This window comes from Sycon ciliatum, chromosome 12 (assembly GCF_964019385.1).
Source record: "Sycon ciliatum chromosome 12, ocSycCili1.1, whole genome shotgun sequence".
Classification (NCBI taxonomy): Eukaryota; Metazoa; Porifera; class Calcarea; order Leucosolenida; family Sycettidae; genus Sycon; species Sycon ciliatum.
Genome location: NC_088654.1, coordinates 27,844,793 through 27,906,630, shown reverse-complemented (window position 1 = coordinate 27,906,630; position 61,838 = coordinate 27,844,793). Strand labels below are relative to the sequence as shown.

At 47.4% G+C, this 61,838-nt stretch overlaps 1 protein-coding gene and 1 long non-coding RNA gene across 8 annotated transcripts; one reads left to right on the top strand and one right to left on the bottom strand.

Moving 5' to 3' along the window:
- The first annotated feature begins 3,429 nt into the window (after positions 1 to 3,429).
- Positions 3,430 to 25,858, top strand: LOC135828139 (sushi, von Willebrand factor type A, EGF and pentraxin domain-containing protein 1-like). Of its 7 annotated transcripts, none has more exons than XM_065340575.1 (16): positions 3,430 to 3,724; positions 10,270 to 10,558; positions 11,043 to 11,126; positions 12,177 to 12,278; positions 15,037 to 15,101; positions 15,393 to 15,536; positions 16,693 to 16,866; positions 17,103 to 17,255; positions 17,932 to 18,088; positions 18,375 to 18,506; positions 20,234 to 20,407; positions 21,348 to 21,494; positions 22,177 to 22,353; positions 22,611 to 22,685; positions 24,050 to 24,233; positions 24,970 to 25,858. In XM_065340575.1, exons 7-15 carry the CDS (start codon positions 16,783 to 16,785, stop codon positions 24,112 to 24,114), a joined length of 1,164 nt encoding a protein of 387 aa, XP_065196647.1. In that variant the 5' UTR covers positions 3,430 to 3,724; positions 10,270 to 10,558; positions 11,043 to 11,126; positions 12,177 to 12,278; positions 15,037 to 15,101; positions 15,393 to 15,536; positions 16,693 to 16,782; the 3' UTR covers positions 24,115 to 24,233; positions 24,970 to 25,858. The 7 variants fall into 7 exon arrangements, with proteins under 7 accessions (XP_065196647.1, XP_065196644.1, XP_065196646.1 ...); XM_065340572.1 differs by having other exon boundaries at positions 24,050 to 24,245; XM_065340574.1 differs by having other exon boundaries at positions 16,654 to 16,866; positions 24,050 to 24,245.
- Positions 25,859 to 27,751: 1,893 nt separating this feature from the next.
- Positions 27,752 to 38,949, bottom strand: LOC135828457 (uncharacterized). Its single transcript, XR_010555673.1, has 4 exons — positions 38,766 to 38,949; positions 34,731 to 34,799; positions 28,828 to 28,887; positions 27,752 to 28,073 (listed from the first exon to the last, which is right to left on the bottom strand). It is a non-coding gene; the product is annotated as an uncharacterized LOC135828457 (long non-coding RNA).
- Between the last annotated feature and the right edge of the window lie 22,889 nt (positions 38,950 to 61,838).

The window sequence follows — 61,838 nt, the reverse complement described above, 5'->3', positions numbered from 1 at the left end:
TACACACTCGGGGGAAAAGAGATTTTTATAAGCAGAGCTACTAAGAAAAAAATGCAATGTATTCTCTACAGTGGTTGTACTACGAGAGTGGGGTATAGACATGGAAATTATTTCAATGAATAGAAAAATGAAAATTCAAGTTTGACGACAGTAGTGTCTTCTCTATGTACATTGGATAGGTAGAAAAAAAGAACTGGTCTAGGCTTTGCTGCTGCTGCTGCTGCTGGTCTGTTCTCAAGAGACGAATCAGGAAACTAATCATCTACACACTCACATAATGTACACATACTACTAACACAGTCATCACCATCACCAAAGTCGAGACAGGGTACAGGTAGGGTCACGGACAAGCTGCTCAAGCCGGGACACCAAAATGGCATTCTCAGGACACTGTGTAACCCATAGTGTATGCAACACAGTATGAGACTGAACAGCTCTCACTAACCTTTCCAAACAATCATCATCATACTGGAAACCACAGTCCTGTGCATCCAGCCTACACAGGTTAGGGCATGACTCAACAACTTCACTAACACATGACAGAGGGACACCATGTACACCTACACCTACACCAGTGAATGTGTAGGACACATATATACCATGGTAGGGCACATAGGCTACACTCAGCTTAGAACAAGTAGACAATGCTTTACACACTGATACAACACCATCACTACCTACAGGATTCCCAAACACATTGACATCCACTAGACTGCCTGACAAAGACTGAATGATGGACGACAGTATACTGCCATCGTCACATGCATTCCCGCTAAGATCTAGCGTGCGTACACCCTTGCAGTGCGACAGACCAGCAGCAACGCTTCGCAGACCAGCATTTCCACAGCGAGAGCTAGAGAAATCAATGGTACTGCTATCAAAGCAATAATGTGTGCTGAGAAAGTGCCCAATAGATACACAATCAAAAAGAGATAGGCTTACAAAGGAAAAGCTAATGCCTTGGTGAAACACTTGTGAAAAGAATGAACAATGACCATCACAGGACGCACCTTGATACTGGCAGTGTTCATGATGAGCCACCAGAAGATGAACCAGATAGCGCCGTTCCTCGGTCGACTCCGCTGGACAAACTGCAGGCATAGCAGTAGCAGTAGCGACCTCGGTGGATGACGGGTCCGGTGTCTTGGTACTCGGACGCATCATACGCTCGCATTGCCATGCCGCGACGGGGTTGACGTTGCGCACAGCAGCGAGGAATACTTCCGTGTTGGGATCCACTGCCTCCTTCTTCCACACGTCGATGAGAGTTGACAGAAATAGTTCATTCGTCAACTCTCTCCCCCGTGGCAAGGCGCTCTCGACACGTTGGCAGCCGTTGCCCTCACCGCAAGTCTCGTCCAGCAGCTTGTAGGCCAGTTCTTTCATTTTCTCATACGTTAGCGTTGCACGAAGCGTGGACTGCATCATTTCAAGACCCGGACGTGCAGACCTGCGATGGGAGTAGCTGACAATGTCAGCCACGAGACGAGAGTTGGCAGTGTCCGATGTCGACGATGTACGCTTCTCACAGATTAGCCGCCAGAGATGCTCTATGACGACGAACGAGGGTTTGCGCGGTAATAGTGTAATGACGAAGCGCCAGAACATTGTCATGTGACCACTGTAATGACCGACTCTCTTCACCAGCCATGCCGCGTCATGCTCGTCCTTCAGCACTTCGCGTGACAGATACCATGCCGACATGAACTCCTGGAGGGACAGGTGAGCGAAGCGGTACTGTCGGTTCTCAGTCGAGCTGCCGTCTTTGTAAGCAATTAGGAGTCCAAGCTGAAGAGCGGCATCACTTAGACCGGCGCTTTTCACTTCCGACTCGCTGAACACGGCCTTTTGCTCCGACAACATTGCAAGTGCGAAGCGGGAGACCTCGTACAGCAACTCCATCTCCCGTGCATCCGTCCTGGCAAACGACTTGTGCAATTTGCCTGCATTCCGCTCCAAGACACGTAGAAGTAGCGACTCGTACAATGCTGTGCTCGATTTCGCCAAGCCACATCCGCTGTGGTACAGCTCACATGCCAGAGCAGCAAATAATGGAGTTCCCATCAATGCTAGCATGTCCGGCTGTGCATGCAGCTTCTCCAGCATCTCCTCCGCTTGTTTTCCGCCCACCACTTTTCTCACGTACGTCTTCACGTTCTCTTGTGAGAATCCGATAACCTCCAGTTGTTGATGGTACTTTCCACATTGGCTTAACTTGTACGCATCGGCGCATGGTCGAGATGTGACCACCACATGCATATCAACACTGCGTTCCCTCAACAGCATGTCTTGCATGTACGGGCTACATTTCTCCAGGCTGCATTCGTCCATGCCGTCAAGCACAACACAGAGACGTGACGGATGACGGCGAAAGTAGCGAGCTATCTCCTCCAGCTCATCTTGTTCCATGTCCAACCTGTCGAATCGAGCAGCCAGCAACTCACACAGGCTAGTTGCAGATCGCACCTCAGCACGTCGTAACTCAACGGCCAAGACAAGATCAATCTTCTCCTTCAACAGCGAATCTATAGCCCACAGGTATTCCAGCATGAGAAGGAAGATTGTAGATTTGCCACTGCCCGCACTGCCAAACGCAAGCACGTTATTCTTTTTCACTCCAATGGACACGTTGCTAGCGGCACGAGACAGAAGTCCACATTCGGAATCAACTACTCCGCTGGCACTTGCTTGGTCCTTTGCACTATCGCTACCTGTGTCAGAGAAGATCTCGCTAAGCTCAATCCCACGTGTCTTTTCGGACTTTCCATCCTGAGCTGCTCTGATAGCATTTAGCTGGCGTGCTCTCTCAGTTTCGGAGGAAAAGAACGACTCGCTCTTGAAAAGTGTTTCTACTTCATCCTTCGTCAGCAGAGTAAGATTGACAAAGAGCTCGCTCAAAGCTATTTCCCTATCTGTTCCTAACCCCCCGCTGATCTGCACACCACGATCCTTGACTGCATCACGCAATCGTGTCTGCGCCTTCAGGAGAGACGCTGGTAATTTGTGATCCTCCGCCATCGTCAGTCCTCAAGGGATTCTGAGTATCGATCGTGTCTTCATCATCTACATAATAATTACAAAAAGAAATCACAATCACTGATCAACTCTTTTTTAAAGTTTTTTTGCACCGAAGCAGAGCGCTCGAGCCATCTGTAATGCTTGTGGCTCAATGTAGCTGAACCATCGGACCTTATTTGTCAGCTTGGATCACGTGATCCATCCAGCTGCCGCGTGCGGCAAACAGCACAAATAGCGCTAACTCTGGCCTGCGAGCGTTTGCTGCGACTACTACTACTAGCGCGCTAGCGCTCGTGACATACACAAACGCGCTAGCCAGAATGCTTTGACTTTGATGGCTTTCAGCTTCTATTTTTTGAAAAGTAGCGCGCTCAGACCAGCTCGCTCACTCGTTTCCTCTTCCATTTTTTAGGGCAATTCAATTGTTTTGTTTGATAGACGAAGCTTAGGGTCTCTTTGGGTTTGCAACCCTTACCCTCCTGGAAAAAATCATAGTTGCTAGACTGCGACACTTCAGACCAGGTACTATTAGAGCCGCTAATGGACGACGAGCTATTTTCCGCTATCCGGAGCTCAAGCATTTGAGCCGCTAAATGGACGAGACTCCTGGGGGAAAGGATGCAGAGAATGAGGAGAAAACACTCGTAGATCTATGGAGCAGGGAGTAGGTATTGTACTACTTCCTGGTATGGAGCACTGAGAAGCGGTAAGTCTTAGGGCAATTCTTAGCCAGTGATTACTTTCTCGCCATAATTATGTTCTCGTTTTTCGTGTCTTCTGTCAGTCCTAATATTCCCTCCTGAGTCCTCCTGCCAGACAGTATACTGCATGTGATAGTCTAATGCCAGTACACTAGCAGTACGACTACACTGTAGGCGAGAGTCCATAAGCCAGAGTGTGCAGCTCTCCATCTATGCAGCATAAACAAATTCCTGACAAATTTCCTTTGCCTTAGGGCTGGGTTCCACTGCCGCTCCGCCGCACATCATCCACGGCATGAAACGTCATCATTACGAGCTGGTGCAGCGAGGCCGCGGTTCATCACCAGCTTTCGCTTCGCTGCTTGATACAAAAAATGCCAGCCGCGGTCACGGCTTGCATTGTTTCCCGCACTTAATTGTTTTATACGGCCAGAACACGAGGATTTTTTTGGATTTCACGCGCGCGCAGGCACGCTAAATGTCATCAAAAAACGTCGAGCACGATCGAGGTACCGCGAATGGCGAGTGTCACTGGAACCGTGCCGCTCTGCTGCATGCAGCCAAGTACCGTGGAGCTGCGGAGCCGCAGTGGAACCCGGCCCTAACCAAACTTATAGCAATTTGAAAATGTTTGACAATTTTTCATAAAAAACTTGACAACATTGTTCTTCTGTAGGGTGCCGCTGGCAACTCCATCAACGAACTCCATCAATGAGCGCAGGGATAAAGTTAAGAAACCCTTCGAGCGAGAACGTGTTTTCAAAAAGGAAGCACAAATATGCCGCGTAACTTTCCCTCTAGTATGGCCCCATCAAAGCCACTCGCTGACTACTTACCAGTAAAATGGGGTTGGACGGTTGTCAGATTAGTTGACATGTTTCAGCCAACACAACCATAAGCAGTTGTCAACTCTCAAGACTAAAAGAGCTTGCGAAGAATGTGAGAAACCTTGGCTATGAAAGCACATGAAGCGTCAGAACAAAATCGTGCAACCTTGGGCCTAGATTACCAGTATCTGCTCCAGAGCCGGGTCAGTGGCCCTGTTTGTGAGTACTTGGACCTTTTGGAAAAAGAACACTGGGTTACCTGCGACCCGGTTGGAAGTCCTGTCGAGTACTATATATTTTTATACTTCGAGGGGTATACCGCCACTGACAGGCTGCATATGCGTGCAGATGCGTGCGGCCAGAGTGCCCAGTGCAAGTACGTTCATACATGTACATGTACAATCATGTACTACATCAGGAAGTCGAAAGTAATTTTACGACTCCCTGACACACAGTAGCCGCACTTAAACGCATCTGGCTCTGGCCCAGTGTTGCAGGAGTTGTGCCAGGTAGACGTGTACCCGGTTGGTGTAAAATCTTAGAGCGGGTACTGAACACCCTACCATATCTGTGTACATATACAGAGTCAGTGTTGTTGCGTCCCACTCACGCGGCACCCTTCTGGTTCATTTCGGCACCAGCACTCTTTGCGTATGCAGAGCTGAGTAGAGTGCAAGTTCGGACCACAAGTACACTGTAGCAGTTAGTTGCGAACCTAACCTGTGCCGTGATGCACGTCACTCGTGTGCATCTACTTTATCCTTGAGTAACCCACCAGGTATATGGTGCACAATAGGGCACAGTAAATAATCAGCATGCATCGCAGTTTTCTGCAACATATTCCTGAAGTCACTTTACACCTCAGAAGAATTGCATCGCTCACTGTTAGTTATTCCCTGGGTCATTATGAATCGTAGAAAACCCGTCATACAATAGGTTCAAGCTAAAGTACCGTATCACCATGGTAATTACCTGAAAATTCGGTGTTTTTTCTGCGTTTTTGTTAAACAAGCAGCAATGTGCAACAGGAATTACCATGGTGATAGAGTAGATGACCGTGTGAAGCGGTGTGAGATGCAGCAAAGGTGAGCCTGTTACTATGAGTCTATGACCTAAACAAACAACTTTGCCGTGGGATGATTCTCCTTGGGCTGCACACTCTGGTTATTGTACTCTTGGTGGCAGCATTCTGGTGCCAGAGATATTTTTTCAGAAAAATAAGCACTAGAGAAATGGAGTAGGAGTAACCTGAATTATTCTATTAGCAGAGCTGCAATGCTTGGGATATGAGTTTATTCCGGTAGCTATGCAAAAGACGCTATTCAGTAGTACTTAAGTAGCATCTGGCGCTAGCCAGGATCCACACCGCTTTAATTCGGTGCGTGTCACGGTGCCTGGTAGGGTGGTTCACGTGGCATGCCATGGTTGGTGCAGTATCCCGTATGTGTCCCGTACCGTAATTCGAGTATAGATGCATCTGGAGCGCTGTACGAGCTAAGATGTCAGGGCAAATATGGGGACATTCACAACATGCAATGTGAATATGCACGTCAGTTTCGTTTTAAGAAGTGGGTTTAGCGGAGTAAGAAAAGGCCCCAGCTTTGGCTGCTGCATGCTAGCCCAGTGGGTGCCAATCTCCTGCCATCGGCCGAGTGCTGATGGAACGGAGTAGAGGAAAAAGGAAGAAGAATATCGCGTTCAAGAATACAATTTCGGTAAGGGATATACCGGTAAGTGGGTAGCTAACTAAAATAATTAGCGGTATGGTTTAGAAATAGTGGTTGCGACTCTGGATGGCAGTCGTGAATCCGTCAAGTGTCAAGTCGACGGAATAGCGCGAGCTCCAGTGTGGGGAGCAAACCCATTCCTAGGTTAGCATCCCCCACCTCACAAGAGAGCAATCGAGTTTTGGATTAAACTGGGAGTGCCGATTTGGGCAACTGGTATGATTACTCTGCTTGGAGCCACTAGATGGCTCGCAGCTGAGCCGGCAAATGACTCCGCTTGGAGCCGTCAAATGACTCCGCTTGGAGCCGTCAAGTGACTCCGCATGGAGCCGCCGAATGACTCTGCATGGAGCCGCCGAATGACCTTGCATGGAGCCGCCGAATGACCCCGCATGGAGCCGCAAATTGACTCCGCATGGAGCCGCCAATGACTCCGCATGGAGCTGCCATTAGGGACCTTTCGCATTTGCTACGAAACTAATGCGAAACGAAAGTTTGATTCGGCTCGTAATCGTTTCGTTGAAAACAGATTTCAGGTTTCGCGAGTCGTCATGCAAATGTGCATGGCAACTACGAATACGGCCGCGGGCGCCGGTAGTTTGGCGTACGGGTTTTTACACGCACACGTGCATGGATCATGGAATTAAGGGAAAACATGTGTACCTTGCAAAACATGTGTACCTATCCAAATAAATGTGTACCTATCCAAATAAATGTGTACCTGACGGATTCGGAGCGTGCCACGAATGAAGAGGCTTCCATTCGTGAAAACGAGTTCTCCGCAGGGACTCTGACGAATCCTCGAACCCAGGTGACGAATCAGCATTCGTTTCGTATCCGTACGCGGGGTGCGAAAGGTCCCTAATGACTCCGCTTGGAGCCGCCAATGACTCCGCATGGAGCCGCCAATGACTCCGCATGGAGCCGCCAATGACTCCGCATGGAGCCGCCAATGACTCTGAGTAGAGCCGCCAAATGCTAAATATATTGGTATGCATAACCAGTTGAGAGCATATATTCCATAAATCGGCACTCCCGGAGCGGATCACAAAGTGCAGCTACCCGTGCAATCTGTAAGCGGTGCAAGCTAGGTAAAGACTGTCAGAACTTGATATCATGGGCTAAGGCCATTGCCGCAGCCACCCGTACTTTGGCTGCAGGTGGCGTCCGAATGTTACTCGGGCAGACATCGCTTTCCACCTTCCCGCCTCTCTGAATATCGAGTCCGGCAGCTGATTCGAAACGAGTGGCCGGTGTACAACGCCAGGCCAAAGCCACAACTGATGAGCAAATTCCTCGCAGTTGCTGTAAATGCCCATCGATTGGCATTCGCAGCTGATGCCGCTAGTTTTCCCAGGTGCTGCGGGCTGCCACCATTGCAAACAACCCTTTGCGATTGCTTCTCTGCTTGATTGACTGTCCATCGCCCTATCCCCGGTCGCAATTGTACGCGCACCGGCCAAGTGCACCACTTGCATCAGTGAATAACAGCAAGCCGGGGGACGGCGTCCACTAAGGGTGTAGGAAGAAGGACCGGCTGTTCTGTTAATCCAGGAGCTCAGGCCATCAGCGAAGATCTTTGAGGCACTCTTTGGAGAGCTTGATCAGGTAATACGGCTGCCGGTACCAGTTGGCAAATGACCACAATCTGCAATTTGCGTCCAGGGGCTATCACTCTTGTAGCAAACGAGAGCTTTCCCAGAAGAGACTCGAGTTGACATTGGGCGGTTGAAGCTGTGTGAAGAGTGGCCCGAAGGAGATCACGAAGCTTGGCAAGTTCGTCCATAGGCATACTGATGTTAGCACGGCGGGTGTCCAGGATGACGCCGATAAACATCAGGACGTGGGCTGGACCCTCCCCTTTTGCTGACGCCAGAGAAAACACCGAGGTATGTAAATGCGCGGCGCCGAGTAGCGAGTTGCTGGCGAGCTAACACAGGTCCAGAGCATGCATTGAGGAAGCACTTTTACTGACACCAGAGAAACACCGAGGTATGTAAACGCGCGGCCCCGAGTAGCGAGTTGCTGGCGAGCTAACACAAGTTCAGAGCATGCATGGCGACAGAAACGTTAGTCGAGGTACTCCCCGTAATGGGATGATGCCAATAACGCCAGGACTTGAGCTGGACCCTCCACTTTTGCTGGGGCCAGAGAAATATCCAAGTATGTACTTGTAAACGCTCGGAGCAGAATAGCGAATTGCTGGCAAGCTAACACAAGTCCAGAGCATGCACTGAGGAAGTAACGTTAGTTGAGGTATTCCCCGTTATGCAACAGGCGTAGGAGTGCGAACTGCTAGCACATAATCCATTCACTGGCGGATGCGGCAGAGTTCCATATAGCTGAACAGGAGCGTAATACAGTCTGAAGGGCAGGGCACTCTCATAAAAGTATTGATCCTGCCAGCGGATCAATAAGGACCAATCCTCCGGGCGGACGGGAATTCGGCAGAATGCACTTTTAACATTGAGCTTAGCAAGATAAACCGGGGCGAGCACAATTGTGGAGGAAATTGTTCGGGAACGCATGTTCCGCAAGTTGCATGCTCGAAAGTCGAAAACAGCAATGACATGCAAGAGACATTGTACAGGATCTTGGAGGGCGCATGACCACGTGACTCGCGCATGCGTGCAGGTCGGGCCAGCTCGCTGGGCTGCCTGCTAACTTGCGTTAGCATGCTAACGCTCATTATGGTTTAGATCGCACTATTGTAATGGTCGCGGTTTGATTTCAAAAGACCATAGAAAGTGTCGTACTATCGGTCGAAAGTTTAGGGGTGTGGTACTAATGGGCTGGGAATGTAAGGATCGGGTAGATTGCAGTGTTTTAATGGGCGTAGTTGTTGTATAAATAGAATGCTGAGATCATTAGAAGAGGACTATGAGGAAGAGCAAAATGACAGGGGTGAGAGTGTTAAAGCTCTGAGCAGACGGCGTCGGCAGGAGTACCTACACAGAGAGTAGAAGAAGGGAGAAGAGAGGTCCCGTCGCCTCGAGAGTCGCTGTGCTTGCGAAAGGCTATGCCAACAGCAAGAAACGACGGAGCAAATATCCCGTCGTTTGGAGACTCACCGCCTTCGTGACAAGACGCGTCGACAGCTAGAGACCGCTGCACAGGCATCCATTCATCAGGAGAAAATACATGCTCTCATGTTCGAACTTGTTCGGTGTGCGGTCGGTAGGGCCATCATCATGTTACGCACCAGCCTGGCTCTATTCCGTTGATGTTCCGTACCATTCTGGCAAAGACTGCTGGCCACATGTTGAAACAGGGGTTGAAAAAATGAAATAAGCTAGTACCATAGCGTAATCTATTATTATATTTACTTTTACTTGGTAGAATGTACCTGTCTGAGAGTTTGAGTTTTGAGTTATGGATCAATGTGCGTTTATGAACTAAAGTTTTGATTGTCATGCACATGTTTTTGTATTACAAAGACGTTTCTATCAGTTCGAATAACACACATGATGACCTAGGCAATTATTAAGCATAGCGAGTGCTCCTGGGCGGTCAAGCCCTCTGTAGCCTTCAAGCCCAAGCGCTCTTTATTCGTGCAATATTGAAATGAAAAACTAAATGCAATAACAACGATGAACAATTTATTTCAGCCAAGTACAAGTGGGGCCTATTGGTATCCTTTATTTCAGCCGAATAAAACTGTTGTTTGTTGCTATCGCATAATGCATGATAACCTAGGCAAAAAAGCATAGTGAGGGCCCTGAGCTTTCAACTGAGCTCTCTCCTTGGAATTTGATAATATGGAGGTGTATGTGCCAATTTTTCACGCAGGATTGCCTGCCACTTGCAGCACTGCATTGCCTTCTGCAACATGGGAAAAGCTGCATGCTCAGGCCCGTAGCAGCTCCATTCTGGTTGGTCCAGCGAGACCTGACTTCCACAACTTTGCGTGCTTTTCTTGTGACGGGCATATAAATGGTACACAGTATGTGTATGTGTGTGTGTCTGTGTGTGTGTGTTGGCGTTCCTTTGGAGCAGCTTGGTGACATCGTCCAAGATCGACAGGGATGGCGGGTCACCTGCCGTGGCGCTGTCGACGCTATTGTCCAGTCCCGCATGGAGCCTGTGGCGAAGCCCCTCATCTGTGGCACTTGTGCACGCAGTTTTCGTCGGCCACAGGATATTGCGAGGCACAAGTGTAACGCTGTTCGTGCGGCCTGCGTGCGCTGAGTATGGCGTTCCGCGCCCGGTGGACAACACGTCTCCTGGTCTGCCCCGTATGTGGCCACATAGCCAGTCATGCCAGTGGAAGAAGGAAGGAAGGAAGGTGTGTGTGTATGTGTGTGTGTATGTATGTGTGTGTGTGTGTGTGTGTGTGTGTGTGTGTGTGTGTGTGTGTGTGTGTGTGTGTGTGTGTGTGTGTGTGCGTGCGTGTGCCCCCACCCCCACCCAAACCAAGTTCATGGTTTCTGGCCCCAACACCTCTAACGACAATCTAGAGCCACTCGCAATTCGAACAATGGAGATTGCCCATGTGCCGTCTTTTCGTTACCTTGGATCCAACATACACAGCAACGGCCGATGTCATGATGATGTCACATCCCGGATCTCTGTCTTCTCTCCTTCTGTCTGCCTGTCTGTCTCTGTGTGTTTGCGTGTGTGTGTGTGTGTGTCTCTCTCTCTCTCTCTCTCTCTCTCTCTCTCTCTCTCTCTCTCTCTCTCTCCCTCTCTCTCTCACTCTCTCTCTCTCTCTCTCTCTCTCTCTCTCTTTCTCTCTCCCCCGCTCTCTCTCTCTCTCTGTCAATATACAGCTCTCACCGTCCAGGAGCGACACTGACTCGCATTGCTATCTGGTGCTCACGAGGTGTTTGTCGCGCTTCAAACGGAGCGTCTCTGTAAGTTTGTATCCCTGGTGATGTTTGGACCTGGAGAGCACTATATAAATGGTGCTCTTCAGGCACACTCTTCCTCAGCCTACTCAAACTCGACTGTTGAGGGTTAATTTTCCCGAAACACTGTGTATTGAGCAGGGAGTGGTCCCTTCTTGCAGGTTTTCCGAGTGGAAGGTTGGATGGACTTCTCGTGTGCTCTGGGTGGCAGCTGTCAGTCAGTCAAGTGTAAAGTCAAGGCGGCGGAATAGCGTGAGCTCCAGTGTGGGGAGCAAACCCTTTCCTAACAATCATCACCGAAGTCGCAACCACTATTTCGTAGGTCTACCCTTGTTAGGAGACAACCCTGGGGTATCAACTTTTGTTGTCCGATAACGCGTACATTTTTCTGCTGCTTTGCATCATCCATATTGTGTCCACCTCAGAACTGATGTTTCCTTGTTATTAGACAGTGTTTTCCACCAGGCCCCTGTACAAGACAACCCATTATCAGACAATGTTTCATCGGTCCCCGATACAAGACAACATGAAACATCAATCGAGCTATCCTCGGCCATCCGCTTTTTCTTGTAATGAGAATTCAAACCTGTGGGACAGCTGAAGGGGACGTTATAACGAATTTGGTCCACAAACGAACTATCTCTTATCCGGACTTGCATGTACGACTGCTAATGATTCATGGGATTTTGGATCGTTGTCTACTAATGAGGTTTGTCTTGCAACCGATGTCATACTAACGAGGGTAGGACTGTAAATTAAATGCTTGAAAGTTGAAACTTCGTTTTTCAGATGAATCAGACTGCAAATAAATAGCATAGCAAAGACCATAGCTATCCCAGGAACACTTGAGTAGCGCCCTCTTTTACCCTCTTCTATGTTGTCCTAATCAGTTTGAGCAGGTATGGATGTTTCCTAGTGCCTTCTATAATTTCTAGGTATATCATTGGTCCTGTTCGGATTGTCCATTACGTTTGCAGCTGTTCAAACTTGTATTGTTGTTTATTATTTTATTGATTTATTTATTCTATTTGCCTCTCCTATCTTCTTGTGTTTTAGCATTCGGCGATTTGATCGCAGGACGAGAGAGGAGCTGATGGACGATCTCTCCAATGTTCCTCTTGGTTCGGAGCAGCGCCGAGTGCTGGCGTTGGGACTTGAGTAAGGATGAGTGTTCCCTCATGTTTACAAGTTATCCGTTTTGTCCAACACTAGCGGTTATAAGCAGAAAACTGTCGAGTCAAAAATGTGCAACAATTAGCACAAAAACTGACTGATGAGATCCTGACATTCAACGACCTGATGCTTAGCTGCTTCACGTTTATGCCCGTTAGTGTTGGACAAAACGGATAACTCATAAACTTTGATATGGTCCTCTTTTTTAATTTTAATCCTTGGCTCTCCATCCGAGTTCCCTCATGTGTTGCTATTATTTTTATTTACTTATTTCTTTTGCCCAGGGTCTACATTCTACATTTATTTTTCTTAGACTAGGGTTAGCTGTCCGTTTACTAGTACTCATCCACACATATGTGCACATAGGGTCTACACAGAACTCTATCAGTAGGTATTTTTGTATAGGAGGTTGTCTATCCTCCGAGATAGCGCTATATACTCCCATTCTGTGTGTTCTCTGGTAGCAATGTCCCTTGGAGACCATACGACCGTACCAGTGTGGTGACCGAGGTCAGGCGTGTCTGCACTCATATCGCCAACTTTGCCTACTGCTACGTGCTCCCGAGTGCTCCATTTGTGTCCTGTACTTTATTTGGGGGGGGGGGAGGGGCAATACCGGTACTTCAGGTGGGGGACATCATGCCCCCAATGAACCTCTCCAGGCGTTGTTCTGGAGTAGACTAACCATAGGCGGAGTGTACACATGCAGCATATAGTATGGGAGTTACATGTAGAACGCGATCAAACTCGGGCATGTATTCAAAGGCAGATGAGTCTAGTGTGATAGTAGTCCTGGACTGATCTCACTATGGTGATATAGGTCGTGCCCAGCACCACAATGCCCAACATTATAAATGACTGGGTTTTTTGCCTGAGGGGCTAGATGAACATGTGGCTAGACTGCGGATGGCAACCAACAGGCTCAAGGCTGCCTTGAGACTTCGTGTGCGCGACCCGAGTCAATTGTTTACTCACCATGACTAGGCATCGCATTGAGCATCGTATGACCACTAATATATGTCACTGTTCTTTGTCGCACCGGGGGCGCATGCCTGTTTCCAGGAGACTTCTCAAAACACATAAGCCCTGTGCCCTGAAGGTTAGGCCTATTGTTAGTCTGAATAGTCCGGGCTACTATTCCGCTAAGTTCATTGACTTTCTACTGAACCCGTATGTACGTGAGGAAAGTACTGTTCTGGCCTGAACTACGGATTTCATCAACTTGGTAGAAGGTTTGCCTGTGCGGGACGACCATTTATTTTTGAGTATAGATGTGACCAGCCTTTACACCAACATCCCGAACGAGCTCGGTCATGTGGCATTGTCGTGGTATATCACACACAGGTGTACAAGGTGGATGCCCCCGGCCCTTCGTACACGATTAACAACAGCAGTGACTTCCTTGATGTCAGTCATTCGGAAGACTAACGAGTTTGTGTATGATAACGATTTGTTTCCGCAGATCCAAGGGACTGCCATGGGTTCGCCTGCAGCAGTGGTCTATGCCGACATTGTTATGCTGTATTTGGAGAATCAGTACATTTTTCCGATCTTAGAGGGGGAGGGTTTAGAGGTTCAGGCTTATAGACGCTTTATCAGTGACATTTTTGTTTCATTGCATGGTTGCGAAGGTCAAGTTCAGCGCGCTTTAGACAGGATTAATAAGTGTTCGACCCTCGAGTTTGCGCATGAACTGGCACATGATGGCATTGATTTCCTGGACACCACAGTTTTCCGTAGTAAGGGATACATGGCAGTGAAGCCTCATTTCAAGGTCACCAATCATTCCCTGTATCTGCTTGCCGGTAGTAACCCCCCCTGTAGTATGGGCAAAGGTGTGATCACTGGGGAGTTGATCCGTATCCGTCGGTCTTTGACCCTTGACCACCACTACGAAGCTGCTGCCGAGCAGCCGAAGCAGGCTTTCCGGGCCCGTGTATACAAGAGCTAGATCTTTCATCTTTCAGACCCGTACACCAGGCATGCAAGGCCGGCACAGCTGAGGCCGCCCCACATTTTTGGCCGTTTTTTTGTTCTTGTTTTTTAGCACACTGCAACAAAGCGCGATGATCGCAGCTCAGCGCAAACGTGGCAAATAATGAAGAATCCTTATCCCCGATCCCCTATCCCCGTCCCCGATCCCCGATCCCCGGGGTTTGTTACAGAATAAAAGAGTCTTTCATTGTAGTTACACTGAAATGGCACGAAATGCCCGGAATTGCTTGCAATTGGCTTCAATTTTTGACATTTTTACCGCGGAGGGCCCCCGGACCCCCTTGCATGGCCGGCCCACCTCCAAAGTCGGTGCGACGGGCCTGGCATGGATGCGCAGGAAAGGTATGTTGATCAGATTGGCATGGGTTTGGGTTATTTCTGTAGTTGTATACAGTGCTCCTCATTGTATTTACCTAGGCCCGGCATGCTTTCCTTCGCCCGTTGGTCTTGAGGTCCAGGTGTAATACCCCTACCATACAGTCCGGTGACCAGCGCGGCCCGGCTAATTGTTGTTACAAGGTGGAACTTCGGCAAGAGGTTGCTTGCTCTTTTGCCTCATGCTCAGTGTCCTCAGGGAGTTTGTATTTTGCTCCTGTTTGGATTTTGCAGTGTTTATGGTGTCCGTAATTGAGTTTTTGTTCTGTGTCCTTTTCTGTGGTGTGTGGTCATTGTTCACACATCTGTATTTGACTTGATTCCTGGTGTGGTGTATCCTTTTCTTTTATCATTGGTGTTCGTCTGGCTGTAGAGTTCTAGCATCCGTAGCTGCCTCAGGGGGTGCCACTTCTCCCATCAGCGTCGACTAGTCCGCCGGTACGTGGTGCTCTATTACGTGCAGTTGTCTGTTCCATCCTGTACGGGCTGTGTCCTGCTGATCACACAGTCTGGGTCTCCATACGTTGCATGTTCTCATTGTGTTGTGTCCTGTGTTCTGAGGTCCTTGACTTGGAGTATGCTCTGCATTGTGTGTGGCTCCTGTCAGTCTTCACTGTAGACTCTATTTTGTGGCTGAGGGGCATTGTTAAGGGAGGGCATCGTCTTTTTTCCTGGTCATCATCGCCGTATGTTCTGTGTTGTTTGCCTTTCCTTTGTGGTTGGCTTCAGTTCTATTTAGCATTGCTGCGTTCCTATGCCACCGTGCCGGTCTGCGTTGGGCCAGTGTCTTGTTATGCTGTGCTACAGTGCCGTGTCTATTCCTGTGAGTGGTCCTAGCACCCCGTCTCGCCAAAGCCTGAGTGTTCACATCAGGTACGTTAGGGGGCTGTGCAGTCCGTCTCTTGTCTCTGTTTTCTTCTGTGGGATAAATGATTGTTTGTGGTTATATCTATGCTTTCCTGGTGGCTGTGATGGCGTTTTCCACCTCTTGTTAGATAAAACAACCTACACCAGTATCAAGTACAGTCATACCTCGCTTATCCGGGCCTCATTGATCCGGACTACACACCATCCGGAAGAAGATTGCTGGCAACCAGTTTACAACATATGTTACACTTACAACATAACCAGACCCGACATAACGGGCATGGTTTTGTGATCAAAAGGGTTCACATAGCATATCAGAAGCCAGAACCAGGGAGTTGCACAAACAAAAGGGGTTTGTTGTATGGTTCGCTTGTTTTACAGAATGCATGGTAACTGTACTGCATGTGGCGCATCTACATGTACATGTACGCACGATGTCACATCTTTTGATATGCCATGTGCATAGTACACTCTAGAGTATGTAATGTTATGTTCGTTTATCCGGTTCCTCGCCTATCCTGTTTTAAAACTAAAACCAAGCTTGGAGTGTATTACGTTCCCTGGGACAGGGGTATATGCAGATTGATCCCTAGGATGAATCCCTTGAACTGTCCATCTATTTATAACCTTGATAGTTGATACCCTCAATCTATTTCTGCAACTTGTCCTCGCCCACTTACTGCAGTGTGGCGAGCCTATACATGCCAGCTTGGAGTATCAATGCGTGTTGAGTGATGGTCTCGTGATGCATGCCGCTAATTATTATGCGCCGAGTGTGGTCTGCAATTTGCTTTTCGCACTACTGCTACTGTTGCCTTCACATGCGCTGCGGTAGATGGTTGGACGCAGTTTGGTTGGTCCTTTCCTGCGGAGCTGATTCCTTTTCAGCAATTGCTCTAGCTTGCGCTGTTTGGGCTCATACTGGGTCTGGCAAGCGGCTTATGTTCTATTGTGATAATGAAGCTGCTCTGCTAGCTTGGCGAAAAGGGTCTTGCCAAAAAAAATTATGGCCATTGCATTCTTCTTACGGCAAAAACGTTAACTTGTTTGCTGGCTAAAGCTGAGTCTGGCAATTACATGTTAAAACTAGCAATGTGCTGTCTGAACAATAAAAAAAATTCAGACAGCACATTGCTGCCCTGCCCTACCCTGGCCCCTGTAGGTAAGAACTGCACAGCACTGACAGCGCCTTTCAACGGCAAGGTGACCGGAACAGGTGTCACGCCCGGCACTGGTCTCTTCTTCGCCTGCAATGCACCCTACGTACTCCGGGGCAGCGTCGTGTGCTTCTGCGACATCTTTGGAACGTGGAGCGGCGTTCCTGCTAAATGCTCAAGTAAGCGGTGCCAATGCGACTGTCCTGTGTTCCTAATACTTCCTAATACCTCCTATCATGTTATCATGCCATCATGCTATCAGGCTGGCAGGCCTAGTATTGCGTTGAATATCTATTTGAATAATATTAAATTGCTACTGCTGTGCAAAGATAAACGAAGCATGCTCTTATAGCAACGTATCATTAACAATTGTCCCTTGACGGATGTGTTCATTTTCTTTCTCTTTTATCTTCAGTCCCTGATATTCCCTGCAAGTACCAATAGTTCAAGTGCGGTGGCAGTGGTGGTTGCATCTCGGCCACCAAGGTCTGCGACGGTGTGTGGTATGACTGCCCGGATGGCTCCGACGAGAGCAACTGCACTAGCACACGCGGCACTGCAGCACCAGGTAAGACAAGCGTATAGAGTGTGAAATAGTTCTGTGACTCCTGCATCGCGGCTGAATGTGCATGCATGTGTCACACACTGTTGACAGGCATGCAGCCCCACTGCATGGCTTGCATGTGTATGAGTGTAAGCTAGGTGTTCTGGATGCAATGGATGGTATTCACACCTCAGCCTGCCAGGCTACAGCCTATGGAGTGTGACATGGGCTGTGTGCTCAGCTGCAAGGCGATTTACAGCTGTGAAAGGTGCTAATGCAGCACCAGTGAAGTGTCAGTTGGTCTGCTACGTATGACACCTTTTTCCCACCAAATCTTTACCAGCTGATGGCATAAAAACTGCTGTCTGTCTCTGGAGAGCTCATTGCAACTCCCTCAGTCTTCAATGATTTCCTTTCCATCTTGGTACCAAAAGACATGCTTCCTCCCTTACTGAACTCGTAAGTGGCCTTTGCTCAGCTGTTAGATGCTGGATGAGAATATCTTTGAAAGACAAATATTTGTGTTCTTTTTCATTTGCTTTCTTGCTTGCTTTCTTGCTTTCTTGTGTGTGTGTGTGTGTGTGTGCGTGCGTCACGGTGTGTGTGTGTGCGTGTGTGTGTGTGTGTGTGTGTGTGTGTGTGTGTGTGTGTGTGTGTGTGTGTGTGTGTGTGTGTGTGTGTGTGTAACTGTCTGACCCAGCAGACTCCACCAAATGGCTACATCCAGGGAGCCAGCATGACCAGCTATGGCAGCCAGATTGCGTTTGGCTGCTACCAGCCATACGTTCTCCAGGGACCTGCCACCCGCACCTGCCAGCTGAGTGGCAAGTGGGATGGTGTACCACCTGTCTGCACATGTAAGTAACGTTACTGATGTCCTTTGCTGTGACTTCTGTGATCTACACTGGGACCATGTACGTGACTTTACTGCTATGTAGTCAGTGCTGCTTGCGCACTGTATGCATTTGTTGTGCTAACCCTAACCTTGACCCTCACCTTTATTTGTGCGTACATGCTGCAAGAAATGTTTATTTTGGCAAGTTCTTTAAGTGTTGTTTCTTCGCCTGCTGAGTATAGGTAAAGATGTAATACTCTACATTTGCGTTGTTACTGATTTTGTTTTGTTGACGTTTGTGTGCACAGTGGCCTCGCCTTACAAGAGTGGCTTCCAGCCATGTCGTGATGGTACCTGCCTGGCCTCATCCAAGTTCTGCAATGGCGTTTTCTTTGAGTGTCCCGACAACACAGACGAATATCAATGCGGCACGACTGGACGTAAGTTGAAGCATGTGATCAAATCGGCATGTATCACAATGAATGCATACTGTGGAGTAAGGACATTACTAGGCACTTCAGGCGATTTTTTCAAAACGAGAAATACGCGTATTTCTTTTTTGTATCCGATTCAGATAGGTTTAGGAAGACTCCACAGAAAATTTGAAGCAAAAAGAATAACTTGGCACAGAGATATAGCCACCCAAAGTCGGAGAATTGAATAACGGCATTTTCAGTATATCGACGGCACCAGCAGCATATCAGAAATTGGCAGAACTTGCTTCAGTGTCTATAGTGGCAAAATACCAGGCTCGCTGGAAGCAGGTCAAAATAATCAGATGAATGCAGAAACAGCATGGTTTGGAAATACTTCGGATTTTTCATCCGTCCGGCAGCTCCGACGAAGATATCGGGTGTGGTCACCATGGCAACTCCATAGCAACAGCATAGCAACTCCATCGCAACAGCATGAAAACAGTGCAGAGAAGCCTTCGGAAAAGCATAAGATGAGACTTTGAGGTAAGATAAAGTAACTACAATAATTCAGTGCCAGAACACATTGTTGCTACATGTACAGTACTGACGTGGTGACGAGTACGGAAGAACAATGAGCCGAAGACTGAGCAAACTAGAATTTACCGGGTATTTGACGGAAAGAAATGACAAACTATTACAATAGAACATCGTCTGTAAATTTTTGGGACTACTGAAACTTCAGCAACTCCAGCATGTGAGATTTTGTGCATAGAGTGTGTGCTGGATTCTTGGTATAATATCACCGTCAATGCTTTTCTTGGTCGCTGGAAGCCACCTGCTGATCAGCTGACGATTTGTTCCGAGCAGGCCGTTTTGATGTCAGCTCTCTTGGTCCAGTCGCCGAAGTATATACTGTCCTACTCGTCGCCTGCAGGAGAGGACGACTGCTCCGATGCGACTCCAATAACACCTGGCATATTTCTTCTTGCGCAGCCATGCGCATGGGCTCCGACGAACAAGGACTATTGCCGGGAGGACGCCTGTCGCGGTTCGCTTCCAATAACACCTCGCATTATTTCTCCTTGCGCAGCAATGCGCAAAGTGTTGGACGAACGAGGACAACTGATTCCGAAAGGAAATACGACGCTGAAGACGATGAGCTACATGGCAAATGCGTGCAACCAAGTGAAATGCCCGAAAAATCCTTGCCGATTTTACTCGAACGATACGTGAGTTCAAAAAATTGCCGCATCATGACGTATGTGGGCTCAAACGAAAGCTGAGTGCCTCAGCTACATGCTGCGCCACACGAGAAGGCCCTGCGCAGCTTCCGTGCAGCTACAGATCGATCTATGCATGCGCCTTTCCTTGGTGCCGCGCATGTACGCGATTCAGCGTTAGCACTTTTTGACAGGTCATGTCACGTGACTGAAGTGCCGACGAATATCAATGCGGCACGACTGGACGTAAGTTGAAGCATGTGATCAAATCGGCATGTATCACAATGAATGCATACTGTGGAGTAAGGACATTACAAGGCCATTGCTTCTCCAGGACACTGGTTTACTTCTTCTTGGATTTCCTTACGTTGTGCTCGCAAATACACACACTGGCAGATGTTAATTGGGGGCATTGGTTTCCTGATGGTGTGTGCCTGTGCCTGCCTGTGCCTGTGTGTGTGTGCCTGTGTGTGTGTGTGCGTGTGCGCCTGTGTGTGTGTGCCTGTGTGTACGTGCCTGTGACGTGTACAGCCGGTGTGTGCACACCGCTAGCTAAACCGACCAACGGCTACTCCCAGGGCACAAACTATTCTGCTGGAGGCAGCGTCGTCTTCGGCTGCAATTCCGGATACAACCTGCAGGGAAGCATTGTGCGCATCTGCCAGATTGACGGTTCCTGGAGTGGGGCAGCTGCCTCATGTAATCGTAAGTTGAATTTCAAGAGAGCCAATATATCTCTCGTGTAGAGAAGCTTCAGGCTTGTAGGAAGGCAGATTCTGGTGGCGTTGATCTTTCCTATTTACAGAGCATGTAATAGTCTGGGTGTTACCTGCCACTTTTCATCATCACAAATGATGATCGTGCTAATCACTGGACCCAGGACCAGTCGGGCATCTCAGCTTGAGTCCTTAGGATATATGTTATACTTGTAGGTGTATGGTTAGGGTGTTTCACCGGGTACCAGAACACTGAGTTGTTGGCATAAGCCGGTAACTTTTGTCGAGCCTGTTTTAGGCTACCCCCTCCTCCAAATATACTAATATCTCTTGACTGTACGAAAGATGTGCCGAGCAGGCACTTTCTTCACTGCTTTGTGTGTTGTGTATATGGGTACGCAGGGCATAGATTAACGGCCGGACATCGGACATTTTCCGGCCATTTTCGGCCACTGACTGGACGTTTTCAATTTCACCAGACATAGTGTCCGGTCAAAAAAGTTAAAAAAAGAGCAGCGACCTTTCGACCTTTTTATGCAGAGTTGGGCTTTCTTCGGAGCTTCGTGCCAAATGCGACTTGCATATCGTACAACTAACACGTACACCGTAGTCTCAGGCGTAGACTTCACTATTATTAACTTGATCCGCCTGTAGCAACTCGTTGTTGCTACAGTCAATTCACACTTTCGACCATTGGTGTCGACTTCGCACTTGAATCGATGGGTTGGACTGCTAGTGCAGTTCGCTCTTGAGAGGAAGATGTCATCTTTTATTTTTCACTCTTTCACTGTACTACTAAAAAAAAGAAGAAACACCCTGACAATGTGTTGTGGAAAATGTCCGGGCATGTCCGGACAGATTTCAAAACGGAAGGACATTTGTCCGAGCTAAATGAAATCCTTAAGCTATGCCATGGTACGTGTATCCAGCCATTCAACTGCAGTGCCAGTCTGGCTACCTGCCCTGCCTGCATTCCAGTGGCTGTATCCTGCCATCACAGTGCTGCGACGGTGTTTGGTACGACCGTGCTGATGGCTTTGAGCAGTACTGCCCAGGCAAGGTCACACCAGCTCCAGGTAAGCACCAGCAGCAGCACCACCAGCAGCAGCACTGATAGTAGTACCATGACTTCTATTACAAGCAAATGTAGAGCTACTATTGACCGCTATTCACTGCTGTATCTATTTTATTACTTTGCATGGCCATGTTGAGGCAGTCTTCGCATCAATTTCCTTTACACAATGCGGGTACTACAATGTATTCAAAACCAACGTCTGTGCCACGCACACATACGCAAACATTTTAGGGGTGAAACGAGTATATCGAATACTCGAGCGCTCGCTCGAAAATTCGAAAGGAGCGAGAGTACTTGTTTCGCAAAATACTCGAAGTATCCTATGTACAGTGTACTGTATGCATGTACATCACGCACTTCTGTTACTCTGACCAGTACTGATAACCCATTCAAGCGTGAAATTATTACTTGTCCCTACTTGCCAACAAAAGACAGTAGTTCAGACTATTTCCTACACTAGGCTGCATGCAAGGCTACATGTGTATCAGGTGTAGTACGTTCGGTGTTACGAGAGAGTGTGCAGTACATTGTTTTATGTTGTCAGTAAAATACTCGTACTCGCTCGAATACTCGCTCGTTTTTTCAAAGAGTACTAGAGTCCTCAATTTTGGCACTCGTTTCGCCCCTAGGCCAAACATGCATGCACTGAATGCCTGTGCTCTGTGCACTCTGTGCTTGTGCAGGTCAAACCGACTGCCAGGTCCTGTCACAACCGGCACTGGGCTCAATGACCGCGAACGGCTTGATGTTCAGCAACACGACCACGTTTGTGTGCACATCTCCCTATGTCCTTATGGACTCGGCCGTGCGTACTTGTGAAATCAACGGCCAGTGGAGCGGCGTGCAGCCAACTTGCGTCCGTAAGTACATGTACCAATGCTTGACTGGCTTGTATTATGCATTCCCGTTCATCCCACCGCTCATACTGTCAAAAGCTGCCTCTTCTCATTCACAATGGCATGGGTCAAAGTAGATGGGCCTGGTGCAGGTATTGCCAGTTCCTTGCTTGCTGTAGTACAGTATGACATTAACTTAGCTGGTAAGCAGTGCATGTGTGCATGGCAAGTGTTAATTTTGTCCATTGCTTCCCAACCCACACTGCCAATCCCATGTGCAGTGACGACTGCTGCTCTGAGTGCGGCCAGTGACGAGCTAGTCAAGGACTCCATCTCAGAACGCATGACACAAACGTGTAAGCCTAGTATTGCTGCATACTTAGAGTTTTGCCAGAATAATTTCCTTGGGGCAATTTCTCCTATTGCTGACTGCTGAAAATGTTGTGTTCAACTAGTCTCTTTGTTCTAAGAAGTCTGCCTCTTTCATCGATTCGTGTTTACCTAGCTGCGTTACGCTATTAGTAGCCTAATACCTGTTGTGCAATGGAGCTGGCCTAAAAGCTGCTCGCTCAACAGCGGTGTTGCATGGCATAGAGAGAGATGGCAAGCCGCCTCGGCATATTCGCGGATAGAGCTTTTAGTAGAAAGGAAAAGGACATATGGATACGAGTTAAGAGTAACTGCCCACCACTGTAACTAGATACTACTGTAAAAAAATGCAACAACTAGGCACAAAACTAGCTTGTGCTCATTTTTGTTGCGCTTACCTTCCCCTCTTTGGTCTCTCCTTTTAACCTTGAACCTTCGAAGTTGGAAGGCTGGACAGAGTGCTGAGACATTCGACGACCTGACTCCTAGCTTCAACACATCTCCGTAGCGCTACTTGAACCAAAAGCCTTCCAACTTGGAAGGTTCAAGGTTAAAAGGAGAGACCAAAGAGGGGAAGGTAAGCGCAACGAAAATGAGCACAAGCTAGTAGTTGAAGCTACAGTCCCACAGGAACAAGAAATGTTGATTGTTACTGGACGATGACGAAACCAGTATTACCTTCCCTCTTTTGTCTCTCCTTAACCTTGAACGTTCCGAGTTGGAAGGCTGTTGGTTAGCACTACGGAGATGTGTTGAAGCCAGGAGCCAGGTCGTCAAATGTTTTAGTGCCTAGTTGTTGCACTTTCTGACTGTATTTAGTATGTAGTGACAGTTACTTTACACTCGTATCCATACGTCCTTTTCCTTTCTACATTAATTTTATTATTGCCATATTGGCTCAACATCCGAGTTTCAAAGAGCTTTTAGTGGACGACTTAATCCATTTTCGGCAATACTTACAACGATCAAATCAGTCATATTGTAGATCAGGCTATGCTGTGGGTAAGTGTACTACTGGCCTTCTATGGCTTATTGTTTGCCAGCGAGTATTTAGCATCATCTACTAGTATTCACTCGCTTGACAGCCAAAGAGTATTTGTGTGGGAGGCTGGGAGTCTCGCACCTGACTTGGTCACGTTGCGCCTGAAGGTCACTAAGACGCGGCCATATACGGTGGAGCCGTCGCAGTTCCATCTACTGTCGACGAAACATGCCCGGTATTGGCTATTCTGGTACATGACAGCCCATGCCTGTAGCACTAAGCCTGTGTTCACTTTTGCCAAAGGGTCCACCTTACTCGGCCTTATTTAAATAAGATACTCTGTCACGCTCTCAACTGTTATCAGGTTAGCTCCCGCTCCATGCCCATTGTTGGAGCGACAGTCCTGGAATCCAGAGTTGCAAGTGAGGTGGTGATACGGCAAGCAGACGGTGGCAAAGTACGGCTTCAAAGCTCTACGTCTGGCAAGTGGCCGGCATACCACCCCAATGGACATCGGAACAGTACAAGTAGAGTAGCATCTCTACGTGACAGGGTATGAGCGCAAGTGAGTTCTTATGCTCTACTAATGTGCATTGATTCTGTGACTATAGTTGGTATACAGATCTCATCACATGAGCCGTAGGCGGGGTTTGCTATTGTCACTGGAAAATTCAGCCCTAACAAACAGTGTGATGGATGAATTTGACTCCAGGTATCTGCTTTTGGGAATACCATGTATGCATGTCTGGCATGCTGCTGCTATAATGTTGTGGCAGCAGCATTTTGGTGCGATGGACTGTTCTTGTAACGGTGTACCTACCCATTTGCTGTTGCCGGATGCCGTGTTTTGTTAGTTGTGCCTGTTTGTGCCAGGCCAGCTTGTGTTGGTGCATTCCCGTTAAGTTGCCAGGGGACCCGTTTTGCTGTTGTGGGGCTGTGTTTGTATCGGTGTGTTCCCGTTGAAGTTGACGGGGCACCACGTTAGTGGATTGTGCCTGTTTGAAGTTGCCAGGCCAATCCTGTAACGCACACCCGTTTGCTGATAATCGGGGACATGTTTGTCAATTTTGTTCGATTCACATGGCTGCGCTAGTTGCCTTGTGCGGATTAGATCGTTATCTGGCACTAGTCTTGATCTGTTTTATTCAGATTCAGATCAGCTATTGTTCCTATACGAGAATCTGTGGGTGCACATCCAATTCCTTTGCAGATTTGCGTGCTTCTCTGCAACGGGCGATTACATGGTACATGGTGTGTGGGCGTATGTGTGGTGTGTTCATGCTGTACAGGCCAGTATTGCCAAGCACTGGGGACCTTTGGCAATCTGAAGAATGTTTTGTCCGAGAATCGATCCTTGGATCTGTGGCGTTGCAGTTGTGGTGCTCCCGACCCTCTTGCGCGATGGCGAGACTTGGCGAAAAGGTTCCAGACATACGGCATCTCAATATCTTCCACCACGATCAGTACATCAGCACTACCATCGAGCGTAGCGACATCAGCAATAGAAGACGCACATGATATCATTCCCCCTTAGCGAAGACCCGGGAATACCTGAGAAGATGTTAGCCGCGACTTTACTGGAAAAGTCGTCGGTGACAACGGTACTCCATATTTTAGCTGCATGCAATAGGTCTCTCAACAAGTGTACCCAAAGTTTTCAAGCTAATACACAAGCAAATTCACTAGGATCCGAGTATATTTTCCTACACCTCTCCCTGTTTGTTGTTGTTATTTCTGCATTCAAATTGTTTGTGTACCTCTACATTTATTACAGTAGAGCCACGCATCCACGACTGTTGTTTCCAAGGGGTCGGGCTCGTCAGTTATACAAAACCTTTCAGCAATCTGGCCTTAGGCTTAGTTCCTTGACTTTCATCTTCTTCCATTTCTTTCTTGGCTGTAGATATGTTGTGCCTCTTTTTATGCTGCCATGTTGCCACTTGGGGTTATACACCCGGTTTTTTTCCTCATTCGTGCGTCCGTCGGCGCGAGGGTTTTTTCCCGGCTGGCTCGGTCCAGAGAAATTAATCTGACGGTCCCAAGTGGTGCTTGTCCTGGCTTATTTATGTTAGACGAATGAATGTACTAATTCCTTCCTCCTGGGGTCTGTCCCCCTGTTGTTGCTCCTAGTTTTCTTCTGCATTCCGGTTCACATCTGGCTGCGGCCTACTACCCTCACTCTGTGTGCTCCTGCCTCTGTTGTCTGGGTCCATGTCGTTATGCCGGTGTATGTGGAGCGAGAAGCAGAGACTGGAGTCAATTGACACTGCGTTTCTTTTTAAAACGTTATTGACTGTGGTGTTCCTAGAGGTATACACGTACATTCTTGGGTCCCACGTTCTGTGTTGCTCGACAGTATTCGTGGTGCATCAGCACTTTTTTAATTTTGTGCACTCATGAAAACCTGCCTGAGGCTGCAGAGTGTTGACTGTGTTTTGCTTAAAAAAAACCATCATGTCTCCCCAGATTTTCTAGTCTGGCCCTGAATTTTGCCCCTCTTCGGTTTCGAAACCTAGTGTGGTGGAAAGCCTAGCAGTGTTGTGTGTGCATGTGTGCGTTTTGTACAGTGCTGGCCAGAGAAATCCAACCTCGTTAATAAAGTAGCGCCGCGTTCGAGAGCACAGACCGGTCCAGTATGTATACTACTAGGGCTGCGTAGCGCCCGGCGCAATTTTATTCATAAGGTTGGATTTCTTTGGCCAGCACTGTAGTTAGAAGTAGGTCCTCTAAGTCCTCTGTTTGTGCGCACTTGTGGTCACATTGGCAGTAGTGGGTGAGGGGTAGACTCAGTTACTACGAAGATGGCGTATACATGATGGTGTATACAGTCATGTAGTTGAATTTTACTTCGGGCTTAGACCCAGAGGTTCTTGCAATGATGACCCCGGGTTTATGTACATGTATCATTCAGCTACCGTTGTCACAATGGCACAATGGCACTAGTTGACAGAACACCTGTACAAGTGCAGGCTGTTTATCTAGAATTTTCCAAAATAGCACTCCGTACTTTGAGGCTGCAGCCGTTTTGCATGCAACGTTGTATGTGTTGATCGGTTGACAGCATGTGACAAAGCCAAGGACACACTAGTGTATCAGGAGCACTGTTTTTTAACACAGTGCGTCCCCCGCCTTGTAACATGCTGTCAACCGATCAACATGTTAATTTATCAAACAAGGCTTACCTATACCAACATTATACATGTAGGGCTGTGCATGCTTTCAAAATTCTTCCTTGTTGAAGTAGAATATCGTGCTCGTGGGGGCTTTAGTAGTTCCTTTGCCAGATGTTCTATGCGTATCTCAATGACATCAGTTTGAGCACTCGGGCGAGGCACATTCGGGCCTACACATGTAGCCTTGAATTCTGGCTTGGAGGCATTATTTATCTATTTTCATGGCTGCTAGGTTCATCCTTAGTTGAGAGTTATTTCTCCGTGATTCGCTGATGAGTCCACAAAGGACGAAACAGCTAGACAGTACTAGTGCTGTCCCCAGATCGTGTATTATAAATCCATAATACTGACGCTCAATCTCCGGACAGCTGTTTCAAACTTTTTAGGTCTCATCAGTGGAGCTCAGAGCGGGAGGTTATTAAACATATGGCAATACGGTCTATATGAAATGAACAAAAAAAGCAATTTGAAAATGGCTCAAAGCATCAAAGTCAGCGAGCTATCTGCAAGACACGTACAAAGAGAGCTTTGCACGAAGGCAGATACATATTACATATACCTTTGACACTAACCAAAAAGAGTGCTCAATCAAGTCAACGCAAGGCAGCGTAATGCGGTGATTGAGTCTATAAAAAGCTATAGTGACATGTAGCCAGCCCCCCAGCACAATAAGCTGACTTGCATCATGCTAAAATCGTTCACACAAATCTCTTACAATAATTATTATATAGATTGCAGGATAGGGTGGTTGCACCAGGAAGTGCTGTCTCTGCGATAGTGGGACCAGCTAAGATTGCAGTACAGTCGTCCACCATCAATCCAGCACTTCATTGGCCAATGCCCTCGATACACCAGCATGATTTCCGGGATTACCATTCATCGACACATGTCCCCCCCCCCCCCCCCCTCCAGTTCTTCGGCACCTGACCCGAGTTCTATTTGGGCCGCACTACTTTGTAGCAGTCATACTATAGTACTAGAACTGGATGCACGTGATATCCACTGGAATTGACGCTGGCCATGAGCTGACCCACCGTCGTGCCTCCCAGTGTCAATTTTGCTTATGTGATCCTACCACAATCTGGAACATTATCAGTACTCGCCTCTGTTGACTTGCCAGCACTAGTTCTGGTGGATCCGGGCATGTTTCTGCCTTCTCTTCAGCATGTATTCTCCTGCAGGTGCATCTTTCACCTCCTTCTAATGCGTGAGCACATTTTCTGTGGAGATTCAACGACACATACACCAGAAAATACAGAACGGAACAGTGACTGCCAATGCAACACAAGTACCACATAGACCTAAAAACTCATAAGCACCCTGGGAGTTAGATGCATTTACGGGCAGTATGCCAGGATTTGCGCAGCTAATTTCAAATCAGATTAGCAATGCTGTGTGCTACCTAGGCGGCATCTTGGACTCAAAAACCAACCGATTGTGGTCCAACCCAACTGACAGCGTTGTTGGTGGGTTCCGATTGGCAGGTGTTGGATGGCCGTATGATCCATGCGTCCCCACAAGCAATGAGAAGTTAACAATGCCACTAAGGATATAATATCGCGGACAGCAGTACAATGAAACTGGGCCATTCGTTATCAGCAATATCAGGGGTATATCCCATCCGATAAGACGTACAGCTCGTGTGTGGCGGACTTTACAGCAGGTCCCGACATAGCTTGCCCGGTGCCCTTTACTACTCCTGGGCCAGAACTGTTGTACAATATTCAAGAGGGTCTAGCCTAGTGAGTGTGAGCAGAACCTGGCAAACCATATCTCCAAGTGATTCACATGTTGGTATATTCTCCGTTATCATACATCAATTCCGAACAATTTGACACCCGAATATTCTCGCACCACTACTGGTGAAGTATTGATCACAAACCATGTTCCATTTGACTTACAAAAGGAACTTGCAAAAGGCATGAGAGCACTGGAATCTGTAAAGACTCTCACATTATTAGCCACCATACATACCTTTCGGGAAGTCATGGCGTGTTGGAAGCAGAATGCTCGGAGAGCAGAGCTGAGTGAGATCTGCATACAGTAACACAGCGACAATGAATCACATGAACAGAAGGAAGCAGTCTTATCCGTACACATCTGAGTATGCGCTTATGGGAGGAAAATCCGTGCGACAAAAGAGGACCGTACTATGCAGGTGTATGTCGTACCCGGGTACGTACTAAGTGAGTTCCACCGTACGTATATAATTTTATTGCAATTGAATCACTTGACTGACTGGAGCCAAAAACATCAATTGGCACTTACTCCGGTTACCCGAATGTTTCGGTACCACTACCATTAGGTTTGTTGCAATCGAACCAAGTCATAGTTGTGTCATTTTCAATGCGTTAGGTGTTACCTGACGTGCTCAATGCATCAGCCGCTATGTCGGATTCCACCAGCCATGCACCAAACTAGGCGCAATGTGCACACTGATGATGGTAGTTGTCACACAACGAGCAGTAGTCAAAGTGAAAGGACTTATTGCATGAGATTTTGTTGTAATTTGTGCCCGTCAAATTGTCTCAGTGTAACTAGTTTATCGTTAGCTTACGAGTTTGTTGTTTGAATTTGCGTTCAGTTTATTTATTGTTTATTTGGCACAGATTTTCTGTGCTTTTGGTTGGTTGACGTCATGAGGCTACGCGGACTCGACTCAGTCGCGTATCCTTCTGCAGATCTGGCTACTTTTTCGGTTGCTTTTTGGATTCCTTAATTGATGCATGTAGATTAGTGTAGTACTTTTTTGGCTTCGTTTGCGCTGCTGTGGGTGCTTTGTAGGCGCACGTGTACGTGCACGTTCTGCTGATGAGAGCGTTTCGGCTTTCGCTGGTTGTTTCTTCGATATTTTCCTTTTCTGGGTACTAGTAGTTGTTGTTCCTTCCGTGATGGGCGGGTAGTTTTCTTTCTCTCTTGTTTTCACCTGTATCGTATATTTTCCTGCAATGTAAATACCACCAAACTGAGTTGTGTGAGCCTAGTCGGTTGGATCAAGTGTAGGCGATCACGCCAGGATAGATACGCTGTTTTGATCCAGTGGCGGTGACAGATAATGGCCACGAAGCCAAAGTTCGAGGAGAGATTGTCAGCCAGCTCGGGCTACAGACGACAAAAGCCAACGTCCCGCTGGATACCGCTGTTCTGGGGGCGAGAAGCTCCGTCTGGAGCATTATACATCAGCTGAACTATGCCACGCTGATGGTCAGTCATCAACGACCGTCAGAGTGTGAACGCTTCCGCGCATCATGCGTCCCGTCCCAGCCTTCGACTGGACAGAGGAACTGAAACGCTGGCCGCATCTCAGTGACGTCGTACCTGCAAGCAACGAGTCCAGAGTGGATCTATTGATTGGTCTTAATCCGGAACAACTGCACATTTCACTTGCCGAGCGATTCCGCAGTGAGGGAGGTCCAATTGCCAGGAAGATACAGTTGGGCTGGGTACTGTTCGGCGAAGGTCCGACTGACAGCGCATCAGAGATGGCGGAACAATCACTACTGGCTGTGAGTGACAGTACACTGATAAACACCGTCAACAAGTTCTGGGACCTCGAGAGCGTTGGCATGCAGGCCAGGAGCACATCATCCTACCTGACTCCAGATGAGCGTGAGGCTGACGCAATGACCGTGCAAAGTCTCCACCACAACGGCACACGGTTCGTTGTCGGCATCCCATGGCGAGGCGAAGGTAGCAAGCCAAACATTCAGCAGAGATCGGAACAGTACGCCAGGAAGCGACTCTGCTCGCTACACCGTCTGTTCCAGAAAAATCCTACTGTACAGCTGCGCTACTCAGAAGTGCTTCAGACCTACCTGAAGAAGGGCTACATTCACACAGTATCAACGTCCGCAGTTCAGGCTGCTGGTGTCGACCAGTGGATTCTGCCTCATTTCCCAGTAATCAGAGAAGACAGGCCACAACAAAAGTTCGCGTGGTGTTTGATGGCTCAGTCAAGGTGCACGGAGAGTGCATCAACAATCTCATGCACACCGGTCCGAAGTTGCAGAGTGCAGTGTTGCCACATCATTTTGGTCAAATATCAGTAGGGTGAAAAAATAAAATGCATCATCTGGGGGCTTTGCTCCAGACCCCCCCATAATAATAACCCCAGTATACACATGCACACAAAGCGCACTGTTAAAAATCACGGTTCTGCGTGAAACTCAGGTTGAGTTTTCAGATTTTTCCCGAGACAGAATAATGATTTCACTTCAAGTAGCACCTTATTAGGAGATGAGAGAGCAATGGAAACAAACATGATGACCAGTAAAAGCAAAAATCTGGATCATGACTTCTAATTTAGTTCTAAACGAAGCACAACGACAAAATGGGACATTTTCATGTCTGTCGGCAGGCCCTCGGAAAAGGTCAATTGTCGGCGGGTCGGGATATGCCTCCAAAATCAGCAGGCTACTGACATGTCGGCAGGTGTGGCAACACAGAGAGTGACTTCGTGAAAGTTTTATTCCGCTTCTGTCATCAGCCGATCGCACTCGCCGCAGATATCTCTGAGATGTTCTTACAAGTCGAGCTGTGCGAGACGGATTGCAAGTACCATCGGTTCATGTGGAGTGAGTCACCACAGGACCCAGTGGTGTTCTTTGAGTTCTGCCGGGTTGTATTCGGCATGCGTGCATCACCTTACCTCGCAGGAAGAGCACTGAAAGCAACGGCAGAGAAATTCAGTGGCGAGGCTGGCGCTGAGGTAGCAAAGGCCATTGATGACAACTTCTACGTGGACGACTTGCTGATGTCGCTACCGTCAGTACAATCTGCAATCGTCGCTCGGCGTGATCTTCAACAAGTTTCACAGCGTGGTGGTTTTCACTTGCGGAAGTGGATGAGCAATACGGAAGCGGTGTTGGATTCCATCCCACCGGAAGATCGAGCCAGCAACAAGATGATGACCAAAGCCAGCAGTGAACTGCCACCTCTTCCTCACAAGGCTCTTGGAGTCGCCTTGGAGCCAGATGATGACCAGTTCACATTCATCTATCCAGAACTGAGCAACGTCCAGTTCACACGGCGAGGAGTGCTCAGTCATATGTGCCGACCGTTTGATCCCAGAGGACAGCTGTGTCCATTCACCATCCGCAGTCGCGTTCTCTTCCAAACCACCTGCATCCGTGGAACAGACTGGGATAATCCTCTGGACAGTGGTCAAGCATCAGAGTGGAAGCAATGGATCTCAGAGTTCCCAAGTCTGAGAGATGTGAAGGCAAGCCGATGCTTCACCGAGATCAGTTCAGATCAGCCTCTGCACTCCACACTTTCACAGACGCGTCTGCATCAGCTTACGCCGCCGTGACGTACGCCCGACAAGAGCGTGATGACGGGACTGCAAAGGTGACATTAGCGCTCGCCAAGGCAAGACCAACACCTATCAAGCGCAAGACCACCCCATGCTGGAACTGCAAGGTGCAGTGCTAGGCACTCGGTTGAGCTGCTCAGTGGGTGAGGCACTTGATGTTCCTGTATCACGGCAGTACTTCTACACTGACTCGATGAATGTGTTGTACTGGGTAAGATCGCCCAGCAGGAAATTCAAGATCGAAGTCGGAAACCGCATCTCGGAGATCCAAGAGTTCAGTAATGTAAGTCAATGGTGTCACGTCAGCACCACACTCAACCCTGCTGATACGCCAAGTCGAGGTGTTGGTGCGACACAGCTGGCCGGTGATGCAACATGGTGGACAGGTCCAGCCTTCTTGTCCAAGCCCACCTCCACATGGCCCAGTAAGTACATTGTGCTACCAGCAGAGCTTCCAGGTCAATTGAAACGAGAGATCACGATGGTGGCCACTACGCAAGAGCTGCCCACAAGCCGTCTTCATCCAGACCATTTCTCCTTCTGGGATCACCTCGTACGGATAACCACATGGTGCCGACGATTCGTCAACAATGCTAGGCGACGCAGCACGCAAGCCGCCAGTCCTGAGATTGCGACCAAGTCCATAACTTTACCAACTGGGAGAAACGTCTCCGTGCCAGAGTTGACAGTGTCCGAGCTATGGAGTGCTAAGTGTGTATGGATCAGCTTGGCTCAGCGAGAGGTTTATGGCAGAACGTTTGCAGATGTCACAGGAGGCAAGGGCCTCTCAGCATCCTCACCGCTACAAAAGCTTCAACCAGTACTAGACGCAACTAGTGGCGCTGGTGTTCTAAAGGTTAATGGGAGACTTCGCACTGCACACCATCTACCAACCGGCATTCGGACACCAGTAATTTTACCGAGAAGTCACAGAACAACAAGGCTAATCATCGCAGCAGCCGACGCAAACGCCAATCATGCCGTCGGTACGAACCACCCCCTATCACTGCTCGCTGGTGAATACTGGGTAGTCAAAGGCAATGCAGCAGTCAAAGAGCACAGGAGCAAGTGCATTCTCTGTCGGAAGCACTACGTCAGGACGGCAACACCAGCAATGGCGCCGCTGGTCCTTTTTCTTTCTATAAATTTATCCTTGGCTCTCCATCCGAGTCCACTGGTGTGAGTGTATGTGTATACGCCCGATTGTGAGTGAGAGCGTGTACAGTATAGGCAGGGTTCTAGCCAGGAAACTTTCAGTGGGGGTGGGTCAACCCATTTCTCCATGTTCCCTTACTGCCTGGTTACACAAAATCCATCGTATGGGGGCAGTGAGCACCAGGAACGATTGATTTGTAGCCGCATTTTTGTTGTGTGAACTGAAAAAACCCCACAAAAGTCGAAAGATGAGTAAGGTGGCGTGATATCAGGGGAGGGGGGGGGGGCTGTCCCTGTAACATTCCCTGACATTCCCTGTAACTGCCCCCTCTTTCCCTGAATTATTCCTCACGGGCTGCCATGGCATACACAAGTACGAGACATAGGCTACACGTCACAGGTTGCCATGGCCCAGGCTAGTATATGCATACAATGCCTCGCGGGTCCTTATGGCCCAGGCTTGTACGCTGCATGGTATTATTTTGACCACCGGCCCACAGTTACGTCGCCCTCGCTGCCAGGTAAACATGGCTGCCTGTTGTGGAGTTTATGTTCCCCTGCTTTCTCTTTCTTTTCTTGTCTTCTTTTACTTTCTTTGCAGTGTGTATGTGACTTTTGAGTGTTTCCTATTTACAATTGGTAAACTAACTGAGTGAGCGTTTTGTGAGTGATTGCCTCCGGGGCCAGCTACTACATGACTGTTGTACATGCGGCTGCGCTTGTAGCTCTTCATTGTACATGCGGCTGCACATGTAGCTCTTTGTCGTACATGCTGCTGCATTTTTGTCTCTTTGTCGTATCTGCTGTTGCGTTTGTGTCTCTTTGTTGTACATGCTGCTGAAAAGGTGGTGCACGCTGCTGCGTTGTCTTTGAATGCTTTGTACATGAGGCTGCACCGTCTTCTGTCCCCTCCGTATGCACTCTTTCTCGTCTTGTCCCCGTTGTATGCGCATTTTCTTGTCCTGTCTACGTTGTACTCGTCTGGTTGCCGTCTTGTCTTTGTCGTATTTGGTCTTGTCTCCGTCGTATTTGATCGTCTGCCGTCTTTGTCTCCCTTCCCGTTCGGGACTGGCTTTATTACGCACAGGCACCAATTTCGCGTCCACCACCGCACTCTTCCTCACGTCTTCACAATATATTCCCTTGTCTTGTCTGGTCTCGGTGTCAGTTGTCTCGTCGTCTCCTCAGAGAAGGAACTAAATTATACTGTCTATAAAACAAACAAATTGGCATTTTGTTGTGTGGCGCGGTCGCTTTGAGGAGAATAGTTCGTCCCATAAGCTAGACATAGAAACGTCGCATCAAGTTGACGACATAAGCAACCGAATGTCGACTACAAATAAACAGGTGAACACGTGAATAGAGAAGGGCATTGGACAGCAATAAGGTCACTTCATAATGCACACACCTTTGAGATTATCGGGTTGTAGAACGTGCTGATGGTGGCACCATCTTTGACACCTGTGTCCACACGCACCTGTGCATAGACACGCAGCCCAAGCAAGTGGAAGCAGGCAACAATACATACAACTTCTGATGAGCGAAAGTGAGAAAACCGCAACTGAACACCCATGAGTGAAAAGAAACAAAGACTCAAACTGCGATGTCACCATGGGATGTTACGACTGTGCGGAGACCTGAGAATTGGTCGGTGCATACTTGTAATTTCTACATGAATTGTCCAATGAGCTCTCTGCGCATATCAGCAAAGCAGATATTGGACTCTATCACGATGATGCCGGGCCTCGCTATCCTAGAGAACACACCTGGTCCGGTCACATCCTGTCCGATAAAGTGACTCCATCAACAATAAATAGGAGCTTGTATCTAAGCGTTGTCATGAGAACTTCCATTCTCATAACTTTCCCGGCAAAATCATGTAAAAATAGCTTTATTCCTGAAGCTATGCAACCCATATTGCCTAGATCGTTAGGGGTATGCGAATATACGTGATCGATGCATGTCTGGAAAGTGCACAAGCGCAGACTACAGACACTGCGGGTCAGGGGCGTCTGACACGATACAGTCACTATGGCAGGGCGCGAAATAACGGTTGGACATGGGAAAATGTCCGACCGTTTACGGTCAGTTTCCGGATATTTTGTACACACCCGGACAAAGTGTCCGCGCACTTTTTTGCAAAGTACAAAAAAGAAAGGCACGTCAATCCTTTGTCTCATAGTACTAGTCATTAGTGATGTCGTCTGGCAAGAGTAAGCCAAGCACCGCTGATGCGGGTGCTCCTCTTGGAAAGAAGCCCAGAGGAGTCAAGACGACCACTTGTGACAAGTGGGTCGCCAAGTATGATAGGGAGCTTTCAACTTCTGTTTGGCTGAGCTATGAGCGCAGTCCCTCAGATCGTAGCGTTGTCGAAAATTTGAAGTGTAAGATGTGTTCCCGTTTAGTTGATAAAATTCGCAGCAGCAAGAATTTTTCTGACTCCTTCGTCGTTGGCTCAAGGAACCTGAAAACGTCAGCCTTCAAAGATCATGCTGCTTCTGAAATGCATCGCCGTGCCATGGCATTGTTTGGCAAGGAGCAGTCAAGCGGAAACCCAATAGAGTATGCGCCAATCGCTCGAGCCTTGTGCAAACTTGACGACGCAGCAGCAGCCAAAGCTTGCAGTGGTAAAACAGTAACAACAATTTTAATAATGCTCTTTTCACATCGTGATAACATTTCGATGGTATTAATTCTACACTGAACATTGTGTGATTTGATGTGAAAATTTGCATGTCCGGACATGTCCGGCCATTTTTGCAACTGGCAGGACATTGTATCAGACCTCATTTTATCCTTAGCGCATGCCCTGCTATGGTATTGACCGTACCACTTTTTGCCACAGGTACCCCGTGAATTCATAAAAACAGTCATCTGGGCTATAAATTTTCAATTTTTTTGGCTCAGCCACCCCTCCCACACAAGTAAATTGTACTTCAGATGGCTGGCCGTACCACACTAAAATACCTTCCGACGCCCCTGCTGCCGGTATTGAACAATTCTACTATTGAGTGCAAGTTGCATTGACTCGACCAGTACAATACCTGTAGTTATTGACCTGCAACAGTACTTTTTTATTGTCTTGCACTTACTTGCAGCTTCAACTGCCATTCCAGGAGTTAAACTAAATTACTGCAGTCTTCCTTCATACATACTAAGAGTATATAAATATATTCTTGTTTAAACTTTAAAAACATTCACTGGCTTGAGGGACCTATAAAAACAGTTAAAAAGAGTACTCGATAGCTCGCTCGTTAGCACAAAAATCCGTTCGCTACTGCTTTGTTTCTACCCTTCTGACTTATCACAAGACTGTAGGCACGGAGATGACCAATCACATTGCACCTAGCTGGGCCTACATTGTAGATGAGGCGATCAAAGCGTGCTAAAAGAAGTAGAACTCCATATTTAGTGGAGCGGGCTTTGATTTTCCCATCAAAGCACGCGGCCCAAACGGGCTTTGATTTTATGATCAAAGCCCGCTCCACCAGGGCTTTGATTTATCAAGCTCGGTTTTTTTTACTCGACTCGGGCTCGAGAAGGTTGAGAGTCGTGCTTTCAAGCGCGATAGTAAGATCGAAGTGCGTGTTCTCGTCAGAAATCGAATCAAAACAGTCGTGTTCATGTTCTATCAGCCAATCACAGCCCTTCGCGAAGTATTTCACAAGTTCGATACGAGTTTCAAGCGTGGGTGCATGTCAGAAATGTAATCAAAACACTCTTACTCGTGTTCGATCAGCCTACATCACAGCCCTTCACGCTTTGCGCGGCGGGCTGTGATTAGGCAATCTCACACTCGTACTCTTGCTTGATTCCATACAAAAGCAAACATCAGCACATAACACAACCGGACTTGAGTTTATCTGATGTTGAACTAACTTACAAGTTACAAAAAAACATGTAATCAAGGAATACAAAAGATCACAAGTTCAATAACTGCAGAACATACGCATACACTACGGCTGCCCAACCTGCCAGGCATTACCTACGTGTATCTAATGTGCGCACTGCACAGTATGCATTACTGAGTCTGTGGTATGTATTCACCACAGTTAGAGTAAGGGTTTCTAGTACTTTCTACTCTACTTTCTTCAAAGTATCCGATTACCGCCCCTTTCTCTGTGAGGCCTCGAATGAAGAACGACAGGAAAGACTTCAAAAGCAAATTCTGCGTGCCATAACAAACGAATCGAAAGAGAAGACGAATCCGTGAATGGAGTTTTATTTTGTTCTCCGTAAATTTCTCACAGCTTGCACAAAGCGCTCCATTCTGAATTTCCGACTTACGCTATGGCCAATTTGGTGTGGGTGAGCTCCCACACCCTGTTCTTGACCAGTCAGATAATGTGAGTCTGCGGGTCAATAAAACGCACGTAAAGTATACACGGATTTAACTCAATTATTTGCGACTAAACCTCCCTGATATGAAATTCAAGCCTGCTAAAATTCAACTCAGTTTCAACGCCTTGTTTGCAATGCTCAGATACACAAAGTTGGCATGGTGCGCATTCCTTGCCAGTTGACACTCAAATTCAGCTGTTTTGTCAGGTGCCGCCTACGGTATATAAAAAAAGCTGAAGAGATGAAACCCTTCTGTTGGCTCCCGATTTTCACGGTAGTACGGTTTCGCTCCCGTTCCCGGGCTCCATATTCGACGCTGTTGATCATACCGTACTGGCAATATATATGGTCGCAGTGAGGCCATGAAGCGTTACATTGGCACATGTTTACCGCACGCAGGGCGTTACATGCAAAGTCGCACAGGAGCCGTTACACAGGTTTCTATATTGCCGCAGTCCTTTTTTTGCCACGCGGTACACGTGCTTTCACAGTTTTCAGGCTTTGCAGTGCAAACTGCAATGAAAAGATCGCCGCACCCCGCCGGACGCGCGTCACGAACGCAACGAAAATTTGTCGCACTAGCCTGGTCGCGCGTTACGCCGCACCCCCCCCCCCCCCCCCCCCCCCCGCGTTACGCGGCAACATATATTGCCAGTACGGTATTCGATGCTGTTGATGTGTTTATTTTTATTTTTTTACGCTGAAGTGCACAGTTCAACAGAGAACGTAAAGAGAAAACATAACCAAGGGGAAGAACGGGGCAATGCAGAAGGGAGCCGGAGCAGCATGCTGATGAATTGAGCCTACCTCCCCCGACCATGGCTCGCAGGTTTAGCGGCAAGACCGAGCATCATCTACCCAAACAGAATACTATAGGAAATAAGTAGGCATGTGTGATATAGAGGAAGCAAAATGAGATGGTGAAATGGCTTCTATTTGGTAATAGAAAACGCGCAGCCGCTCTTCACCTCTTTCTTTTGTGAGTTTCTGGGAACAAATTATCTCTTAGTACTCTGGTATTGAGGATGTTCGGCACCCCTACTACTTGCAGCAATAAAAAATAACAAGCTAGTTACTGCTTACGATTTTTCCTACAACTTACCGCTTCTCAGTGCGCCCATACGAGTGTTTTCTCCTCATTCTCTGCATCCTTTACCCCAGGAGTCTCGTCCATCAGGCTCAAATGCTTGAGCACGAGCTCCGGATAGCGGAAAATAGCTCGTCGTCCATTAGCGGCTCTAATAGTACCTGGTCTGTCTAGCAACTGCAACCATGATCTTTTTCCAGGAGGGTAAAGCTTCGTCTATCAAACCAAACAATTGCCCTAAAAAATGGAAGAGGAAACAAGTGAGCGAGCTGGTCTGAGCGCGCTACTTTTCAAAAAATAGAAGCTGAAAGCCATCAAAGTCAAAGCATTCTAGTTCTGGCTAGCGCGTTTGTGTATGTCACGAGCGCTAGCGCGCTAGTCGCAGCAAACGCCCGCGCGCAGGCCGGAGTTAGCGCTATTCGTGCTGTTTGCCGCACGCGGCAGCTGGATGGATCACGTGACCCAAGCTGACGAATAAGGTCCGATGGTTCAGCTACATTGAGCCACAAGCATCACTGATCACTGATCAACTCTTTTTTAAAGTTTTTTTGCACCAAAGCAGAGCGCTCGTTTACTTCACTTGATCAAGTGCCAGAAAGTGAAATCGCGTCCCCCCCCCCCTCCCCCCGGCCCCCCGGCCTGTCGATCGAAGAGGGTTTTTCGTCGTGGCTGCTGGGTTGGCACTTACTTGGCACTGTACTGGTTCACTGAGCATGAGCACTGACGTCAGTGTCTGTGCAGCCTGGAAAAATGTTGTTGGCAGTCGACTAGTCCTGGATGATCCTTGTATACTGTATACTGTATAGTGTATAGCCTATACTAGGATCTACATGTAGGAGCCGGAGACTTGCGATTAGCATGCATAGCCGGCCTTGCTGCGAGGCTTTGTTTCCGTCGAATTTAGATTGCGGGTTTAGCATCTAAACTAGGGCTGAAACGATTATACCGAATAATCGAGTACTCGTTTGATAACTTAACGATCGAGCAATCGTTTAGATTACCGATTACGATTATTTTGCGTTTTTTAATTTGTGTCAAGAAAGTACTGATCTGCTTATCCGTATTATCCGTATTCACATGGCCTTTGCCATTCATTCAGTATATTAATGTCATCAATAATGATATTGTTTAGGAATGGGTTTGCTCCCACACTGGAGCTCGCGCTATTCCGCCGACGACTTGACACTTGACTGACTCACTGACTCACTGAAGTCGCAACCTCTATTTCGTATTAATAATGATATTCTTGTTTGTATTAGTTTATGTGACACCATTTTCTATTTTTCTTTGCCTGCCTGCCTGCTGGCGGCCTTTTTTCGCATGGTTCGGTGCAAGCGAATTTGGGCGAGCCCATTGACGCGGGAGCACAAATAATAATAATAATAATAAGTACTGTAAACCCTCGTTTTGTGAAGTTTGAATCAGTTTCCGCTGGGAGTATGCAGTTGCCAGGGGTACGGTTCATGTTCTGAGGTTAAATTGACTTCAAAACTGCCATGCTTCGGAGCTACCCTTTCACTAATGCAGATTTGTTGGTAATATGAAGGCATAGTTTGTGGAAACAGTAATGTTTGCACAGAATTATGACTCTATTTGCTAACGAATATAATCGAGTACTCGATCGTTAAGCTAAAGAGTAATCGATACATGAAAATCCACGATCGTTTCAGCCCTAATCTAAACCTCTCTGGTTTGTTATAATCTTTGGACTATAAGTCGCATGCGCTTGATATGACAAGGATTGCGGGGTGGAATCACGTTTCAAGCGGTGAAAATCAAGCGAGAGCGCGTTAAACCTTTCGCAGATTTTTTGAACTGTGGAATTAATCGTGGCTGTGTAGTATTCCTGACTGTCAGTGATCACACAGCCAAGTCTCTACCAGTAGTTACAGGAACATTCTAGCTAAGTGCTTCTCACGCGCAACCACTTAGGACTAGATAGCCCTGCTTGCAAGACCGGTACGGCCGCATGACCTATTGCGCTCATGCTGTACTAATACATTACATTGATTCCTGTATAGTCTGTTCCCCATCACTGACCCTCTTGATCCCTTGCGAGATTCTAGGCATCCAACAGCTTTCTTCCCCGAATCCATGTTATTGTTCAGCCCTAGCTCACACACATTCAAATGGCTTTTCCTTAGGTCTTTCAACAGTTGTCTTCCTAGTAATCTTTTGGACTCGCTCCCAGCTGCTCTCTCCCTCTGGCCTATATAAACACATCATTCTTTCTCATTGCTGTGTGGAATTATGAAGTGAAGAGTTTAAGCCCAAGAGCTTGTTTTCCTCCCGCTAGTGCTGTCAGCCTGTATCACTTTCTGTTGTAAGCCCAAAGTGCCTCAGACACGAGCAGGCTGGCAGACACTACAGCTGTTCCCATTTCAGTTCAATATGCAATGGTCTTTTCCTTTTCTACAAATCACGAACCCAAATCACCTGGTCACCACGCCAGCAGGCGACAACTTTCACAACAAGGTTCAACTCGAGTTCAACTCGAGTGACAGGACTGCACCCAAAAAAGGTCAAACAGGCTAGTAAGTTGTACCCTGCAGGCACGGTGACCAGGTGACTGGTGTACGCAGGAGCACGTGACCGCTTGTTCAACCATGTTCGATTGGGAATAAAGGAGGAACGCTGTATCGCAGCCTTTTCGGACCAAAACCAGTCGACTCAGTGTCCAAAAGACTACAACATATGGGCCAATCGCGGTCATCCGTGCTTTTATAAGAACGAAATGGCGCTTTTAGTGACATTTTGCATACAAATCCCCATCTAGTAGGGCGCAGTCACCCAGTTTCGGTGGAAGTGCGCGAGTTCGATTGGGAATAAAGGAGGAAGGGAGCGTCTCAGCTTCCTCGGACCAAGACCATTCGACTCAGCACCCCGAAGACTACAACTGGTTAAAATTTTGATTTTAGGGTATACTAGTACTTCCCCTTTAATCAATATGCAATGATGGTCTTTTCCTTTTCTACAAAAATTAATCACGTGCCTTCCTTGACGCAGAAGCCCTGTACTGTATATACAGAAGCCTTGCTTGGTAGTTTAAAGGGGAAGTTAAAGGGGAAGTATACCCTAAAATCAAATTTTCACCAGTTGTAGTCTTCGGGATGCTGGGTCGAATGGTCTTGGTCCGAGGAAGCTGAGACGCTCCCTTCCTACTTGTATCCCAATCGAACTCGCGCACTTCCACCGAAACTGGGTGACTGCGCCCTACTAGATGGGGATTTGTATGCAAAATGTCACTAAAAGCGCCATTTCGTTCTTTAAAAGCACGGATGACCGCGATTGGCCCATATGTTGTAGTCTTTTGGACGCTGAGTCGACTGGTTTTGGTCCGAAAAGGCTGCGATGCAGCGTTCCTCCTTCATTCCCAATCGAACATGGTTGAACAAGCGGTCACGTGCTCCTGCGTACACCAGTCACCTGGTCACCGTGCCTGCAGGGTACAACTTACTAGCCTTTTTGACCTTTTTTGGGTGCAGTCCTGTCACTCGAGTTGAACTCGAGTTGAACCTTGGTGTGAAAGTTGTCGCCTGCTGGCGCGGTGACCAGGTGATTTGGGCACCCAGGAGCATGTGACCGCTTGTTCAACCATGTTCTATTGGGAATAAAGGAGGAACGCTGCATCGCAGCCTTTTCGGACCAAAACCAGTCGACTCAGCGTCCAAAAGACTACAACATATGGGCCAATCGCGGTCATCCGTGCTTTTATAAGAACGAAATGGCGCTTTTAGTGACATTTTGCATACAAATCCCCATCTCGTAGGGCGCAGTCACCCAGTTTCGGTGGAAGTGCGCGAGTTCGATTGGGATTCAAGTAGGAAGGGAGCGTCGCAGCTTCCTCGGACCAAGACCATTCGACTCAGCACCCAGAAGACTACAACTGGTGAAATTTGATTTTAGGGTATACTTCCCCTTTAAAGGGGAAGTTTAAAGGGGAAGTTAACAAAAATTAAAATTTCACCAGTTGTAGTCTTCGGGGTGCTGAGTCGAATGGTCTTGGTCCGAGAAAGCTGGGACGCTCCCTTCCTACTTGAATCCCAATCGAACTCGCGCACTTCCACCGAAACTGGGTGACTGCGCCCTACTAGATGGGGATTTGTATGCAAAATGTCACTAAAAGCGCCATTTCGTTCTTATAAAAGCATGGATGACCGCGATTGGCCCATATGTTATAGTCCTTTGGACGCTGAGTCGATTGGTTTTGGTCCGAAAAGGCTGCGATGCAGCGTTCCTCCTTTATTCCCAATCGAACCTGGTTGAACAAGCGGTCACGTGCTCCTGCGTACGCCAGTCACCTGGTCACCGTGCCTGCAGGGTACAACTTACTAGCCTGTTTGACCTTTTTTGGGTGCAGTCCTGTCACTCGAGTTGAACCTTGGTGTGAAAGTTGTCGCCTGCTGGCGTGGTGACCAGGTGATTTGGGCACCCAGGAGCACGTGACCACTTGTTCAACCATGTTCGATTGGGAATAAAGGAGGAACGCTGCATCGCAGCCTTTTCGGACCAAAACCAGTCGACTCAGCGTCCAAAAGACTACAACATATGGGCCAATCGCGGTCATCCGTGCTTTTATAAGAACGAAATGGCGCTTTTAGTGACATTTTGCATACAAATCCCCATCTCGTAGGGCGCAGTCACCCAGTTTCGGTGGAAGTGCGCGAGTTCGATTGGGATTCAAGTAGGAAGGGAGCGTCTCAGCTTTCTCGGACCAAGACCATTCGACTCAGCACCCCGAAGACTACAACTGGTGAAATTTTAATTTTTGCCTTAACTTCCCCTTAAAGATTTTGACAGCATGTTACAAGGCGAGGACGCGTAGTGGTCCTGACTACAAAAGAACAAAAGAAAAAAGAAATATAAATTACAAATAATTTAATTACAGAGGAAGACAAGAAAATAACATCACAAATCCTTCCAGACGTGATCCCTGCAGCGGCAGCAACGTGAACTACGGCGGCAACACGACGACTTCTACAACACAAAAAACGAAAATTATAGAAATCCTACCAACCCGTAGTCGTAGAGTAACGAGGGTCCGAACCTGGGTTTTCCCAATACGGTTCAAATGGTCGCAAGACCGGGACTCTGCCAACCGGGTTATGGTTGTAGTCAGGAGCACTACGCGTCCTCGCCTTGTAACATGCTGTCAAAATCGAAAAGCCCTGTACTGTAGTGCATGGTAGTGTGGCTATACCACTGATTCTACATTAAAAATTATTTATATCGTAGTACTGTCAGTAGCCTAGGTATGGCTGTTGCAGAGTTGATGAGTGCTATGATGACTCTGGGCGTAAATCAACCACCCTGTATCGATCTAACTATTCTAAGGTTGTAAGATAGATCGATACCAAGCAGCATATCTCCTTCCTTGACCTTCTGGTGTGCTGCGCTGATAACCGTGAAGAGTTTACGGCTACCGAATCGTGATGGCTGTGTTGTTCGTGAACGCCGACCAGAAAGTTTGGCAGAAGCATGGGGAAGCTGTCAAGCTGACAGAAGAATAGTTCGTGCATCATTCTGCCCGGCGACCAGTTCCGAAAGTCGCTGCACAAGACATGAACAGTTTGCGCTGTGTGAGCGAGTGGTTGTGACACAAGGAGTCGCGGTGGTGGCAAAAGGAAGGTGAAATGCAGTCGCCAGCTGTATGAAGGGTCACTGCTAAATGTCACAAGCTTGCGAAGATGACAGGTGCGCCTGTCTTTTGTCAGTGACATTACATCGTTTTCTCAACATAGCTGGCCAGGTAAGAGATTTAGTTTCTTCAATATAATCAAGAGTGCATAAAACAAGAGTATGCAACTGTGGTTATGGATCAGAGCGTGACGTGCTGCCTTCATTACGTAACTTGCCTTCATCACGCTCTGAAAGTATGCACTCAAATCCACAATTTCTTCTACGAGCCCATCCATTTTTACTCCATTCCTTCCAGTGCCTACGCGAACTCTAAATGTTGGCGTGTGAACTCCAGTTCCGTACAAAAGTTCATTTCAAACCAGATGGAAAGTGCGGTGTTTGATTTTCCGCAGTGCCACTGCCCGGACTGCAGCTGAATGATGTAATGAAGGCAGCGCGCCGCGCATCTGGCCCATAGAAAAGAGATCACAATTGCATACTCTTGTTTATGGACACTTGGTACAGTAGACCTACCCTTATAACGATATTTGCGTCCGACCAAGAAATATTGTTATAAGGGTAACTGGTTCATTCCTACCCATACGTCATAATGCTATGAATTTAGTTCGTTTTTTGCACTCTTTATAGAGTCAAAAACATATTATGTACATGCCCATTATTTACACGGCAAGGTGTCCACTGCACGGGTGCTCCCATTGCATTTCGTCATGTCCCAGCGACTTATCAAGTGAAGCTTGCCCTACCTTGACAGTGGACTCTACATATTCCCTGCTGGATATTGTTATAGGGGTAGTATCGTTATAGCAATATTGTTATACTTGTAGAGGTAAGGCATTGTATGCGAAAGTCAATGGAGTGATATGGTTTGACTGAAAAATATCGTTATAAGGGTAATATCGTTATAAGGGTAATATCGTTATAGGGGTTATTGTTATAAGGGTAGGTCGACTGTATAAGCATTTCGAGTTGCAAATGGGAGATGGCTTTTGATAAATAGGGCCTGGTTCCTCAGGATGTATGCTGGGACCGATTTTAATTGTTTGCCTGCACATGTATGAGTGGGTGGTGCATGCGTGCACTGGTGTGTTTGTGAGAGTCCACTGGTGTGTGTGTGTGTGTGTGTGTGTGTGTGTGTGTGTGTGTGTGTGTGTGTGTGTGTGCCTGTGCACATGCACATCCACTGGTGTGTGTGTGTGTGTGTGTGTGTGCGTTTGTCTGTCTGTGTGTGCATGTCTGCGCGCGTGTGTGTATGTGTGCACGGGCGTTCACTGGTGTTTGTATTCGTGTGTGCGCACGCGCACGCGCCAGTGAATGCAATGATGTGTGTGTGTGTTGTGTGTGTGTGTGTGTGTGTGTGTGTGTGTGTGTGTGTGTGTGTGTGTGTGTGTGTGTGTGTGTGTGTGTGTGTGTGTGTGTGTGTGTGTGTGTGTGTGTGTGTGTGTGTGTGTGTGTGTGTGTGTGTGTGTGGTACATGGTGTGTGTGTGTGTGCACGCGCGGGCGTTTACGGGTGAGCACGCTTACATGCGCTGATGTGTGTGTGGGTGTGTGCCCGCAGACGTGCACTGGTGTGTGTGTGTGTGTGTGTGTGTGTGTGTGTGTGTGTGTGTGTGTGTGTGTGTGTGTGTGTGTGTGTGGCGTGCCGGCCAAGTGCCGCAGGAGTGGGTAGACGCTACCCTGGTGCCAATTCCGAAGAATGGGGACCTGACCCGATGCGACAACTGGCGTGGCATCGCACTGCTCGATGTTGTCGGCAAGGTCCTGGCGAGTCTCATTCAGACGAGACTCCAGGGCCTGGCCAGCAGCTTCCTCCCAGAATCACAATGCGGCTTTCAGCGAGGCAGATCCTGCACGGACATGGTGTTCAGCGTACGTCAGCTGCTCGAGAAGGCCATCGAGCATACAGCCAAGGGTTTCTTCGTCTTCAGGTGCTCTCCCGTGCTGGTGTCCCTCCCCCCATGCTTGCAGTAATCCGGTCTTTCCACCATGAGATGTCTGCAGTATTGCGCGTGAGTGGCACAGACGTGGATTCGTTTAGCTTCACCAACGGCTTGCGGCAAGGCTGCACTATGGCTCCTGTCCTCTTCAACATCTTCATGTGGGCAGTAGTCACCAAGTGGCAACAGAGGGTCAGAGGTATTCCTGGCGTTGGTTTCGAGTTCAGCTACCACTATGGTGAGGGTCAACTATATCGCAAGGCACGCCGGGCTGACAACGCTGCCACCGCCCTAGAGGCACAGTTCGCGGACGATTCCTCCCTGTTTGCAACATCGCGTGCTGGTGCTGAGATTGCCTTGGACATGTTCAACTCGACCGCTTCGGAGTTCAGCCTCACCGTGAGCGGGACCAAAATCAAGTTCTTGGGTGCGGGAGCTGGCGTCACGGTTGCGGACCAGGCGCCCATACAGCTTGCCGGTGTGGACATTGAGTGTGTGCCGGAGTTCAAGTACCTGGGGTGTATCATCCACTGTGGCGGCCGATCTTCGCAGGATATCAGCGCTCGGGTGGCAAGTGTGTCGTCCCGGGCTTGTGGTGCTCTGCAGCAATCTGTTTTCAGGAACAAGAACTTAGATCTTCATATTAAACGCTGTGTGTTTAATGCTTGTGTCCTGTCTCTGCTCCTGTATGGGTCCGAGTGCTGGACGCCGCTGAAGCAGGACCTCCTTCGCATGTCTGTTTTCCACATGCGATGCGTGCGGTCGATATTGGGTATCACACGCCATCATTGCTGGGATGACCACATATCCAACAGCCAGCTGCTTGAGTGGTGGGGTGACTCTGAAACCATCGTCACCAAGGTTCAGCATTGGCGCCTCGAGTGGCTAGGCCATGTCGCCCGCATGGACGACCTGCGATTGCCCAAACAGTTGTTGTTCGGCACCTTGCCATCTCGTCGCCCGGCACAAAACCCACGTCGGCGGTGGAAAGACTGCGCTGTAAAGGACCTCCGCTCACGAGACCTTGAAGCGGACTGGTACAGAGTGGCCTGTGACACTCGCCCAGACTGGAGGTTGGCTTACACCTCGGACGCCCCGGATCCCCTCGTACCGGCAACGGTGACTTGTTTCACATGCGCCCGGCACTTCGCACGTCAGGGTGACCTCGCTAGGCACAAGTGCACGGCTGAACGGCAGAAGCCGGTTTCGGAGCAGAGAGGTGCATGTCAGTGCCCTCCGTGTCATCGTTGGTTCCGGAGCCGCGGAGGCTTGGCTGTGCATCGCTGCTCCGCTTCTACCTCGTGCCCAGTACCGACCGAACCAGCTGCTGTTGTCACCGGTGACACTACCGCTCAGAGGTGCTGCAATGCTCACTGTGGCACCTGCAATCGTTGTTTCCGCTCAACCCAGGGTCGCATCCGCCATCGCTGTTTAACGCACTGCCACCGACCAACGGCCAGAGAACGGGACAAGTTCCCGCATATGTGTATCTGCTCTCCCCGGTTCCGACTAGTCTCGCATCTGGAGCGCCATCGGGTGGCGTGCTCTTTCTCTCTCTCTGCTGCCCCTCCGGGGCCCACGTAACCCTAGTAGTAGTGGCCCTACAGGACTGGACAGGTGTGTGTGTGTGTGTGTGTGTGTGTGTGTGTGTGTGTGTGTGTGTGTGTGTGTGTGTGTGTGTCTACAGGAGTCAGTTAGGAATTTTGTAGCTCTCATTGTTTGATTAGTTTTTGTTAGCTTTCAGTTCTCAGGGATTACTCTGGGCTTCCAGGGTCGTCCCTGGGACAGTTCCCAGTAGAAGTCCACAGCGGAAAGTCAACAGAGCAAATTACAGGACGAACTTTGGGTCTCGTCACTCTGACTCTGTTTTCCGCTGTTGGACGCATCGCGAGGCCTTGCAAGCCCGCGAATGGAGCCATCTACCGCACGCAGTAGGAGACGAAAGGAGTTTTTAGGAAGGAGTGTGTGTGTATGTGTGTGTTTGTTTGTGTGTGTGTGTGCATGTTTGAGCAAGGTTGTGTGTCGTGTGTGTGTGTGTGTGTGTGTGTGTGTGTGTGTGTGTGTGTGTGTGTGTGTGTGTGTGTGTGTGTGTGTGTGTGTGTGTGTGCATGCATGAGGTACCACAGCCAGGAGTGGACTGGTTATCCGAGGGCTTTTCCTATTGGCAGTCGTACGCAGAGAGGGCACAGCGTGTTGCACGGGGGTGCATTGACATCATCCTCTTGTTTCAAGATGCTTCAGCAACCTTGACGTGCTGCCGGCTATGCGCCTTGCGTATGTACATGTGTCCTATTGCTTGTGTGTGTATGTGTGTGTGTTGGGGAGGGGGTCACGCGTGTATGCACGAACACAAACGCCTGTGTATGTTACCAATGTCCACTGCAGGTGCCAACCCTATGAAAGAAAGCAGTCGAAACCTAAGCAGTAAGCAGCTTCTTCCAATGGTCTTGTCAGTATATGTTGCATGCCAATACCGTCAAGGCATACTGTCACAGATAACCTAGGTCTGACACAAAATCTCCTGATGACGTAACCATGGTGACATGGAAAGTAGAATCAACAGTTAGGACGGCGATCATGGTGACATCAACATCCATGGGATATTTTTGCCCGCCACTCAGAACTAGAAGAGCTCAAGTCTTGCAGCAGGTAATATGGACATGCTGCAAGAAAGCATTGCTCCTGTTGCTGTGCTGAACAGCAGCGTTGAGCTGCTCAGCTTGCAGCACTGTTTGACTCCATGAATCTTAGTTGCACATTAGCTGTTATCTGCCAGCCATTGTACTGCTGTGTCAATATCCGCTAACAGAAATGATGCTGATGAGGCTTCATCAGAACGTGACAATTGTTGTGATCATTAATCTCAAACCAGTCACTGATGTGTATTGTGCGCACGTACACCCCACAATGGTGTGTGTGTGTGTGTGTGTGTGTCTGTGTGTGTGTGTGTGTGCGTGTACGTGTGTGTATGCGTGTGTGCGTGTTTGTACGTGTGTGTATGTGTGTATGTGTATGTGTGTGTGTGTCTGTGTTCCCTTGGCTTCGCAGGTTGGACGTATCTGGCGGCAGTCTTGATCTGGCCCATTCAGATCTTGTCCGCTATCGTTGCTATAAGAGAACATTTGTGGGTGCACATTCAGTGCATTTGCAGATTTGCGTGCTTCTCTTGCGATCGCATACAGTTGGTACATGGTGTGGGTGTGTGCGTGCGCATGCGGTGAGCACGCACGGTGCGCGGGTTCAAGATTCTGTTGGTGTGTGCATGCGGGCGAGTATATTCACATGCTGATGCTGGTTCTACACATATCATTGTGTTGAGAGTTGGCAGGCGGTGCGATACATATTTTCCAAGGCATTGGCATGCCTTTTAAATTCTCTCGCACAGATTTTGACCGTGCTCTCATTTAGGCTCATGCTGTTCCTCACAGGTACAATGTGTGCTTGATACTAAACACACTTTTAATCATGATTTTGGAATGATGAAACTCTAATACTACTACTAGTGTTTTGTCACTTTTGTAAGATCTCTTACACGCTATTCTATAACATTTAGTGCCCAAGCTTTTCTTGGACCCCTAAAAATAGGCCTGATTACAAAAATATAATAAATGTCTCATTTCTTTATCCCCATTCCGAACGTTCATTATTAAACATACCGTAAAAACTGTATAGCATGTAATTCTAGTAGGGGTGAAACAATTTTACCGAATACTCGAGTACTAGCACTCGCTCGGTTTTTTCATAAATAATCGTACTTGGAATAAATCAGAGCACTCGTCATGGTACATGCATTTACCACAGAAATCTGCAGTTTCAGAGCAGCAGTCGGCAGATATTGATGTGCAGACTGTGTGGTGAACATTTTGTTCACGAGTAGAGAGCGCCCAAATGACCCACCAGCCAATATGCCTAAGAAAAATTGCTGCCACTCGGTTCAATCAGGGTTGTACCATGTCATTTTAAGGGCCTTGGTGTGCAATTTTTAGGAGATAAAGAATACTCCAATATTCGATCTGAGAAGATCAGAGTACTTTGAAGTACTAGTACTCGAACTCGGGACTCTCAGTGCCAATTTTCACCCCTAAATTTTAAAATTTAGGTGTAGTACAATTTCTGTATCACGGACCTGTCAGGTTTCAGGTGTAATGGAGAATTTGGTGACCAGCCTACCCTTCATAAACAGTGTGGACTCCAGTGCCATTTTAGGTGTAATTAGGTTGCGTTTGGTTGGTCACATTCCACAATGGGAATCACTGGGAATCATTCTTGCCTGTTTGTTTGGTCAAAAGTGTCCGTTAGGTTGGTCCCATTCCAGAATGGGAATGACTGAGAATGGTTCATTTTGGAGAATGATCATTCCACCTCACATGCTGGAATGAGCATTCTCATTCCAGAATCAAAATTGATAATGGTTGCCACGAGCCAAACAAATTAGCAACAGGTTCAAGTGCCTTAAATCATGCACTCAGAAGTACCTTCATCAGTAACTCTCATCTTCAACAATTCACTTTCCGAAGGCAGATTTCCACTATCCATGAAACTTGCAAATATCACCCCTGTGTACAAGAGCGGCGACCCTACTTAGGCCACCAATTTCAGACCTGTTTCTCTGTTGCCTATTATCTCAAAGATTCTTGAGCGCATCGTACATTCGCAACTCACTAAATTCTTGACCACCCACAGCCTCTACCCAGATTGTCAGTTCCGGAAACAGCACTCAACAGAGTCTGCTGTTGTGATGGCATCGGAGGCCTTTGCCGATGCCAAAGACTCCGGACTCTCAACTTGCGCTGCCTTTGTTGACATGTCGAAGGCATTCGACAAGGTTCAACATGGCACCCTCATCCGCGACCTCTTCAGTATTGACGTTGGTGGAAGTGCGCTGAATTGGTTGGCAGACTGCCTAAGTGACCGGCAGCAAAGAGTTGTCATTGGCAACCAGCACAGCAAGGTATTCCAGCCCAGCAGTGGTGTGCCCCAGGGTTCCGTACTTAGTCCTCTGCTGTTTGTTCTCTATGTCCGTGGTGTGGCAGCTGAAGTGCAAAAGTATGGTGTGTGGACAGTTCAGTTTGCAGTGACATCATGCTCTATATTAGCAGCAGGGACAAACATCAGCTCGAACGTAGTATGTCTTCTGCAGTTACGCACCTGGCCAGATGGCTTGCCAGCAGGAACCTGGTACTAAACGAGAGTAAAACCCAGATTTTGTTCATTACTGCCCATCGTTCTGTGAATCCTCGTGTCAGCGTTACGTGCTCTGGAGTTCAACTGGCACAAGTAGAATCCGCAAAGTATCTTGGTGTCCACATGGACCAAGATCTCAAGTGGACCTCCATGGTCAACCAGATCGCCAATTGTAAGGGAGCTGCCTGAAAAATAGCTGTCCTATTTAGAAACAGGCGCTGCATGCCCCTCCCGTGCCGCATCACGAACCTGAAGTCCCTGATCCTTCCTGACTTCCTGTATGCTAGCAACTGTGTCTCTGCTGGCCTCACCTTACATCAGCTCGAGCGCCTAGAGCGTCTAATCAAGCGCGCAGTCCGCTGTGTTTTCAAAACTTCATTTGCATCCCCATCTGGGCCGCTGTATTGCCAATTGCGCTTGCACTCGCTAGAAGTTATGTACTGCCACAAGCTCCTTGGCTACACTTAGCGCTGCCTTCAGGGTAAATGCAGCACATTGCTTACCGATATGTTCAGTCCTCTTAATTCCAGACGTGCTACACGTAGTCAGGGAAATCGAGCACTTAAATTTCCAGTCACTAAGACATCCGCTGGCACACATTCTGCCTCATTCCAATGTGTATCACTGTCGAACAGGCTCCAGCCCGACATCAGGAAAATCCCACAGTACCACCGATTCATGCGATCCCTCCCAGCACATGCTGCTTTTCAGTAATGCCACTGCCTGCTGTATTATCATTTCCTTTACTGGCCTAACTGGCTTTTAATACTTTATTACCACTCTACTCAGTATCATTACCCACTCTACTCAGTATCATTACCCACTCTACTCAGTGTCATTACCTTCATTACCCACTCTACTCAGTATCATTACCTTCATTACCCACTCTACTCAGTATCATTACCTTCATTACCCACTCTACTCAGTATCATTACCTTCATTACCCACTCTACTCAGTATCATTACCTTCATTACCCACTCTACTCAGTATCATTACCTTCATTACCCACTCTACTCAGTATCATTACCTTCATTATCCACTCTACTCAGTATCATTACCTTCATTACCCACTCTACTCAGTATCATTACCTTCATTACCCACTCTACTCAGTATCATTACCCACTCTACTCAGTGTCATTACCCACTCTACTCAGTGTCATTACCTTCATTACCCACTCTACTCAGTATCATTACCTTCATTACCCACTCTACTCAGTATCATTACCCACTCTACTCAGTATCATTACCCACTCTACTCAGTGTCATTACCCACTCTACTCAGTATCATTACCCACTCTACTCAGTATCATTACCCACTCTACTCAGTATCATTACCCACTCTACTCAGTATCATTACCCACTCTACTCAGTATCATTACCCACTCTACTCAGTATCATTACCCACTCTACTCAGTATCATTACCCACTCTACTCAGTGTCATTACCTTCATTACCCACTCTACTCAGTATCATTACCCACTCTACTCAGTATCATTACCCACTCTACTCAGTATCATTACCCACTCTACTCAGTATCATTACCCACTCTACTCAGTGTCATTACCTTCATTACCCACTCTACTCAGTATCATTACCCACTCTACTCAGTATCATTACCCACTCTACTCAGTATCATTACCCACTCTACTCAGTGTCATTACCTTCATTACCCACTCTACTCAGTGTCATTACCCACTCTACTCAGTATCATTACCCACTCTACTCAGTATCATTACCCACTCTACTCAGTGTCATTACCCACTCTACTCAGTATCATTACCCACTCTACTCAGTATCATTACCCACTCTACTCAGTGTCATTACCCACTCTACTCAGTGTCATTACCCACTCTACTCAGTATCATTACCCACTCTACTCAGTATCATTACCCACTCTACTCAGTATCATTACCCACTCTACTCAGTATCATTACCCACTCTACTCAGTATCATTACCCACTCTACTCAGTATCATTACCCACTCTACTCAGTATCATTACCCACTCTACTCAGTATCATTACCCACTCTACTCAGTGTCATTACCCACTCTACTCAGTATCATTACCCACTCTATTCAGTATCATTACCCACTCCTACTCAGTATCATTACCTTCATTGGCCACTCTACTCAGTATCATTACCCACTCTACTCAGTATCATTACCCACTCTACTCAGTATCATTACCCACTCTACTCAGTATCATTACCCACTCTACTCAGTATCATTACCCACTCTACTCAGTATCATTACCCACTCTACTCAGTATCATTACCCACTCTACTCAGTGTCATTACCTTCATTACCCACTCTACTCAGTATCATTACCCACTCTACTCAGTATCATTACCCACTCTACTCAGTATCATTACCCACTCTACTCAGTATCATTACCCACTCTACTCAGTGTCATTACCTTCATTACCCACTCTACTCAGTATCATTACCCACTCTACTCAGTATCATTACCCACTCTACTCAGTATCATTACCCACTCTACTCAGTGCCATTACCTTCATTACCCACTCTACTCAGTGTCATTACCCACTCTACTCAGTATCATTACCCACTCTACTCAGTATCATTACCCACTCTACTCAGTGTCATTACCCACTCTACTCAGTATCATTACCCACTCTACTCAGTATCATTACCCACTCTACTCAGTGTCATTACCCACTCTACTCAGTGTCATTACCCACTCTACTCAGTATCATTACCCACTCTACTCAGTATCATTACCCACTCTACTCAGTATCATTACCCACTCTACTCAGTATCATTACCCACTCTACTCAGTATCATTACCCACTCTACTCAGTATCATTACCCACTCTACTCAGTATCATTACCCACTCTACTCAGTATCATTACCCACTCTACTCAGTATCATTACCCACTCTACTCAGTATCATTACCCACTCTACTCAGTATCATTACCCACTCTACTCAGTGTCATTACCCACTCTACTCAGTATCATTACCCACTCTATTCAGTATCATTACCCACTCTACTCAGTATCATTACCTTCATTGGCCACTCTACTCAGTATCATTACCCACTCTACTCAGTGTCATTACCCACTCTACTCAGTATCATTACCCACTCTACTCAGTGTCATTACCCACTCTACTCAGTATCATTACCCACTCTACTCAGTATCATTACCCACTCTACTCAGTATCATTACCCACTCTACTCAGTATCATTACCCACTCTACTCAGTATCATTACCCACTCTACTCAGTATCATTACCCACTCTACTCAGTATCATTACCCACTCTACTCAGTATCATTACCCACTCTACTCAGTATCATTACCCACTCTACTCAGTATCATTACCCACTCTACTCAGTATCATTACCTCATCATTACCTCATCATTACCTCATCATTACCTTCATTGGCCTTTTTATACTTTATTCTCCTTTTTAGTCGATATCATGTAATTAGGGGAATTTGCCTGTTTGTTCTTCCACTCTAAATAAACAAACAACAACCTCGACTCTCTCAAGGAAACTAGAGTCGGGCAAAAGAGAAGAGAGCCGCGGTTCCACAACGACATCATGGAATTGTTATGTCAAGTGATTCCTAGTTGATTCTGGCACGTGTAAAAGAGTTGGTGGACAAGCCGTTGATTATTCACTCTCATTGTAATATCAAAAAGTATTCTTTCTAGACCAAAGAGTGGTATATTTGATAACATTTAATAACAGATTAGAAGCGGTGAGGCCTCCTGCAGTTTCATACAGAATTACAGATGGAGCGGACTCGCTCCCTTCTATTTACACTGCAACGTTCGAACACATTTTCGTAGTTAAAACAACGTTTCGGCATATAGCCCTCATCAGGTTTGCAATGATGTGCACTCTACAAAGGAGCAGCAAATATACTGTGCTGTGCTGTGTTTGCGCCAAATGTGTCAGCTACAAAGGTGGCGAAAGGGATTGGTGATATATTAATATCCAGATACGATATATTCACAGTAGTGCCCAGCCAGCATTAGTGTTTACTTGCGGCCGCAAGTTGCGGATTTCAACAGCTTCTCGCAGTTTTCTGCTTGCTCTGTCGCCTGCCCTTGCCAGGACTGACACAGCCGAGAACACACTATCCGCAGCAGCTATACTCTCGCCAGAATGTTTGTCGCGCACGTGGTCACCCCATGGCTTATCGAGAGTGCGACGGCGTGCCTCGCCATTGTGCTCCCGCACTATAACAGAGTTGATATGCTCGGGCTGAGCGTGACCCAAGTCAGGACACTACTGAAGTTTGTTCTGAGTCATAACTACATGTACTTCAGATTTGGCAGACAGATCTACCACCAGCTAGATGGGGTTGCTATGGGGAACAACCTGGCACCTCCATTTGCCATCCTGTTTATGCACACCATTGAGACACGACTTCTTCAGGACTCACCCTTCCAACCTATTTTGTTCAGACGATACATCGACGATATCATCATCCTATGGACACATGGTAGGCAGCGCCTTCTGGAGCTCATAGAAAGATTCAACGCCAGCCACGAACGTATCAAATTCACGCATGAATTAAGTTGTGACAGTGGCTGCATAGACTACATGGACGTAACGATCGCGGTTGGGCAAACCGGAGAGCTGTCATTCAAATTGTTCCAGAAGGCATGCAGTAGTGGCCTACTGGTGGATTATTCATCGGCAGTTCCTCACCACATCAAGTTAGCCGTCGCTCAATCTCAATTCCTAAGGGCACAGCGACTATCGTCTAACCCCATGATGCAAGTCGAGAGCGAACAAAAAATACACAAACAACTGCGCATAAATAACTACCCAGACAGTATCATATCGGAAGCAAGGGAAGCTGCCAGGAAACCTCGGCGTAGACGACGCGGTAATCCCCGCTCTGCCTTCCTTAAACTACCGTTCAAGTCCGATGAAGTACACCACCATGTGAACAAAGCAATACGGAAATACAAGTTGCCGGTACGTGTCGTATACGAGCACTCGGGCAGCCTCAGGCGTCAACTGTGCCGTTCGGCGCTGTTACCACCCAAGTGCGTAAACGAGCCCAACATTACTGAAAAAAGACGAAGAGGACGTCCACTAGGGCCTTGCATTACCTGTCAGTCTGGAGGCGAACGAGTATGTATGACAAAGAATGTAGTCTACGAATTGCAATGCAAATGGTGCCGGGAAACGTATGTAGGGGAGACGGAACGCTCCTTGGAAACAAGAATTCGGGAGCACAATGGCGAGGCACGCCGTCGCACTCTCGATAAGCCATGGGGTGACCACGTGCGCGACAAACATTCTGGCGAGAGTATAGCTGCTGCGGATAGTGTGTTCTCGGCTGTGTCAGTCCTGGCAAGGGCAGGCGACAGAGCAAGCAGAAAACTGCGAGAAGCTGTTGAAATCCGCAACTTGCGGCCGCAAGTAAACACTAATGCTGGCTGGACACTACTGTGAATATATCGTATCTGGATATTAATATATCACCAATCCCTTTCGCCACCTTTGTAGCTGACACATTTGGCGCAAACACAGCACAGCACAGTATATTTGCTGCTCCTTTGTAGAGTGCACATCATTGCAAACCTGATGAGGGCTATATGCCGAAACGTTGTTTTAACTACGAAAATGTGTTCGAACGTTGCAGTGTAAATAGAAGGGAGCGAGTCCGCTCCATCTGTAATTCTACATTTAATAACGATAGAAATTTTTACTGTACTTCTCCAGACGTTTCGTTGTTCTGAACAACATCGTCATTCTTTATCCACTGACGATGTTGTTCAGAACAACGAAACGTCTGGAGAAGTATCGTAAAAATTTCTATCGTTATTAAATGTTATCAAATATACCACTCTTTGGTCTAGAAAGAATACTTTCTGGCACGTGTGTTTGGTCAGGTGATTCTTATCCATTCCCATTCCAGAATGGTTGTCATTTACATTCTGAAAATGCCCAACGAAAAGCAACCGAAATTTAAGGTCCTGGTTTCTCTGCGGAAATTAGCGAAATTTAAGTTACACCTAAAATGACGTGTTATACAGTACCGAATTCTGCCATCCGTCAACTGGCGCCAATGACCACTTGTAGGTACAGGTAATAGAAGACTTCAAAGGAAATGGAACATGACTGCTAATTAAGACAAATCCCAAGCTACAACTGCATGACATTGTCCATGTACAATGTATCCTATGTGTGTGTGCCATGGGGGGGGGGGGGAGGTGTCTTCTAATTGCCAATCATAACGCACGAAATTTTTATTACCGTACAACAGCAGCAGAGCCAAGCTAAGAAAGGAAAGTAAATGGGGTTTTCCCTGTCGCCTGGCAAAAATGCTCACCCGATACCCAGCCTACTGCATGCAATGTGACCAGGACATGTAGCCTGTGTGGCAGGGTGATCCTAAAGAGAGTAACACCAAATAAGGAATATTATGCCATTGCTGCAGAGTTCACACTGTTACAATAGTGCAGACAATAGTGTGCACTGTGTAGGACATACATGTTATAGTCGGTTGGGTTTACAAACAAAAATAATTAATAAAACATTTCAGCATCTACAGACCGTAATGCACAGCGTTTGAGAGTGTGAGCTTTAAAAAAAATAATATTACTAGTACTACCAATTCCTGTTAAGGGCTTTACTAGGGATTCTACTGAAGTACTCGAAAGTGACACAAACCATTCTTAGTCATGGTATCGGTGTTAGCCAAATTAGGGATCCAACAAAAGTAGTCCTCCCCCCCCCCCTTCCCAATCTGTACTCTCTTGTACCATCATCCTTCAATGCGACGGACCCCACGATAGGCGGTCAGCCTTTGGGTCATCCTAATAAAGTTATTATTATTATTATTAACTCTCCGCAAAACATGAATGGAAAGCACCCTAATAATAATTTATTATACTCGTTCAGAAAGTGGTGGACATAACGCAACTGCATTGTAAATAAAAGGGGGTTTGTCAACTGACAACCGCTCTATTTAGTTATTATTCATTATTATTTATTTAATTTTGAATAGGGCATTCCCACAGGCCTAAGGCTATTCACTCTTTTGATGAAAATTATTTTATGATGTCGAAACATTATTGACGTTTCGGGCCAGTCATCCATCGTCAGAACCATGATGGGTGACTGGTCCGAAACGTCAATAATTATACTCCTCACAGTATTGGTGTACAGATGATGTTGGACTAGGGTCCGGCGGATTCTGCTGGCAGAAAAATTGGCAGAATTCGGTACTTTTTCTGGTAAGTTTCATGCATGTTTGGTATGTGGATAAAAAAATTGAGCAGAATTGGAGGAATTGCCGCCATAAGGTTTGTATGGCTCTGCCAATTTCACTGCTTTTCGAGCAGAATCTGCCACCTTCGAGCAGAAGCCGCCGGTCCCTATGTTGGACATATCGCTCTCCACTTCCCCAAGCTATCGCTCTCCACTTCCCCAAGCTATCGCTCTCCACTTCCCCAAGCTATCGCTCTCCACTTCCCCAAGCTATCGCTCTCCACTTCCCCAAGCTATCGCTCTCCACTTCCCCAAGCTATCGCTCTCCACTTCCCCAAGCTATCGCTCTCCATTTCCCCAATCTATCGCTGTCCACTTCCCCAAGTTATCGCTCTCCACTTCCCCAAGCTATCGCTCGCCACTTCCCCAAGCTATCGCTCTCCACTTCCCCAAGCTATCGCTCTCCACTTCCCCAAGCTATCGCTCTCCACTTCCCCAAGCTATCGCTCTCCACTTCCCCAAGCTATCGCTCTCCACTTCCCCAAGCTATCGCTCTCCACTTCCCCAAGCTATCGCTCTCCACTTCCCCAAGCTATCGCTCTCCACTTCCCCAAGCTATCGCTCTCCACTTCCCCAATCTATCGCTGTCCACTTCCCCAAGCTATCGCTCTCCACCTCCCCAAGCTATCGCTCTCCACTTCCCCAAGCTATCGCTCTCCACTTCCCCAAGCTATCGCTCTCCACTTCCCCAAGCTATGGCTCTCCACTTCCCCAAGCTATCGCTCTCCACTTCCCCAAGCTATCGCTCTCCACTTCCCCAAGTTATCGCTCTCCACTTCCCCAAGCTATCGCTCTCCACTTCACCAAGCTATCGCTCTCCACTTCCCCAAGCTATCGCTCTCCACTTCCCCAAGCTATCGCTCTCCACTTCCCCAAGCTATCGCTCTCCACTACCCCAAGCTATCGCTCTCCACCTCCCCAAGCTATCGCTCTCCACTTCCCCAAGCTCACACTGACAGCCTACAGTCTAGTTGAGGACAAACCGGAAAGCTTTCATGCGAAACCAGTCTCCTTATTGAATGTACATTCCTAGAAGTACACACTTCTGTACGAACACTCTACTTGGAACAAAGGATATTTGTTCAGCTACATATCAGGGAAAGTCCCATCGCAACATAATATATATATTATACTAATACTAGTCTTGCACGTTAACGAAATGGCCCAATTCCTTTTGAGTAGCCTTTTGAGTAGCCTTTTGTGTAGCCTTTTGAGTAGCCTTTTGAGTAGCCTTTTGAGTAGCCTTTTGAGTAGTCTTTTGGGTAGCTTTTTGGGTAGCCTTTTGGGTAGCCTTTTGAGTAGCCTTTTGAGTAGCCTTTTGAGTAGCCTTTTGAGTAGCCTTTTGAGTAGCCTTTTGAGTAGCCTTTTGAGTAGCCTTTTGAGTAGCCTTTTGAGTAGCCTTTTGGGTAACCTTTTGGGTAGCCTTTTAAGTAGCCTTTTGAGTAGCCTTTTGAGTAGCCTTTTGAGTAGCCTTTTGAGTAGCCTTTTGAGTAGCCTTTTGAGTAGCCTTTTGAGTAGCCTTTTGAGTAGCCTTTTGGGTAGCCTTTTGAGTAGCCTTTTGAGTAGGCTTTTTAGTAGGCTTTTAAGTTAGTAGCCTTTTGAGTAGCCTTTTGAGTAGCCCTTTGGGTAGCCTTTTGGGTAGCCTTTTGAGTAGCCTTTTGAGTAGCCTTTTGAGTTACCTTTTGAGTAGTCTTTTGAGTAGCCTTTTGAGTAGCCTTTTGATTAGCCTTTTGAGTAGCCTTTTGAGTAGCCTTTTGAGTAGCCTTTTGAGTAGCCTTTTGAGTAGCCTTTTGAGTAGCCTTTTGAGTAGCCTTTTGAGTAGCCTTTTGAGTAGCCTTTTGAGTAGCCTTTTGAGTAGCCTTTTGAGTAGCCTTTTGATGTATTTAGTACTGAGTGTCGTAAGGCTCTAATGGAAGAGGGTCTTATCCATGTACTTACTAAGATGTTCTGATACATATTTAGCACAGGTGACAAGGCTACGTACAACAATTATAGATACCAGGCGTATTTGGTATCGACGTCCTGGTTTTGAAAGGTTGAAGCCTTTCCTAGAGTTCGTTCATTGAATCGTTAGCAGCCACTATAAAAAAACGGTATGGATGTCTCAGTTCACAAGTTCTTGCTGTCAATGCTACAGACATATTTTTCAAGCAGAGATCAGCAGACAGTGAACAAATCTACAGTTGATACATTTCAGGTACACGTTGTGTTTGTGTGCATATCAGCAAGAAGCGGATATAAAATCAGAAAAAGGAAGAGCTGGGAGAACTTCTACAAACAGCTGAATTGTAAGTTGTGTGCATTGTACTTTTCTTTGCAATATACATGTAGTTACCTAGATTTTCCCAACACTAGTTAGAATAAAAATCAAAAGTTCAGGTCTTCGTTTGATGGTTCACCAATACACTAGTATCTTGAAACTGTCCGCCTCTTCACACTTCGCTCTTGGCGCACATTCACCACACCAAAACGAGGACATTCGCTCTTGGGTAGATGTTCCACATCTCCCAGACATCTGTTTCGCAGTGTGGAGAGATGGACGGGTTGTAATTACTTTCAAATGGCGGAGTCCGTTCCAGCTTCTGAGAATACCAATATATTGGTTGGTTGTTATATTTTATTTTACTTTGCCAGAATGAACAGGCATTTCTACCTTCTTGCCTGGACAAGTGGATTGTCCAGGCTCTCACAAAAGACGAAGAAAGGAAAGAAATATTACATGAGAGTGTGAAGCATGCATGATGAGAGAGGAGATAGAGATAGAGATAGATAGATAGATAGATAGATAGATAGAGAGAGAGAGAGAGAGAGAGAGAGAGAGAGATAGATAGAGACTGCTTTATTGCCATGACAAGTGAATTGTCCAAGCAAAATATCTTCATACTAGTGTAAACCCCTTCTTAAATTTCATCAATTCTAGTAGGAAGATATTACTTGTCGATGCCATCATCATTTTGGCCTCTCAATTCAGCGGAATTCACTGGCGTGTAGTGCCAAGATTCTCTTGCCATCAGGCAACACTACCCCAGACGAGACGAGTGACTGGTAGACTGGTCTTGCTGGT

Coding starts and splice junctions, on each gene's coding strand:
- LOC135828139 (XM_065340575.1), top strand. CDS start 16,783: ATGCACCCTACGTACTCCGGGGCAGCGTCGTGTGCTTCTGCGACATCT. Junction 17,256..17,931: donor ACGCGGCACTGCAGCACCAG/GTAAGACAAGCG, acceptor TGTCTGACCCAG/CAGACTCCACCAAATGGCTA. Junction 21,495..22,176: donor CAAGGTCACACCAGCTCCAG/GTAAGCACCAGC, acceptor GTGCTTGTGCAG/GTCAAACCGACTGCCAGGTC.